Source organism: Patella vulgata, chromosome 8 (genome assembly GCF_932274485.2).
Source record: "Patella vulgata chromosome 8, xgPatVulg1.2, whole genome shotgun sequence".
NCBI lineage: Eukaryota > Metazoa > Mollusca > Gastropoda > Patellidae > Patella > Patella vulgata.
Genome location: NC_065886.2, coordinates 14654279 through 14726367, shown reverse-complemented (window position 1 = coordinate 14726367; position 72089 = coordinate 14654279). Strand labels below are relative to the sequence as shown.

Here is a 72089-nt window from a genome sequence, read left to right as displayed (position 1 = left end):
TTTCACCACTTCATCACCAACAACATATGCTAAACCAGAGGTAAGTTATTATATTATGATGGAGATGTCATACGTCTACATAATTTCATCACCAACAACATATGCTGAACTATGAATGGGATTTATAGGACCCTTGTTTCAGAACTTGCCTGAAATGATATGGGATTTAACATCCTACTGTTCTGCTCCAACTGAGCTAATGAAGATGGTTTGAGAGAAATGTTGCCAAGACAGCAGTATTAAGACCTACTCTTATATCGAATTCCATACGCCAAGAGATCTTTTACGTGCACACCAATGTATACACAGGTCCTCTGTTTTTTGTCCCATCTAAATGACTAGATAGCTGTCCTTGTCAGGCCCTCTGACAATGGGAAACCACACCAGAAAATCCCAATGAACTTTCTCGGCCAATGCATGGATCAAACACGCGACCTCCAGACTAGCAAGCCAGCGTCTTACCCACTTAGCCACCGTGGCTCCCGTCTGTCTTGAGAACTTGCCTGTCAATCATTTTACATACAGTAAAATTGTAAGTTCATAGAATTTAAACTTAATACACACTAACTACTTAAAGATATATATATATATAAAAATTGGGATTATGCTCTGAAAAAATTATCTTGCTTACAGTTAAACAAATTAATTTTAAAAATGGCCCATTAACAGAGTTTTAAAGTGAATGCTCTGGATAGGTAAATGAAATGAAATAAGGTTTAACGTCCTACTGTTCTGCTCCAACTGGGCTAATGAAGACAGGCATATGCCATACAGTGTGGTTTGAGGGAAATGTTGCCCAGACAGCAGTGCTAAGACCTACTCTTATACTGAATTCCAACTGCCAAGGGATCTTTTTCATGCATGCCAATGTGTAGACAGGATGTCGTTTTTTTGTCCTATCAGAATTACTATACGTTGACCCTTACCAGACCCTCCGTCCTGCACCAGGGGAAGCCATGCCAGAAAATCCTATTGAACACAGGACCTCCTGGTTAGCGAGCCAAAGTCTTACTCAATGAGTCACAGAATACTGGTTGGATCAAGGCACTTTATTGTGTATTAAAGTCTATACCCATCTCTAATTATGCAAAGGATTGATAGTGTAAGGTAAAATGAGAGTAGCACAAAAAACAGATACAGATAAAGAAATAACTTGCCATATTGAAGGGAAACATGGATAATTAATGTCTTCACTTTACTGTCTTTATGATGTCAATATTACATGTGTCAACCTTTCAAATATCACAAAATACATGTGTCATCCTTTCAGATATCACAATATTACATGTGTCAACCTTTCAACTATCACAATATTACATGTGTCAACCATTCAACTATCACAAATATCAAAGTCGACATGTTTTTTGACATGTTAAATCTTAAATCTTTTTCCACATATACAGAGAAACAATTTTGATTAATTCTAGTATTTGTAATTTATACATTTCAGCAGTTTTATTAAAACTCTATGTATGGCCCTGTATCCATGAAGAGACTTCGAAATTGAACAATACTTTAAATAATGTAGTTTGTCATTATGCTCTTTTAAAATTAAATTCTTCTGTTCTAGGAGAATATCATTTCTGACACAAGTATTGAAGATGGGTGTCATTTTATAGCTGTTGGTCTAGGAAAGGGAGATAATAAGAAATTAAGTCAGATTAATCAGGCACTATCTGCCAGTAAACTGATAGATTCATCATCATTAGACTCCAGCCTTGCTAAACATCAAAAGTAAGTACCATTGTCCCATATGCCTACCTTTCGCAATGGTGATATATTTCTATCCCTCCTGTCCATCAGTCTTTCCATTCACATTAACCATCTAGGGGCCCATAAAACATTAGATCTTTTTATACATGCATATGGGAGTATATTGATGTCACCCCTGGCTGGAATATCTTAGCCAACACACTAGTATCAAACCTGCCACATTCTGGTTGGTGAAAGTAAGCCAGTGCTACCCACTGAATGGGGCTCCTGATATGTTATTATGACTTGATGCAGTCAACTTGAACCATATGTTAGTCCCGAAATGACCTAGTTTGTGTTGAGGGGATGTTAAACCCCATCTCTCTCTCTCTCTCTCTCTCTCTCTTGATACTCTTATGTAAATAATTTAGATCGTACAGAACAACAGAAGTACAGTCAATTATCGTGGCAAAAATCAGGTCTCAGTTTTTTTTACTATATGTACTTGATACAGAATATTGCCTTGTCTTCAATTTCAGAAATGTAAATAATTTAGATCGTACAGAACAACAGAAGTACAGTCAATTATCGTGGCAAAAATCAGGTCTCGCGAAATTTTCCAAAAGTTCCTCCAGACTGAAAGTTATCTCTGTTGACTTGACTAGTGATCAGGTAGGTTTTAACTTGTGATATCCACTACTACATGAATAAACTGTGTCTAGTATGGTTATATTAATTCAGGTCTAGAATAGACTGAAAATCAATAAGGTTCAATTTCTCCAATCCCAATCCTTCACACCAAATTTGAAAATCAATAGGTTTCATCCTCTCACAGTCCTAATGTTTTACGCTAAATTTGAGGAAATCCTTAAATTGCGATCAGTCATTAATTCACTGTATTTTCCGGTGTATAAGACGCAGGGTGGGTTTGTTTGGGGGTTTTCTAGGGATAAATGAAGATCATGTGTTTAAGATGTGCATTCTTCAAGCAGCAGCAAACACATCACACTCCCTTCTGTACTATATCTACAGATCTCATTTCAGAAATTGTACGCAAATTGTTTAAAAGTATGTAATATGAAGGTTGTGGACCCTCTAGATATCACAATTTTGATCCGATTTTGATGAAACTTGAAATACATGATTATAACCCATTGGATCATAACTTTCTGAATTATGGCCCCTGATTGTACGTAAAATCACATTTTTAGCTTGTGGTCACTCTAGAGGTCACAATTTATATCCAATTTTAAAAAAACATGTGAATATATCACATTTTAGTTCCTTTTGATAATCGCGCATATCCAAAGGTAACTTCCTGGATTATGGCCCCTGATTGTTCTAAAAATTGCATTTTTAGCTTGCGGATTCTCTAGAGGTCACAATTTTTATTCCTATTGTAAAAAACGTTTAAATATATCACCATTCCACCATAATGAAGGTTGAATTCGAATTTTGAGAAAATTGAAATGAAACTATCCAACAAAATGGCCTCTCTTTGTACGCAAATTGTGTAAAAGTATGTAATACGAAGGTTGTGGACCCTCTAGAGGTCACAATTTTTACCTGATTTTGATGAAACTTAAAACATATTTTAATATCTCAAAGATCTCAGTTCTGTGTGATATTTGTCCATTTCAGACCATAACTTTCTGAATTATTGCCTCCCTGATTGTACAAAAAATCTCATTTGTTTTTAGCTAGTTCTCTATCCATCTCGTGCAGAATGTGGGCATATCATGCCTGGCAGCCACTGGTTAAGTTTTAAAATTGAAATTATTTTTAGTCGTGATATTGAAAATTTTGGGGTTTTAGAATTGAAGTTTAACATTTTTGCTTTTGAAATCGAAAATTTCTGCTTTTTTAGTTTAAAATTTTTACCATTTGATTTTACCATTTTTACTTTTAATATTTAAATATTTTAAACTGAACACAGTTTGAATATTATTTGATTATGCTGTTTATTTTACAGTGTGATAAAGAAATAGAGAAATTGAAGCAGATGATAGTTAATCATGAGAATAGTTATTCCAGTGTACATCATGATGTCTATAAAGTATCAGATCAGTTAAAGACAGACAGTAATTCGGTACTTACTACATTAAAAAAATCTGAAGTAATGAAAACCTCTCTAAATATGGATATCATTACACATTTACAACACAAGGTGAGTATTTTAACTATTTGTGTTGTGTTGCTATCTGAATGGGTTATTGGTTAATGCATTAAATGTTCATGTTATATATCATCACAATATATTCCTGACCAATAATTTTGTATGAAATCTTGTAAAATTAAAATAAAACATTTTGTTTTAATAAAGGGGAGTGTGGTTTATATACCTGGATGGAAACAGAAAGCCATGTTATATCCAACTTGGTTTGAGACTTGTCTTAATGCATTAAAAAACCCTGGAGATAAAGTTGGTTCACAAGCTACTTGTGTTGAGCAGGAAACCTTGGCTTGGACACAAAAACAACTGTTGAAACTTATTCCCTCACAGGTAAATTATTGTCATTAATAACAAAGCTATCATTGTGCTAAATCAGATGCCGATTTTACTAGTGAAAGGTATTACATGTATTGAACACTATTTTTACATCCATTCATTTGAAATATTAATTTTGGACCATTCTGTGGACACTTTTAAATTTCTATATCAATACATTTTGCCTTATTTTGGTTGTTTTTAAATATTTTAAGTTAATTTCATTGACTTAATAATATTGAATATTTCATAGATTCCATTAGTTTTTATGGATAACAAAAAACAAAAAATCTATTTAGATAGATTTAAAAATTTATTTGAATCTGAACATTTGTTTAAACATTAGAAATGGATACATTGTATAAACAGAATTATCTTTATAGGCCATACTAATCAGATTTTTAATTATTTGGGGTCTTGATCAATAAATGAACCATCCCAATTTTATAACTTAGATATTTTGAACTAAAAGCTTTTGAGAATAACAACTAAGTACTTTTTGTTTTTAAATTAGGTTTTTTTTCCTGAAGAAATGGCCGACAAAATTTTTAATAGTTGTTTCTAGAGGACAGAAATTCAAATTTTTCCGTAGATTAGCAGAGAAATGTTCATTTTTTTTATAAATATTGATGAATATTTCACATAAAAGCAATTTATAATTAACTTCTACTTTTATTTAACCAAATTATTTTTGCATACTTGTTAGTTAGGATAATATGCTATTCTCTGAGTTCACGAATACAGTGTTAAATGTGAATCGTCTTGTATGTGTTATATTTATATATATTTATATGCATACTAGATTTGTGATATTGTTTTTAAATATTTTATACGCCCACATTTTTATGTGGACGTATATTGTCGTCGCCCCTGTCCGTCCGGGACACTCTACAAGTCACAATTCTTATCCGATTTTGACGAAACTTGAAATATAGGTTTATAACCCAAAGATCTCGGTTCCTTTCGATATTCGCGCATATCGGACCATAACTTCCTGAATTATGGCCCCTGATTGTACGAAAAATCACGTTTTTAGCTTGTTGACCCTATAGAAGTCATAATTTTTATCGGATTTAAACAAATATATTATTATATCACCGTTACACCCTAAGGACAAATGAGTTTGAATTTCGTGAAAATCGGCCCAAAATTGACAGACTAAATGGCCGCCGTTCGTTCTCAACTATCGTAAAAATATGGTATATCAAGGTTGTGGACCCTATAGAGGTCACACTTTTTATCTGATTTTGTTGAAACTTGAAATGTAAGTTTATAACACAAAGATCTCATTTCCTTTCGATATTCGCGCATATCGAATTGTAATTTCCTGAATTATGGCCCTTGATTGTAGGAAAAATCACTTTCTTGTTAGCTTGTTCTCTCCATCTCTCGAAAATGTGGGCGTATCCTGCCTGGCAGCCGCTGGTTTTATTATTTGTGATATTTGTTTTTATTTATGTGTACAAATATGTTTTTGTGGTTTAATTTAGCCTGTTTCAGATATTTCACCATATGTTTGGAGCAATATAACCCTGTTGGAGCTGATGTGCCATAAAACTCCATTTCTTTCATTCTTTGTATGTTTTATATGTTGTTTCAGAATGATTCGTTAGAAGAAATGCTGCCTTATTTAGGAATCATAAAAATTCCTTGTTTGCGTATCAAAAATACAGATGAACATTTTTTATACACTCTACCTCAATATATCATGACAGATAATAATAAAATTGTAAGTTATGTTTTTCTATTATATACTTTAAAAAGGTGGGGCAAATGGTCTTATGTGTGTGCTTTAGATCATAAGGTCTGTCATTGAGTCAATGGTGTGGTTTCAAACCCACACTTGTACATAGCAGGGAGTAGGGTCGTCTGTCCAACCATGTGGGTGTCCTCCCACTGCTAAAGACCCCTACGTGCAAGCGAATTATTGAAATAAATTGACATTAAAGTCCATTCTCTCTATAAAAAAGAGTACTTATACTTATAAATTTACTAATAAATAACTATTTCATATATTTCAGGCCAAGTTTGTATCTGCTAAAGAGAATATGAAGGATATGTTTATAGTTGAAAGGACATATACATTAAACTATCCAATCACATCAAATATATTTATACATATTATAAACAGAGCCAGTAATTACAGTCGTATACTCATTTTAAACCAATCAACAGCTGTCTTTCAAAATGGTGCTGTACAAACCATCATTGAAGCCAATGAGGGTAAGATATTTAAACTGTCTATTAAAATGTTCCCTATTTAAATGTTGGATAGGTTTCAGAACTGGATAAATTTGACATATTTGAACATTTTTGTATTCCAAAATTCCCAGATTTTCTATGATCCATGTGTATCGTAAGGCCTGTTATTTATCATATGGCCTGTTATGTATGGAATTCAAGGGTTTGATGTAGGAATTTGAATGTTTTGTTGACACATGAATTTTAATTGTGGTCTGAGACCACTTGTTTAAATAACAATAAGAGTTATGCCCCTTTATTTTTGTAAAAATTTCTGACAAGAAACATTTTGAAATCCCAACACTGGTGCCTCTCCCTAATTTTTTAGGTAGAAACTATTTTAGTGTAACTTCTTTGATAGGCATTCAGGATTCGAACATATTAATACAAGGTACAATTTTATGTGTACCGGTACACAATTAGTGAGTATATTAGTATGCAACGTTTCAACAAGAACACTCTTATCTTTACCAAGCTAATTATCCTCGTCGAAACATTACATAGTAATAAATGCATTCTTCCTTATATTATTTCAGTGTAATATTGTGTAAAATTGGGAATACCTAATAAACACGAATTTAAAGGAGCTAAATCGCTAATATTTTGGGCCTAGAAATTAGCACAAATGGGTCGCAACACATATAATAATGTAATATGAATTGATATAAACTGTTTTACATTTAATCGTTTCCGTTTTACTGTGAATTGTCACCAGTTATGTTCGACGAAATACGCCAGAAGTCTCAACTGAAAGACAGTTTCTAGCGTCTGGTTATTCCAGTCAACACCGATAGTATATATTGCACATGCTCTCCAAATAAGAATATGGCATCACCGTTTGACATGACTTGTGGAATATGTCTAGCCTCATTCTTTGAGCACCTTGTTACAAATGGCGCTGAAACGCATTATGGTACACGATTCGTGTACCAATGGTAAAATGTTCATTTTGTCTTAAATATTGGATATCAGAAGTCCATCTTTTCCAGGTAAGACCACAACACCAATGCTGATTTAAATTGCAAAAAAATTTGTGTTTTCAATGTCGAAGATTTTGGATGATATTGAGTTACGGACTTAGCTACTTTAACAATGCATCATGACTCTAATGTCTGAAGTAAAATTAAATATTATTAATAGTACTTATTATTATTTTACAGAGAATATCAAGTTAGAATCGAGATGTTATTGTCCAGTAACAGGATTAAATGAAGCAGCGATACCAGATGTACAGGAATACACAGCTAATATATTCTATCTCTTCTCCGATTATATCGATGGTATTATGAATGATTTACAGATATCACCAAACGTTAAAGATAATATACCTCCCACTTTAGGTACGATATTATAAGATTTTTTGGGGCAGGGGGTTGGTGGCCGAGTGGTTAATGTGTGCGTATTGGATCATAAGGTCTATCATTGAGTCAAGTCACATGGTTTTGATTACCCGCTTGTATGTGACAAGGAGTCGGGTTGCCAGTCCAACATCGATGTGTTTTCTTGGGTTTCTCCAGTTACCTCCCACTTCTAAAGGCCCATACATGCAGTCGAATTATTGAAATAGAATTGAACCATTGCTATTCCCAAAATGACCTAGTTTGTGTTGAGTGGGTGGTAAACCCTATTTCTTTCTCTAAGATTTTTGCAATCAAATATAGATCATCCCTTGATGAACTAACTGAATCATGGCTCTCATTTGGGTTGTTTGTGCCAGTTTTGACTGACGGACATGAAACTGAATGACTAGAGAATTTGCCTGTCAATCATTTAACATACCCAAAAATTTAACCTCCAGACATAGTACATGTAAATACAGTTTTTATGTCTAAAAACACTGAAAAATTTGATCATTTTTGTTGAAAAAAAATATTATGCTTATCGGAAGCAAACATTTCCAAAAAGCTCTATCACTGCTTGTTGAATTTAGTAAAGTCTAATAGTTTATAAGTTTAAAAACCTTGGCTCTGTTTCTCGAAATTTTAACTAATTATAAAATCCAAATTTTAGTAGATACTTCAATTTTGATTGGCTAAGCACTAAAATCAATCTAATATTATCCAATCAAATTACTAAAATTTGAATTTTATCTTAGTTAAAATTTTGTGAAACAGGCCCCAGATGTTTTGACTATATTGACTAAATCTGATTTTTACAATTTATTTCATTGTTTTTCAGTAAACACATCAATAGGGTGTCAACATGATTGGGATAATCGAGGTAGTAGTAAAGTCAGGACCAGCATTTGTACATTGTGTAATCAATGCTGTGATAAAGGTCGAGCATGTCCGTGGTCAGGAATAGTTGGAGACACACCATCCCTGTGTAACTGTCAGACCAATATATATGGTTGTCAGGATTGCGGAATCTGTAAAACTTGTGCCAATGATTTATGGGTAAGTAACTGGAAATTATTATAAGCTTTCCCATTCTGGAAGAGCAGGTCCTTGTACGTTGACTCCCACACAAAGGCCGGTGTAACCCCTATTATTTGTTTTCCCACACAGGTCCAGGTGTACCATCTAATAGGTTGTCTCTCTTGTAGGACCTCCTGCAACCACTAATAGTTCCACTCTTGTTCAGGGTTCCAGTGCCACCCCCTAGTATCTTGATTCCCAATCAGGGCCACCTAATATCTTGTCTCCCTTCCATGTAACCCCTAATAAATTTTCTCCTTTCCAGAACCACCATACACAAATTTATTTCACTCTTGTTAACTCCTAATTGCTTGACTTTCATCCAGGAACTTAGTGCAACCCCTAATTGCTTGACTCCTTTCTGGGGCCGTTTTGTAATCCACCAATAATACTTGAGTATAATTTATTGTTTATGTATTGTTTATTTATCAAAAATAAAATTGTAAAAATGTTAAAGAAACAAACCACATTATTTCCTTTTTTGCAGACATTGAAATCTGTTTTACGGCCATGTTGTGATGTCACTGTATATGGATCAAAAGACAAGGGACATAACTCTGTCTTTCCTTTAAATGGTCAGACATATAATGAGTTTACATGTGTTGCTCTGACCAGTAATGTACCTGTTTGTCTTAAACTGTAAGTAATGAAGTAGTCCTAGATTAAACAGTTTATCCTGTGGCACAGTGGCTCAGTGTGTATGGCTCTTGCTTACTCACTAGATAGTTTTGGGTTCAATCCCGGTGTTTGTCAGAGAGGGGTTGCATGTATCATAAGGTCTGTCATTGAGTCAGTTGGTGTGGTTTCGATTCACTGGATGTACGTGAGAAGGTGTAGGCTTGCCTTCCAACCTCGTTGGTTTTCTCCGGGTCCTCCGGTTTCCTCCTACTGCTAAGGATGCACAAGCGAATTATTGAAATAAAATTGAACCATATGTTAGTCCCGAAATGACCCGATTTGTATCGAGTGGACGTTAAACCCAATTTCTCTCTCTCTCTCGGTGTTGGTCGAGAAAACTTCAGCCAAGCTTCTCACATGTCAACAGTGCAGAACAGGGGGTGGCAAGGAAAAGACGTTGACCATTCTGATGGGACAGAAAAACGAGATCCACCTGTTTACTTGGTGGCATAAACAATAATAAACCCCTGACAAGCACAGTTTCCCTCGTAGCAAAGTGCATGGCATATATCCGTCTTTGTTAGGAGAGCAGTAAGATGTTAAACTCCATTTTTTTTCATTTCAAGTTACACTCTATTTTCTGACTTGTACAAAACCCAACAAATCTTCTGAGGTTACAGATAAGAAATTGACAACCTATTACATCGACTGCAATAATGTTTCAAATTTATGGTTAAAGAGAAGAGCTGGCTGTTCCAAAATGAATATATTGAAAATTTCATTCAAATTACTTTATTCTGAGTGGATAATGAAAAATTAATATATTGAAAATTTCATTCAAATAACTTTATTCTGAGCGAAGATATTAGCCTAGATTTGTGCACTTATTGTAACCACCTTACTGGTTGTTTGAGTCTTAAACTGGTTTCACCATTTTTAAATTAATTGATTAAATGGTCGAACCGTTCTAATCTACTTAAAATGGGGCCTATCCGATGGCATCGAGAGTTGATTATGAACTTGTCATGTTAATAAATGTCTAATAGTTTATATAATATTGAAGAAAGACCTGCAATAGGCAGATTTAGCTCTTCAAATTGCCTGTTTAATAAATATTTAAATAATATTTGAAGCTAGAAAAAAGACCTGTAAAAGACAGATTTAATTCTTACATAATGCATCTTTAACCGTTAATGGCTTGTTTTTAGGTTCGGTGATACATCAGAACAAGTTGTACAGGTTTATCCAGGACCTGCTGTGGAGATTGAAAATCAGCAAGATCTGGAGAAGTATAATCAAAATGCTGATAATTTTAAATCTTTGATGTTTGACCCTGGTGATGAGTTAAATATCACACTTCATGCGGTTCAGGTATGTTTACAGACAGGTTCCTCCATCTTCATTAGCCCAGCAGGTACAGAAAAGTTAAACCCCATTTCATTTCACACAAACTGAAAAACATTTCAATTTAAAAAATAATTTAAAAAAATGTATTTATGTACCTTTATTAATTTTTTCTGGTTTTAATCTTTAATCTGATGCTATATTTTTTCCATTTTACTTTCAATTTATAGCCTCAGTTTGAGTCAGTAATCTGTATAAAAGTTTCTGAATGTTGATTGAGATAAGACATTATGTAAAGTGAAATGAAATGAAATTGGTTTTAACATCCTACTGCTCTTATCCGACTGGACTAATACAGTGTGCTATGAGTTAAATTTTGCCCAGTGAACAGAAATCATACAATTTTCAAATACTGTTGGCGAGTAGAAATTATTTAATTAAGTTTTTTAAGTGCTAGAATGATTCCTATGATTGAATAGTAGTTATTTGACAACCTATGAAATAAAAGATATAGAAATAATTATGTTTTGACATTCTTAGGAAATATATAATTATCGCTTTAGCACCAACTAAAAATGTCTGACGAACAAAATCTGTGGGTAAACAAAATACCTTTACGAAGTGAAATCCCTGTTAAGGTCATCAAAGATATGGAAAAAAATCACACAGAAATTAAAAAGTATTTGTAATGTTATCAAATTTGTTCTTTGTTTACTTGTAGCAATTACCAGGTTCAGTGGAGCTAGAAACAGAAACCAAATCTCTTGAAATTAAACCAGTTTATTGGAGTATCATAAATAGAGAAGTTCGAATATGTCATGAGACTGGTATACTATGGTAAATTGTTTTTTTTATTCTGGGTTTTCCTTCCACTGCTAAAAACACTGAAGCACAAGCAGACTATTTGAATAAAATTGTTCCATATGTTAGTCCCAAAATGACCTGGTTTGTGTGTCCCCCCTCTCTCTCTCTCTCTCTCTCTCTCTCTCTCTCTCTCTTTCTCTCTCTCCTATTCTCTCTTAATTTGTTTAATATCTACCTGGGAATCATAGTAAAGTCGGGGAGATATGGGGATTTACATGTTGAGTTGTATAGTTTTTTGTGCTGATTGAATTTAAAGACTATCAACAATATCTCGTCTAGAAAAGCAATTGGATCTTGAACTTTTATCATGTTTTTGCTGTTAGCCATCATTTCAAGTGCTGGTAGCATGACACTTACTGAGCACTTATTTGAATGACGATGTTTCCAGAAATTCAGGAGAATGTTTTTAAAATTATAGGCGAAAAAGCTGTCTTACTTGTGAGTGGTACATGAGAATTCAAGAATTAACAAATGCAGTTTATTTCATGAAGAATTTTTTTATATATCATTTCAGTTATGAAACTAAATCCAGTTCTGTTCCAGTTGGTCAGTTTGTGGGACCAAAGGCTTTGACTCCAGACTGCAACAGATTTTCATTTAGTAAGCCCAGTTTTAAAGTATTCATGACTAATTCAGTCTGAAGTATGTCACCATATAGCTGGTGTATTTTCTTAAATAGGTCTGTCTTAAGCGGGAGACACATTAGCCGAATCATTTGTCCGAATCAATCATCGCCGAATTGCAGCCGATTTCATACGGCCGATTGATTGGAACACGTGGTGAATTCCTAGCACACAGACAGTCCATTATTCTGTAATAATGAATTGATTGTTGATCTGAAATCATACATCAATCGTATTTGTATGCAGCAGCAAACAATTTCTTGTGGAACATGCTATCCTTAAAGTATACTGGTTTATATCCTGATAAGCACATTGTAATGTAGCCGTTAAAAGAAATGTAATGGATTTTAACGTCCCACTGTTCTGCTGCTACTGGGCTAATGAAGACAGGTATACGCCATCAAGTGTGCTATGAAGGAAATTTGACCTGGACAGTGGTGCTATGACCTATTCTTATATAAAAATCCAACTTCAAGGGGTCTTTTATGTGTGTGCCAATGTGTACACAGGACCTTGGTTTTTCGTCCCATCTGAATGACTATACATTGTCCCTTGCCAGGCCCTCTGTCTTGCACCACTGACTTAAGGGAGGAACCTTGCCAGAAGATCTTGATGAACTTTCCAGGCCAACGCAGGGATCGAACACAGGATCTCCAACTTAACAAGCCAACGTCTTACACACTGAGTTGTCTTATACAATGAAATGTAGCCATTGTTGTCTTGTATAATAGTATTTTAGATCATTTACTGAAATTTCCTAAATAAGTTTTGTGTTTTCAGAGGTTATAAATGAAGGTGTTAGTCGATATATAGCCATTGGTTTAGTACATCAGAAATATCGAGCTAATCGACAACCTGGCTGGGATTCCAGTTCCTGTGGTTACCATGCCGATGATGGAGGGTAAGTAATGTCTAATCACTTCATTTGATACATAAATATAGATAAGTTTTGTTTCTATACATGAGGGGGGAATGGGGGGTGGGGGTTTCTAATGCATGCCCTTTATATCATAAGGTCTGTCATTTTGTCAAGTGTCATGATTTTGATCCCAAACTTGTAGGTTTTCTTCATTTCCCACCCACTGCTAAAGACTCCAACACACAGGGAAATTGTTGAAATAAAATTTACCATTTTAGTCCCAAAATAACCTAGTGTGTGTTGAATAGATGTTAAACCCAATTTCTATCTCTATCTGTCTGTCATTTTTGTTTTCGGTGCAGAACAGTAGGACGTTCAACCCCACTTCATTTCATTTTCATTTTCTTTATTTCAGTGTATTTATAGGAAATGGTTCACCTAATTCTCGTTTAAAAAAATACCACAAAGGTGATATTGTTGCTTGTGAATTCGATTTTGATATTACACAATATAAATTCTATTTGAATGATGAATTGGTAAGTTTCTGATCAATATCAACACAGAATATTTTGAAGTTAGATAATTGTTGGTTTTCTAAAAATACTTTGCATGTTTACACATTAAAGCCACACATGGTCTTTTGAGGGATTTAAAACCCCATGCAAACTACATGCGCTTTACTTTATAATGTCAAGTGGCGTGGTTTGATCCCACACCTAAGGAGTTGAGTCGCACAACAAGACCTTGAGGATTTTCTCTGGATCCTCCTGTTTACTTCCACTGCTAAGGACCCCTAAACACTAACAAATTGTTGAAATAAAACTGTACCATATAAACTCCCAAAATGACCTAGTTTGTGTTGTGTGGACATTAAACCCCATTTCTCTCTCTGTATTTGACCAACTAGTACAACTGAATAAAGGATTCTGTTTTTACACACCCACATTTTATGGTAACGGTTACTGACAGTATCGATATGTATTCACTAGAGCTTGAACTGACAGTATCAATATATATTCACTTGAACTGACAGTATCAATATGTATTCAATAGAACTTGAACTGACAGTATCAATATGTGTTCAATAGAACTTGAACTGACAGTATCAATATGTGTTCAATAGAACTTGAACTGACTGTATCAATATGTATTCAATAGAACTTGCATTGACTGTATCAATATGTATTCACTAGAACTTGAATTGACAGTATCAATATGTATTCAATAGAACATGAATCGTATCTTTTACATACTTTGACATGTATTTGATGTGTGAAATATTCTACTATTACTGTTATATTACAGGTTGTCAATGTATTGATTGTATTGTTTTGTTGTTTATTGACCTATTTCCATATATCTGAATAAAATATTGTTGAAGAAAAAATAAATATTACAGGTTTACACAAGTAAAAATTGTCGAATACCTCCTGGTGGTTTTTACCCAGCTGTTGGGTTTCATTCTCGCGAAGAATCTGTTCAACTACTAGAAAAGGAGCCATGGGAACTACCTGCTGATGAAATAGGGGTAAGTTTTTAAATTTTAAATAAATAATGTAAAAAAATTTACTTACACTCACCCCTTGCCCCCCTACCCTACTTCCTGTCATCCCCCTCCCCTACTTCCCTACTTCCCTACTTCCGGTCACCCCCACATCAATCAGTCCTAGAAATAACTCATATATTAATCTTTTAGTGGCATTTAGTTACCGGATAGAACAATAAACTATAACACAGAATGCTAATATTTTTGGACAATGTTTTGATGAGAATTCTCTCAGTGTTATCAATGGAATAAATTAAGAGATTACTCCTTGAAACCTCTCCCAATACATTAGTAGCTGTTTTCCATATTACTGGTACCAAATACATTAGTAGCTGTTTCCCGTATTTATTACTCATATACTATTCATATACTATTTATTACCCATATACTATTCAAAAAAAGTAGGGGATATTTAATTTTTAAGTGTTATTAAAGTCACCTAATGAAACTGACGAAGAAACAAATGACAAAATGAAATGAAGTTCACATTCATCGATTTATTCCAAATGATCGTTAGACTAAGTAAGGCACAGACTGGCCATTATAAGGGTAAAATGATACCCGGGGTCAAACAGCAAAGTTACCACAGCATCACAACCAAGTCAGTAACGGGTAAATCCTCCTCTGTTTGCCAAACAAGCATTGATCCGACGTGGCATACTCCTAATGGACGTCTAAGGTCATTTTGGTCCAGATTGTCCCATTCCTGTTGCAACGCAGCAGCAAGTTCTTGGACATTGGCAGGACGTTGTTGACGTTGACGTAACCTCTGTCCAGACATGCTCGATGGGGGAGAGGTCGGGACTCAGTGCTGGCCAAGGTAATGTGGTGATGTTCTGTTGTTGGAGGTAACCTGTAACGATCCTGGCCCTGTGACATCTTGCGTTGTCATCCTGGAAGATGAAACGGCGGCCATGACGTCGTGCGAACGGCACAACATGGACTGCCAAGATGTTGTCCCGGTAGTACTGGCCTGTAACACGCCCTGCAACAACATGTAAAGCCGTTCTTCCAGCAACAGTGATGCCTCCCCACACCATAACAGAACCACCCCCAAATCGATCATGTCTGATGACGTTAACGTCTTGGAAGCGCTCGTTTCGACGACGCCACACCCTCCTACGTCTGTCCAAAAAATCAACAGTGAACCTTGACCCATCTGAAAACATCACATTGCTCCAGCGTCGATTATCCCAGTGTTGACGATCCCTACACCAACGACGTCTTGCCTGAATGTGATGATCTCTCAAACAAGGGATCACGCGAGGACGTCGGGCGCGAAGGTGACCCCTATGCAGTCGATTCCGAATCGTCTGGCCACTCACTCTCACACCAGTGTCTGTTTGAAGACGAGCGCTGATCTGATTTGCTGTGATGACACGATTTCTCAAGGCCAAGGTACGGATAAATCGATCCTGGGCTTGGTCTGTCCTGTACAGATTGTGTATCACGGTATCTGGACCATAGCCTGCTTATGACAGACTGAGAAACATTCATCGTCTGCGCCACAACTGCCTGTGTTGTGCCGATCTGTAGCATGCCAAGGGCACGTAACCTTTCATTTTGGGTAAGCCGACGCATATCAAAATTTGTTTTCTGGTCACTAAAACAATTAAACGGATGTTTCCACCCTGGAATTCAATGCCACAGTGACTGTAACATTCAAAGTCAGAGTCGTGCAAATCTTGGGTTGGACCCCCATGATGATCCCAAGCATCACCTGCATTCCATGCGGTAGCTATTGGTGCGTTTGGGCGTCACATGTAACTGGAAATGTTTCTTCTGTTAGGTTCTATAGTGACTTTTTTCGTAGTCATTTGCATATTTTAGTATTATGCCCCCAAAATCAAATATCCCCTACTTTTTTTTAATTGTATATTACTGGTACCAAATACATCAGTGGCTATTTTCCATATTTATTACTCATATTTGATTTGATTTGATTTTTTTCTGAACTGTTTACAGAGTTTACCAGTGCCGTTATCTTTTGATACATATAAATATGGCAACTTGTGGATCAGGTAAGATTATACCCATTTTAGAAATGTTCTAGAATATAAAATCTGAGAGTTTTAATTGTCTTGGAATTCAGAAGCATAGTCACTAGCCAAATTGTTTTTTGTCCCCCGCCTTTCGAAGAAAGCAGGGGACTATTAAAATGGGTTCGTCCGTCTGTCTGTCCGTCTGTCTGTCCGTCCGTCCGTCCGTCCGTCTGTCCGTCCGTCCGTCCGTCTGTCTGTCCGTCTGTCTGTCCGTCACACTTTTTGGGACACAATAACTCTCTTCCTAATTGAGCTAGAATGTTCAAACTTGGTGTATGTGTTTATTAGGTCAATGCCTTGATGGAGTTCGAAGATGAGCATTTTCCGCTTAGGGTAAGCAGAGATAAGCAATTTGATTGGTTGATGCTTTGGGACACGATAACTCTCTTCCTAATTGGGCTAGAATGTTCAAACTTGGTGTATGTGTTGATTAGGTCAATGCCTTGATGGAGTTCGAAAATGAGCATTTTCCGCTTAGGGTAAGCAGAGATAAGCAATTTGATTGGTTGATGCTTTGGGACACGATAACTTTTAATTGAGCTAGAATGTTCAAACTTGGTGTATGTGTTTATTAGGTCAATGCCTTGTTACATCAATACCTTGACTAAGTTCGATAATGAACATTTTCTGCTGAACGTAAGCAGAGTGACAAGCAATTTGATTGGTTGAGACTTTGGAACACAATAACTCTCCTTCTAACTGAGGTAGAATGTTCAAACTTGGCATAGGCGTTCATTAGGTGAATGCAATGATGGAGTTCAATGATGAACATTGTCTGCTTAGGTTAAGCAGAGATAAGCAATCTGATTGGTTGATGCTTTGGGGCAGGATAACTTTGGTTATAATGAAGTGAGAGCGATGAAACTCTTAAGTTTGATGGTGAGAATTTTCTGTTTAGTCTAAGGCGCGATAAACAATTTAATTGATTGGTCAAGACATAACAACTCTGCTTTTAATTGAAGTAGAATGTTTAAACTTGATGTAGATGTTCATTAGGTGATTGTCTTGACTGAGTTCAATGATTAACATTTCGAGCTAAAGCTAAGCAGAGCTAAGCCATTTCTTTGGTCGATGCTTTGGGACACAATAACTTTGATTCTATCTGATAAAGAGTGATGAAACTTAGTATATAGTTGATATCCTCCGTTTGTTTGCTCGATACTTTTGATAAAAAAAAATGCGATTAATTAATGTGTCATCTATTTATTTTGGCATTTCGGCGGGGGACATCAGCCTCACTGTTGGCTTGTTAAAATACAAATAGTGACATAGAGGCAACCCTAAAATTAGGTATTGTTAGGAATATTGTTGGTGTCCTAGCCAGGGCTCTCATTTCAACCCTATTTGTCAGTTTTGACTGACAGTAAAATTGACATGCCATACAATTAGAATTTCAAGCAATTTAACCTTAAAGATGCATTCCCATGTACAAACAAACTATGCGATTTGATGGTATATTTAAACTTAAAACATATTTATACCAATTTTTGTATCAAAAGTATGCTTCAAATCCCCCTCAAAACATTTTAATGTAATCTCAAGTGTCATATACTCCCTTTACTAAACCAACTTATTCATATTATTAAGGAATAGTGGTCTGAAGCCTTCTTGAGTTCTTTGTGTTAATAGAGTTACTTCCCTTGATTAATAAAAGGCTTTGATCCTAGATGGAATTCTGGGATGGAGTGAAATGGAAGATGGCTGTTTTTAATTAGCTCTTCTGATTGTCATAAACAATCCAGGCCATCTTGTGGCCTATACACCCCAATACCACATGGTGGAGATGCCAAACTCCCATTTCTAGTATGTAGAATATGAAGAACTAGTTTTCAAGTGATATTTTTGAATTGTTACCAAGAATTGACTTGTGATGTGAGGAGCACATGTTTTGAGATTTGGACTCATAATTGTGGAGCACATTCTCCCATTATTCAACAGATTTAGGGAATCTACTTTATTCTGAGGAGTAAACTTTCATCAGAAGTAGACCTAGTGAGGCCTGATTAAACTCCATTTGTGTGAAATTAGTCGTTCAGCAGATATTTGGGAACCTTTATTTTCTGAGGACTACAAATTCACCAGACTTGAAATACTATAGTGAGGCCTAATTATAAACTCTATTATTAATTTGTGTGAAATTAAAATCTAGCCTAAATTGCTTATGTACAGATCCAGAGACATTTCAAATAATCCAAATGAATAAATCCATAAACATGTAGGCCTACACTGTGTTATAAAGGCCTAATGGAAAATCTGTTTTGACATGAGTGCCAATTTTCCCATGTTAAAGTGTGGATGCCTAGAACTCTTAACTACTACTAGCCTAGATCTAATTCATTTATAGTGACATAATTAATGAAGTATAGACTACAGTGTTGTACAGTGACAATCTTGGAATCAAGTTTGCTGTCTTGTGACTGTGTTGTGTAGCCTACAAGTGACATTATTTCAACTCAAGTTTGCTGTCTTGTGAACCTTTACTGAAGCCTGATGTATAAATCAATGACTTTTATCCCTAAAACTTGTAAAAGAGACAATATTTTTTTTCTTAAAACAGAATTGTGAAAGAAGGCTTTAGAAATTTTAATTTTGGCTTATAAGTAAATTCAAATTTACAACTTTCAAATTAATTTGGCAATATTCCAGTCAATTTATAATATAAACGTTTTCTGATACTATATTTGTGTGAATTATGCTGAATGGTTGTGTGAATATGTTATTATTGTTTCATGATCTTAAATATTTAGATAATTTGTTTTGCTAATTGATGTTTTCCATGTTTACAAGATGCATTATTTCTTTCTTTATTGGTTAAACTTGTAGTCATCCTGATTTGCCTTACACAATTATTTTGATAATAGTTGCTCATATAGTGAACGAATTAATCAAGGTCAATCATATTCAATGTTTGGACAAAATTGTAAACATCTTTTAACTATTTTTGATTATTTTGTATACAATTACAATTATGGCTAACCGTCGGAACGAGGTTGTTGAACGCAAGAGACCTCTGTCATTTGATAGATTTGATGGGTCCGTATTAAATAGGGATCTGGCCACTGCCCATTTTTTATCTTTCGAAGATTACCTTGAGTACTCTGATGAGGAGATGAATCCTCAGACAGTTCTTGCTATCAATAAGATGATAAATCTTTTCAAACAGTCTTTAAAAGGAACCGCGAGATTGTGGATAGAGGAGAAAATATTTCGAAGTCGTGAAGATTTACGCACGCAGTTTATTAATAGATTCTCCGAAAATAAGTCTTTATTTGGTTTACACCAAGCCTATTCCTCATTCACTTACGACTCTTCTATCACTCCTGCGGAAAATGTAGAAGGCTTGGAGAAATTAGCTACTCAACTTGGAGTAGGTCGCACCCAACTCAAACATAAATTTGTTTCAATCCTCCCTACAAACTGTCAACAAGTCGTTGCCATGTCAACAAATGACACAACTACTTTGAATGACATCACAACAAAAGTTCAGTGTTTCTTTGATATTAATAACCCTGACAAAACTTCTGGAACCGTAAATCCTAGTAAGGAGGTATCCTTCTATACATCTGACACAGATGATCTTTCTTCATTACGAAAAGAATTAGATGAACTTAAGTTGCATGTAGCATCAGATGATCATGTCAGACACCGATCCAAACATCCAAATTATAGTCATTCGTTTTATGCTCGTGAGCAATCACTTTCACCCAGACGACGCCCTTATTCACCTAGTCCCAAATCGCATACAAACAACCCTGGAGTTCGATCAAGACGTGATTATTCTCGTTCACCTAGTCAGTATAGATCAAGACGTGATTATTCTCGTTCACCTAGTCAACAGCGATATTCCTCGTACACAAATAAGCATTCTAAATATGACAATAATTCTAGCCAGTCAGCTGATAGACCTATATTTTGTGACTACTGCTTGAAACCAAATCATACATGGAGATCATGTTTTCTGCGTCAGAAACAATTTTCTGCTAAAAGACAACAACAGGATTTTCAATAGAGGGAATTTATTCTACTGCTCGGAATGAATTCCCTAAATCTAATCAAACCAAACCTATTCATTCTACTTCAGGAAAACAGAATCTTTCTAGTTCTGTTTCTATTCAACTTTCAAAACGAAATTATTGCAAAGGAGAATTTTTAGATGGTCATTCAGCTTTATTATTAATTGATAGTGGTGCATCAAGGTCGATCATTTCGTCTTTACTTCTTCAATCTTCACCCTATTTAAGTGGTTTGCCTGTTCATTTGTTGTCAAATCCGCTTAGCTTTAGACTTGGTAATGGCAATCTACTATTGTGTAAATATTCTATTAAGTTTGATGTGCTTATTCAAAATGTAAAGTTTACCATTCAAGCTTTTATTGCTGCCGATTTAATCGGAATTGATATCATCATTGGTCAAGAAACTTTAGCTGATTTGAATGGAAGTCTTAGTTTTCGTGACAATGTATTTCATTGTAAAGCTACAACCATTCCATTTATAACCGCTCATAGTGTATATGTCAGACCTAAACATTGTCGTTACATCACTGTTCATGGTAAAGTTCCTCCTTTGTTTAGGAATCGTGAAGTTGTCATGTATTGTGGCAGTCATATTTCTGATATGTGTCCTTCAACAATTTTGGTTAAGCTGGAAAGAAATAAAGCCATTATACCAATTCATAACACAAGTGCTAAAACTTTGCATATCAGACCTACTCGACCAATTTCATTTATATCCCTTCAAGATATTGTAAGTTATGATAATATTAACTTCACTTCTGAGTATGATCAAAATAATGTTACATCATCAAGTAATATTAAGTCTGTTTTCAAGTCACAAATTGATTTGTCCAAAAGTGTGCTTGATCTTTCTCAAAAAGACAAATTCTATGATATGTTGTGTCAAAATCAGGAAGCTTTCAGTCTTCATGGTGAAATTGGAAAATGCCCTGACATACAAGTTGATATAGAAGTAAACGACAATCGCCCTTTCTACATTCGCCCTTATCCAAAAACAGAAGTTGAGAAAAAGATTGTGGATCAGGAATTAGAAAAGCTTGTCAAACTAGGAATTTTAGCTGTTGGTCACCAGTCGTATACATCACCAGTTCTCATTCTACCTAAGAAAGGTACTAAAGAAAAACGTGTTGTTGTTGATTTCAGGTATCTTAATTCTAAAATCAAACGTCTTAACCATCCATTTCCCCTATTATCTGACACCTTAAAGAGGATTGGTCATGCTAAACCTAATGTTATAAGTTGCTTAGATCTGAAGTCAGCATTCTTTTCACTTCCATTATCACCTAGAGCCCAACAATATACGGGTATTTCATCATATTCTGGAGGCAAACACTTTTACTTTAAACGGTTAACACAAGGCTTGAGTGTCTCACCAGCAGTTTTTCAATCTAAAATTGATGAAATATTATCAACAGTTCCTGGTAGTTATTCATTTTGTATAGCCCATCATGACGATATTATCTTATTCAGTAAAGACAACGAAGCTCACAAGAAGCATTTACAGTTAATTTTCAGTGCCTTAATTCAAAATGGACTCAAAGTTACACCAAGAAAATGTTCATTTTTCTGTCATGAAGTGGTCTATATGGGTCATAAGATTGCGATTGATAAACAAGGTTTAGTCACACTGCAGCCTTTGTCTGATAGATGCCGCTCAATCCAAAATATCCCAAGACCTACGTCAAGTAAAGATGTAAGAAAATTCATAGGTGCTGTTAACTATGTTTCCAATTTTCTCCCATACTTACAGTCAGTTCTACAACCCTTGCATAAAATTTCCAGCAAGAAATCATCATTTAAATGGTCTGCAGCACATGAAGAAGCATTTGTTAAGGTTAAGTCACTACTTGTACAACCACCTATTCTGTACATGCCTAATGATAGTGGTAGGATTACAATTTATAGTGACACCTCAAGAACAGCTACAGGATCATATCTTACCCAAATTATTGATGGTGAAGAGAGAATTCTTGGATATTATTCAAAACGACTTCCCAAGGCATGCGAGCGCTATTCAGTCACAGAATTAGAATTATTTGGTCTTCTGATCAATATCTCTAATTTCCAATATCTACTTAGAGGAGTTGAATTTGATGCTTATGTTGATCATGCTGCCATTGTCCACCTTTGTAACTCTAAACGTCCACCTTGTACCAACAGATTACAGAAACTGTTAGTCAAACTTAGTCATTATGCCTTTAAGATTGGTTACAAAAAGGGCACAGAATTAGTCCTAGCTGATTTTCTCTCCCGAAGCCCACTCGAAAGTGATTCGGAGATAGACAGTATTGTCCCTACAGCATTCGCTATTCTGAATCCAGTAACTGATAGACCTGTAACTCGTCAATGGGCCAAGACACATAACATTTCTGTACCTGCAGTTTTCCCTTCTGCCCAACATCAGACAGTATCACATAATTCGGTTGATACAGTTAATAATCAGCCTTCTGATGTTCAGAAAATCCCGACAATTTTCCAATCTCCCAAACGATCTCATATCAGGATATCAAATGATAGTTCTATTAAAGCATCATCTACCACACAAGACCCAAGGATTGTGGATAATGCTTTTCAACCTGAATCACCTGAAGAAATCGAGATACCAATTGAACTATGTATCCCACCTACACCTGTAGTTCATAATGCGGATAATGTTATTCGCACACATTTTCCTAAACAAGCTCAGCTAGATAAACTATTAAAAGTTATCAAGAAAAAGATAATCCGTGATTATAATTTACCAGTAGATAAAAAATCAACTACGGTTAGAACAAGAAACTTCTCCATTCTTCAAACCTGTATATGATTTTCTCAGTCATGGTATTCTGCCTTCACACCGTAAAGCAGCAAAATCAGTCAAACACAAAAGTGAAGAATATATTATATGTGATTATATTTTGTTTCGTCTTCTCATACATAATGATAATACATTTTCTCTTCAGCTTGCAATTCCAGAATCATTATGTCATAATATTATTGCTATATATCATGATAGTTTATTATCTAGTCATCAAGGTATTGTAAGGACATATCTCACAATGCGAAAGTTATTTTATTTCCCTAGTATGTTTTCTACCATCTCATCATATATCACTAGTTGTCATAAATGTCAACAATTTAAAGGGAAAACAGACAATGTTCGGATGTATCATCCACGTATACCAACAGAGTATTGTACTTTTGATAAAATATGTTTAGATTTCAAATCTATGCCTGCATCACCAACAGGATTTAAACATATTATGGTAGTCTGTGATGAAATAACTCGTTTTCTTATCTGTATTCCCCTCAAAACATTAGATGCTAAGACTATTTGTGAAGCTATTATACAGAAGATTGTATGTATATTTGGTCCGCCATCAGTATTAATAACTGATGCCGCTTCATCGCTTACAGGAAAACTTGTCTCTATTCTTTGTTCTGCATTACAGATTGATCACAAACTTATCAGTGTATCTAATCATGGTAGTCTCATGGTGGAGAGACATATTAAGTCAATATCAGACTTACTCAAGTTCAATTTGAACCAATATGGTACCGACTGGGTTCGATATGTGTCAACTTGCACATATGCATACAATTCCTTTGTCTCCCCACAATTAGGAAAATTTAGTCCATACGAACTTGCCTTTGGTAAGCCACCAAAGAATCTTACTTCCTTAGCTTGGAATTTCGATGGAGTTAGTAAATCCTATGAGGAGTATTTAAGTCATTTAAAGCAAAAATTCAATGCTATATCATCTTCTATGCTTGATCTTCAACGTAGACAACAAGAACATCAAAATATAAGCATTTCTCACAGTATAAGTAAAAACCCTATTTATGGCCTTGGACAATTTGTCTATGTATTAAAACCATCTTCTTCATCTCTTACTTGCAACTCTCGGAAGATGAAGGCTGAATGGTGTGGTCCCTTAGTGGTTCACCAAATCTTGGACAGAACGCATTATATACTTTCCACTTTGGACGGAAAGATATTACAAGATGTTTATTCTATAAATAGACTTAAACCATGCTTTGTTCGTTCTAATGAGCCAAATAAATGTCTAACTCATATTGATCAATTACGAAAACATCTTGGTAAAACTGTAAATGGTAATGTTCATGTAGCTAATGATTTGACTTATCAATACACCGATGAAAATGGTTTTGTTTTGCCAAACTTTGCTGATCAAAATGTTGTATTTAATAGAGTTACTACACCTTACACTATATCTCAATGTGTGAGTTATCTAAATGATAATAAGAATTTAGCTTCAATATCTAAATTATGTCATACACAGATGGAAGAACAATTAAATTACCTAGTTGATGTCAATAATAATGATAATGTTTTTCATATCAAGAAAGGTAGAATTAAGTGTGGAAATCTACAATTGTTATTAAATTTTAATGACGATAAACCTCATGAATGTGAATGGGTCAATATAGACCAATCTCCAGATTTAATTGACATAACTGAGAAATTACTTAGTAATAATAATCTTAGGATTACAGGAAAATTGAGTAAATATTAAAATGTGATTTAATAATGTTCTCATTGCATGTTTATACAAAATTGTTATTAATACAATTCTCTTGTTGTTAGTATACCTTGTAATGTATGTATTTTCAATCCTAATTCACATTCATTGTGATGTTCAAAACTATAGTTGATATTGTATTTGAATTTAGGAATAATTAACGCATGTTTGTTTATAAGATACCTCTGCATAAAGGTTTGAGCAGTACTCAACAATTTAAGAATTTTAAGAGACATGTAAATTGTAAAATTCCACTGACAATTTGATATTTTAAATGTTCAACTTTCATGTTTTTAAGCATTTTATTTGCTTGTAGTGAAGTATGATAGTGTGTGTATGCTATAATTTTGCTTCATGGTATAAGTTAACGTTTCATTTCTAAATTTTAATTCCTTACCGGAGTTTTTGTTTGAGACCGGGGGATGTCATATACTCCCTTTACTAAACCAACTTATTCATATTATTAAGGAATAGTGGTCTGAAGCCTTCTTGAGTTCTTTGTGTTAATAGAGTTACTTCCCTTGATTAATAAAAGGCTTTGATCCTAGATGGAATTCTGGGATGGAGTGAAATGGAAGATGGCTGTTTTTAATTAGCTCTTCTGATTGTCATAAACAATCCAGGCCATCTTGTGGCCTATACACCCCAATACCACACAAGAATACCACTCCAGAGTTTAAAATCTATTTTATGTAGCTTCATTAGTCATGTAACTAGATTTTCTGTATGTATTATAGCCCTGGAGCTGTTTTGAATGTGATATCTTCACGTAGTAAATCATCTTTAAGTGGCTGGTTATTATTGTTTAATCCCAGTAGAGGAACAATAGCTTATGTAGTAAGTATAAAAAACCTTTTCTCATACTCTAATATCTTACCATAATAACAAGTTCACTCAATCTGATTATAACACAAAACCTATTTCATTTTGTTTTTTATATTTCAAAATTTCGTTTTATTTGTCTGTACTACACCAGGATCTGGAAGAGTTGTTATATAAAAAGTGTTCTGGATGGCGTGACAGGTTAGCCAATGAAACCATCTGTTACAGCGACTTTTTGGCGTGCCATACAGGGGACTGTGGGTAAACCACTAGAAACGTCAATGCTGATTGATTAATCAATGTCTGACATCATAGTGTCAAAAGCCGCTCGTACGACCCCTGACGCGACCTTCCAGTACAACTGGTCAGATCTTCCTGTAGTGTAGGACATCGAAAGTATAAAAAAACGAAATGAAATATAGATCTGTAGCTGTCTAGTCGTTCGAATGTTTGCATTAGCATGCATGTAAAAGATCCCTAGGCAGTCAGAATTTGATATAAGAGTAAGCCATAGGCAAAATTTCCCTCATAGAACACTGTATAGTATATGCCCGTCTTCATAAGCCCAGTCAGAGCAGAACAGTAGGACGTTAAACCCCATTTCATTTCTTTTGGGGTCCTCCTACACTTATTATTAAGTTTTTAATTATTTAATATGAATGGCTAAAGTACAATTTTTGTTGAGTTTTGGCACTATAGAAATTGACACTGATTAACTGAGTTGGGTTCAGTCCATCTTATGGGAAGTTATGCTATTTATATTTTTATTAGATTCATCTAAGTGAAAAACAGTATGGTACATTAGGACCACGAGAAAATTTTACACAATCAGTCATTGTAGGAGGTAGGTGTTGTCACTCATGCTTGATATTTATAGACTCTTAGTCTTTCATTACCCCCTGTCCTTATTCCTCATAAATTTTTTTATCAGGACAGATTGTTTTTTGACACCTAACATTTAGGTATTGTTCAATGGTCGAGAGCGAGACACTAAGATATATATTGTAACATCGAAAAGACCGTAGGCCCGAGTGTTTTTACAATATATTACGCATGTCTTAAGCTTGAGACTAATAAGCGACTTAAAATACAGACACTCCACACATGCTTTTACAGTGAAATATGTGACGCGAGTCTAATATTTCACTAGTATAAATAATGTACCATTGGCAAGTTGCCCGTACAATTATTTGAAATAATGGTATGCCAACATCAAAGGGTGACGTCACATCTGTATTTTAATTCTAATTAAAATGTCATTTTGCAAAATCATGCTGTAAAGTAAGTGTAGGGTACGTATGCGACACCCAAAATATTTTTGGGTTCAAAGACTGTTATATATTATCAGTATTTGTTATCCCCCCTGCTCTGGAATGGCTATGTGTTTTGTACATAAGAGAAGACATTTGTTTGAATTGAAATGGTCATTTATTTTCCTAAACCATACACCATAAACCATCCATAGAATAATAACAATACTTAGCTAAATAAACAACGAAAATTTTCCAACAAAGACATGTAATAATCAAAATATAACAAAAAGTACATAAAATATTAATAATATCAAAATAGTCCAATATAGAACCAATCCAATTTAAACATGCATTAAATACCCCATTATGCATAAGATGGGGTGTCTAATATGACCACAAAAAACAGTCTTCCGAGCCCCGCACATTATACTTTTACTAAAAGTATCTGATATCAATCATACCTCTTACACCACTAACAACAGTCATCCATATCGGCTGATTTAAAAGATGGGGTATTTAATACGGCCACAAGAATTGTTGTCAAACAACAATCACCACCTGAACCGACCCCAACTCCCCCCACCCGAATCCAATATATATCGGCTGATAATTTAACTAAAATGATCTGATATCAATATAACACCTGTAGCCTTTGTCTCTAGCAAATATATGTCATTATATAACACCTCTAACCCTTGTCTCTAACAAATATATATATAACACCTCTAACCCTTGTCTCTAGTAAATATATGTCATTATATAACACCTCTAACCCTCGTCTCTAGCAAATATACATACATATATAATTGTAGGGATGGATGTTGAGATTGAATGGTTTACGGTAGATACTGGAAGGACGTACACTGAAGAAGCTATTAAAGATGAATATTCAAAAAGAACAGGTGAAAGCCGATTTTTCCACAGGTAAGTTCTTATTGAAGTGAGCTATTACACATAAATAATGTCTCATGTTTGTAAACCAAATTGTCTCACATTAGATCTTAAGGTCTGTCATTGGGTCATGTTGTGTGGTTTCCTTCTGCTGTTAAAGACTCCAACATCCAAACAGACTATTTAAATAAAAAGTTAAGTCTCAAAATAACCTGCTTTCTGACCCCATTTCACATGTTCAGTTGTTGATATGGAGTTTTTTGTGCTGATTGAATTTGAAGACAATCAACAATTTCTTTTTGAGAGAAATAACATTTTTGTCTAGAAGAGCATTTGGAAGCAGACAGTATGTGTTTCATGCTTTGCTCTGTGTGATATTGAATAAAATATGTGTTGTATTTTGTATAGATTGAGTGTAAATAATATGTCAACTACGTCTGTAACACCAGCTGGGATGAGTCGTCTGCTAAAAACATCAACACCATGTAAACCATCGGTAAGTTACATCATTATTTTCCAGCATGGTTCCCCTTGTTAGTGGTGCAGGATGGAGGGCCTGGCAAAGGGACAACATATAGTCGTTTGGATGGGACAAAACAACAAGGTCCTGTTCACACATTGGTGTGCATGTAAAAAAGCCTTTGGCAGTTGGAATTTGATATAAGCTGTAGTGCCGCTGTCAGGGCAAAATTTCCCTCTTAGCACATCTTCTTTAGCCCAGTCAGAGCAGAACTGTAGGACTTTAAACCCCATTTCATTTCATTTCTGACAAATTGGCTGCTCCTATTTAAGCTAATAGTATAAAAAGCACGTAATACCAAGGTTGTGGTTCCTCTAGAGGTGACAATTTTTATCTGATTTTGATGAAACTTAAAATATATGTTTATGTCTTAAAGATCTCTCTGCATGTCGACTGTAAAAGCTTTTTAAGCTTGCTCTCTGTCCATCTCTTGCAAAATGTGGTTTTATTTTGCATGGCAACTGCTTGTTTTATATCTCACACCAAGGTTTTTTCTGAGGTTAATTTAAACACCAGGTGAATTAAAACAAAGGTTCAATTTTAAGGATATACAACTACTGGATTTATTACTATGATCGGGTCCATTGTGTAGATAAATTGTACCTTGTTTTATTTATACAGATAGGTTACAGTATGGATGTGAAAGTGAATGGTATACACCAAAATAGCTTTTGGTTAAAAAGGGGCAAATATCAGGTGTATATACCTGTTTTGAAGGACAGAAGGGATCAAACAACATGTATTATACGAAACCCTAAGTTCCCGGTAAGTCCAACAGCTGGGTTAAACCTTAGCTATGGCTCTATAGCTATAATGCAGTTCTTTCTAACGTTAGCAATGACTCTATAGCTATAATACAGTTATTTCTAACCTTAGCTATAATTCTATAGCTATAATACAGTTTTTTTAGTATGGTGTTGTCTTATTTCAGACTGTAGGAGTAATAGCATAACAAAAACTTGAATTTTGCACAATACATTTGGCAGATTTTAAGACGTTTAACTATCCAAATTTCTTTATTTGATGTTTTAGACATTTAACTATCCAAATTGTTTTATTTTTTGTTTTAGACATTTGACTATCCAAATTGTTTTCAAAGAGGAATGACTGTAATAGCTGATTTACAACAAAATGGGTGAGCATTGAATTAAAATTTATACAAATTATGGCAGAGTACAATTAATTTTTCCATTACTTTGACTTTCTTGTCTGTTTTGTCATATTTTTGTTGGGATAAATGCTGTCTACAACAGACAGAGCAACATCTGGCCATGTCATTTCTCCAAACCTTATAGGAGTTTGACCATTTAAATTTTTAGACACACAAAACTAGTAAAATTTTAACCATGTTATCCTTTCCTCTTCTAAACAATGAGTATTCAACAAAACCAGACAGAAAGTGTCAATGAAAAGACTCTTTGTTAAGTCTTGTCCAAAATATCCCCCAAAACGTCAACAAAAATGACTGTGTAAAAGGGGAGAAAAGATAGAGCAAGTAAAATACTATAAATGGAGGGAACAACAATCATGGATCCCACGATAGTGAAAGTAATTTGTGGTCTGCATCCATATAGCAGTGAAGTAAATAAAGAATGTGTTATAAATGTCTATATTGTAGTGAAGTATATACAGAATGTGTTATAAATGTTTATATTGTAGTGAAGTATATACAGAATGTGTCATAAATGTTTACATATAGTAAAGTATATACAGAATGTGTTATAAATGTTTATATTATAGAGAAGTATATACAGAATGTGTTATAAATGTTTATATTGTAGTGAAGTATATACAGAATGTGTTATTAATGATGTTATAAATGGTGGTAAAACCCTGATGATAGAATATAATAATGTATCTGCTGATGGTACTGAATCAGAATGTCTACAAGTGGATGTTAAATCTAAGATAATACAACTAGCTAATGTTAAAACTGAGATGATACAAAGTGGATTAGAACCAATAGAAGGACAGGATCAAGTAGATAATGTTGCACCCACTAAAAAAGTCATGCTAGAACAACTGATATCAGATGTTAAAGGAAATGATATTACTCTAGGTAAAGGGTTTAGTCGTAGTGTGTGTGTGTGGGGGGGGGGGGGGGGATTATTGACCTTTACAACAGAATTTCTGATTCTAGACAAAACAAATTCTGAAATTTTTTTTAATCAAGTCAAAAATAAAAATTGGTAAACAAGATAACTTTGAATTGGTTTTTAACTCGAAATCATAAATTTGGATATGTCAAACAGCCTTAAGTTAGATATGGAGCATATTCTTTGTTAATTCCTTATTTAATATTAAAAAATTAGAAATCGAGTTTGACCAAATTATTTCAATAGCATTTAGTAAATGAATAAGAAATACCCAGGACACAGTTCTACGGAGTTAGAGTTAATTATGTTTACTGAGCTACATATTTTCATCTGAGATTAATTTAATAAAGACCTAGAGAACAATTGGAAACATCACTTTATATTATTTCTATTGCGTGAAGGGTGGTTGGGTAGTCTAGTGCTTTAATGTGTGCGCATGAAATCACAAGGTCTGTCATTGAGTCGAGTAGCATGGTTTCAATTTCCTGCTTGTACATGACAAGGACTAGGGTTACCTGTTCACCCTCATGGTTTTTCTCAGTCCTCCGGTTTACTCCCACTGCTAAAGACCCCCATGCACAAGAGAATTATTGAAATAAAATTGAAACATGTTAGTCACGCAATGACCTAGTTTGTGTCAAGTGGACATTAAACTCCATTTCTCTCTCCCTCTATTGCATGAAAGTTTCCTGGGAGTTTTACCAAGTTGAAAACTATTGAAGATGTTATGATCCTGTTTTGAAATACTTTTTATTTATGTTTATTTACAGGTAAGCCTATGTTGAAGAAAAGAGGATACGTTCCTGCACCATTTTATCTGGTCACAAAGGTAGAATTTTAGTTCTGATTATACTAAAGTATTTCTGAAATTGTTATCCCACACTAGACAAATGTTAAGTTGGGAATATTTGAATTTGTTCCTTTCGTCTTTCTGTCACACTTTTTTTTGTCCATTCAAGAAATCTTTTATAGTTGTGTCATTTACTAATTTTCCCACCTGGGTCCTCTTGTCAGGAGTGCAAGATGGAGTGCCTGGCAAGGGACAAGGTATGGAAAGAAAAACTGAGGTCCCGTGTACAGGTCCGTGTACAAATTGGCATGCACGCAAAGGATCTCTTAGCATTTGAAATTTAATATTAGAGTAGGCCATAGTGCCGCTGTACAGTAAAAATTTTCCTCATTGCACACTATATGGCATATACCTGTCTTCATTAACCCAGTTGGTGCAGAGAACAGTAGGATATTAGAAAAGAAAAACAAATTACACCAGTATAAAAGCCATTCCCAGATATAATTATATCCAAAATTTATTACCTGCTTGTCAAGTATCCTCAAATCCTGAATTTTAGATGATTCTACTAAATTAAAATAAAACATTTAATACTTGTAAATTTACTGTCTTTATTGTTGTGTTGTAGGACAGTCAAAAAGTAATGGAGCTGGGTTTTGACAGTCGATGGAAGGAAAATCTGTTAATAACTAAAGCTACTTGTAAAAACATACCAACAAGATTAACAGGTAATAACCATTACTGTTTGTTGTTTTACCTTATATGGGTATATACCTCCACTTCATCAAATGTCAACTACATGTCTGTCACTATACTTTACGAGACATTAGGAGAAACCATGCTTAAAAATCACAAGGAAATTTCTCGTCCAATACTAAGATCAAAGCTATTTTTTCGTGGTTATGACGCAGCCCCTGACTCACAGAGTCAATTCTGATTTATTCTACCTTTTCCCCTAAAATATTTAGTCTTTGTGAATTTGTCCAAATTTTATGCGAAAAAGGGGGACGTAAACATGCCTTTTGCTGTGGTATGTTATTAATTAGAGTTAGTAGAAGGTGTATCTTCAGACAGACATATGACATATTTAATTTTGTTTTATTTCAGTTCAAGGACTACAGCAAGTAGAAGCTGTGGTAGACGATGATAATTTTAATCAAAATATTTTACCTTCTCTTAAAACACTGGCCATTTATTTACCATCTGGTTTAAATACCAACAACCTATCAACACCGTCTGCTGTCAAAATGTTTAGTGATATTCAACTACATCTTCTGTGTAATCCAGGTTTGTAGAGAAACTTCATTTCTTAAAGGGTTTTGTGTAATCCAGGTTTGTAGAGAAACTCCATTTAAAGAGTTCTGTGTAATCCAGGTCTGTAGAGAAACTCTATTTCTTCTTAAGGTGTTTCAGAAATGGGTCAAAATTGAAAAATTGATTGATGACCCCTTCCCCCCCCCCCACCAATATGTTTTAAGGTGATTTGATTAAGGTATATACAACTATATCTTTTTTTCTCGAAGTTGGATTCAATTAGACCCTGATCCCATGAATTGAAATAAATAACAGCTCAGTTGGCTGTTATATCTAAAAGAAATAAGAACAGACATTTAGAATTTTATAGAAGAGTGTCCTTCCTGTATCTGATCAAGGAGTCCATTACCTCAAGACAATTGCTACAAATCTTCCCCTCATTTATACACAAACTATATTTACTGTGTCTCTGTATTTAAGGAAAACCAGAAATGGAAGAATTTAAAGGATTATTTAACCCTCATTTAGTTGACATGCCACCAAGTAATTTACAAAAGAAACTGTCTGCAGATGAACTGTATGGAAACGTAGCTGTTGGAATAGCTTACACACAACTTACAGCTAGACGAGTAAGCAAAATAAAAACCTAAAAATTAGGCCATTTAAAATAATATTCTGGTTCTCAAATAATCCTGCATAAAGTCACTTTATGAACTGTTTTTATCTCAAAAAATAAAAACAGACTCATTAATTTTTTATTGTGAGGAAGTAAATCTCATCAAAAAATCTGAATGAATCTATAGACTCATTTATAATTTTAAAACTAATAACTAATGTCATTTAGTCAAGTAGTGATCCTTTGAAAAGATAAAAACTTCCGCATAAGACTTTCGGAAAAGATTGTCCGAGAACCAGACTATTGTATGGCCTTATATAGGTTTTTATCTTTTTATTTTACTTTCAATAAGATCTGATGAAGTGAAGGTTATTCAAATTTCCATATTCTTATTTGATATTAAGAATATTTGGAAATAGTTAGCTGATTTCTAATGCCTTATATGCCATTTTTTGCTAAAAAAAAATTTAGTTTTTTTATCCATTAATTGGTCAATAGCTTTTGAGATTTTTTATGTGCATAACATGTTGTGACATAGAAAATCTGACTTTCAGTGGGTACACATTGCTACATATTATATTTTCATTTAAGGTAAATTTTTGATTCATTTTCTATTTGACGACTTCCACAGAAAGTTGCCTTAGATTGACATTGGTTTTTTATTGTATTATAACTCTTTTTTTGTCTTAAATTGTCATTGTTTTCTTGTATTATAAATATTTTTTTTAGGTGTGGTTAAGTACATATGACCAAATTTTTACAGGTGGAAAATCTGATTTAACAGAAGAAAAGGTATACAGAATGTTTAATGTTCGATCTCTGGTCTGAGAGATTGTTTAGTAGCTTTCATATCCAATGTATTTTTATGGTTGTTCTCAATGGTCAAAGATATTTAAATTACCTTCCCGCGTACAAATTGGCTGATTTGATGATATATTTGGACTAAAAACATATTCAAATTAATTAAACTATCTAACATTTGCTTCATATCCCTCTCATAACATTGTATTCATGAGGATGTACCCCAAGATATAAGAAATCTATTTTTAGAAGTCATGTTACTTGATAGGGGGATGGGGGCCACTAAATTGCAGAATGTATTTGTCATTACTTACTGTCCATTTGCCTTACATATTGAAGTCTAAGTAAATTCTTTGATTATCTTCTGCTGTCTTCTTTTTCTGTCATTTCATTGCAGTCTGGTATACGTTTAAACCCCTCAGTGTTCCAAAAATCGCCTAACCGTTCGATCAAGACATAATAACCGCTCCCTAAGTCAAGTTGACAGACATTAACAGTTAGTGATACCCTGACATTTTTGCTCAGTGCTTACCTCATGGGTATTTTTCAAGGAATCTTGTATTTCTTTAGTAAGATTGGCCGTCTCTGCTTTCCATTTATACCAGATTTGACATACTTTTAATGGAAATAACCACCCTATAAATACTATCTTGAGAATGTATCTTTAAGAGTAGGAGGGCGAGTGGGAAGAGTGCATAGCTCCTTTCAGTTGAATCACACCAGATCATAAGGTATAACACAAACCCCAGAACTCAAAGGTTGGGGGAAAATGTAGTGTTATTAATGGCAATGTGGTCAGAATTCTCAAGAGTAGGAGTACAAGAGAGCAAGAGGGCAAAGCTCCTTTCTGGTGGATTACACCAGGTGATAATGCATCCAAAGAATTGAAAATTTGCGGGGAAATTTTGCATGTAGGATGTGATGGAATGCACACTGATGAACATGAAGGTTGAGACATACAGAAAGGACTTACTGATTGGTATATCATAATTTCAATAATTCGAAAAAAAAAAATCTTTACCAGTGAAATTGCCAACTTTGCACTTTTTGAAAGAATTATTCATAGCGCATTATCTTTTACAACAATAAGTATTAATAATAACATTAATCATGTTAGGAATACAATATGTGTCTGGTCTGTTCTAGTCTTATCATTTGCTATTCTTCAGGTCCAGACATTACTATACAACTTGTTAAAAATGTACACCTCTTTATGTCATATCTACACAGAATTTTACGGAGAACTAAAAATGTCGAACCTTTTCATCAACCAACAGCAAGATAATCTAGAGGCTAATATTAGTCAAATCAAACATATCGTTGATGTGGAGACCATGAAGAAACCATCCGATCACGCTTTGATCAAATTACCCAATGATTATTACGTGTGCAACGCTCATCTCTTGTCACAACAAGGATATTTTCAAGATAAAGTGAACGAAGCCACGATGGATTTTAAACATTACGATCCATATTCAAAGGTGGTTAATACATTCGCCAGGCGGGGAATGATTATAAAGAAAATTCCAGATGAGTTTTTCAACAAATTGTCCAACCTACAAATTCTACATTTAAGCAAATGTAAACTTTTAGAAGTAATTCCCGATGGTCTATCCAAAAGTTTACAATTAAAGACACTTACATTGGTAAATTTACCGAAAATAAAGTCATTGCCATCGGATATATTCATGTCCCCTTCTCTTGAATACCTGGAAATATCACAAGTACCAGTTAAAATTATTCCATCAAAGTTTCTTGAAACAAGCAAATTGACAGTTCTGATATTGCGATCTATGGGTCTAACCAGTATACCGCATGAAATAGGCAACCTATCACAGTTGAATACACTGATATTAAACTATAACCCAATAACAGATTTACCCATGTCACTAGGCAAGCTGCGAAACCTCACAGATCTAGATATTGATGGTAAGAATTAAACTTCACTTTAACAATATTTAAAATACAGATGTGATGTCATCCTTTGATTGTTGGCATTTCAAATGATGGTATGGGCAATGGGCAAATCGTACATTATTTATACGGTGCCATATGTGTTTGATTTATAATGAGAGCCACGGTGCCAAACGTGTTTGAATTATAATTTGAGCCACAGTGGCTCAGTTAGTAAGACGTGAATCCCTGTATTGGTAGGGAAAGTTCCTCAGGATTGCCAGCATGGTTTCCCTTTGTCAGTGGTGCAGTCATTTAGATGGGACAAAAAACCACTGACAGCACTTTAAAGATCTCCTATTAGTGTATTTTTGTCAAGTGACATGGTTTCGATTCCCAGCTTGTAGACGACTAGGAGTAGGGTCCAACCTCATGGATTTTCTCTGAGTCCTCTAATTTTCTCCCACTGTTAAGGACCCTTACACACAAGCGAATTATTGAAATAAAATTGAAAGAAATGTTAGTGCCAAAATGACCTAGTTTGTGATTATGACTTAAGTAAGGAGTTGATCTGGTTAGTGCAGGAAAGTAAGACGTTAAATAATGTTAATAGTTGGTGTTACTGGGTTTTTTGTTTTGTGTTGTAGGAATGTCGTTATTAGAATATGAAAGTGGTTTTAGTGCTGATGATTTGATGAAATGGTTTCATACCAAGGCTTCTTTTTATGTTGATTACCTAGGAGAGGAGGTATGTAACACAAATATTTTATGTTTATTACCTAGGATGGGAGGTATGTTCCCCAGGTATTTTATATTGATTACCTAAGAGAGGAGGTATGTAACACAAGTATTTTATGTTGATTACCTAGGAGAGGAGGTATGTACCCCAGGTATTTTATATTGATTACCTAAGAGAAGGAGTTATGTAACACAAGTATTTTATATTGAATACCTAGGAGAGGAGGTATGTACCCCAGGTATTTTATGTTGAATACCTAGGAGAGGAGGTATGTAACACAAGTATTTTATATTGATTACCTAGGAGAGGAGGTATGTAACACAAGTATTTTATATTGATTACCTTGGGGTATTCAATATGAGAAATAAGGAATTTTGTATTCTTTGCAAACTAAAGGCATGGGGGAGGCGATTGCGATAAAAATATAAATTTGGCAATAAAATATTCTATCTGTCAAAATTTTGGACGATAAGTCATTCTTATATTTTGTGCTCTAAAAATCAAACGATAGTCTTTCGGTCCTAATTCCTAATGATCTTTTCTATATTACACAATTCTAAACAGGGGGGATTGGATGGCCAAATGGTTAGCATTTGCACGCTGTATCATAAGGCCTGTCATCGAGTCAACTGGCATGGTTTCGAATCCCCGGTTGTATGTGACAACCTCATGGGTTTTCTCCGGGTCATCCGGTTACCGTTTTCTTCCACTACTAAAGACCCCTACGTGCATGCGAATTATTGAAATAAAATTAAACCATATATTAGTCTCGAAATGACCTAATCTTTGTCGGGTGGATGTTAAATCCCATTTCTCTCTCTCTCTAAACAGGAAGTGTTTATATAAGTTTATCTTCTAATTATTATAGGTTGTACAAACTTTATTCGAGAAGTTTGATATCAATAATTCGGGAACTTTAGATGTGAATGAAGTGGCTAATCTGAATAATTATTTATTCTGGCAAGTACCAAGACTTGGGTCCAATAATATCAGTAAGTATATAATAATCAGAGGACAGGTTTTACAATTATAATGACACCATTTACTTCTCTATTCAGAGCCTAGCTAGTAGCACCAAAATGTGTAGTTATGTTCTCACAAATTGAATGTTGTAGGGTTGAATCCAAACATTTGTTTCTCAAGTCGCCCTGTTGAACTTTTATATGTTGAGTTCAATTCATCAGATAACATATATACATGATACAGTTACATACAACAAATATATTACAGTTACATTCAAACAATATATACATGATACAGTTTTATACAAACAATATATTACAGTTACATACAAATAAAATGATACAGTTACACACAAACAATATATACATGATACAGTTCCACACAAACAATAGTTTGGGGCAAAAAGAAATCTCAGTATAGCCAGAGTTATTTATGCATAGTGAATTTTGATTGGTTAACTGACAATCAAATAGTATGTAAGAAATAAAATCTTGTTTCTTTTCAGATAATGAAGAATATGGAGGAATACCACCTTGTGTGTTTCTACTCATGAGTCTAGAACATTTATCTTTAAAGAACCAGGCTATTACGGCTGTACCGGTACATATGTGTCGTCTGACTAATCTCGCTAACCTTGACCTTGCTAGTGACCCCTTGTTAGAAAGTTTACCTGGAGCTCTAGGTCATCTACCAAATATTAAATGTAAGTTTCCGTCTGTTTGTCCATGGATACCATTATATTGCAATAAACAAAAATATCATAGTCATAGGAATGGTGTAAATGTATTCCTACATCATGCAACGCTATAAAAGTTTATGTTGGCTTGTCAGACTCTACATTACATGTTAGACTGGAGGCTCAGTGCAGGGGGTGTCCATCAAATGGGCACAAAACCAGACTCAACTTTTCTTGGTAGTCAGTCCGCTGTTGGGGCGTTTTCGAGATATTTAGGGTCAAAGGTCAAATGATGACACTTGCACTGAAAGTGAATGGGCAGCCATCTTGTATCATGAAAACATGTTGAAAATGATCGAAAGTAATCACCCTTTCAATAGAAATGTAAACTTGCTAAATTTACCTTTGTTCTTTGTGACCCGGGGGTCAAAAGGTCAAATTTTCCATTGTTGCACTAGAAAGATTTATTATGAGATTGTTGCTAGAGACATCAGCCTATAACTGTTGGCTTGTCAGACTCTATATTACATGTAATGTATGTCCATATTGTACAAGACTCATATTCAAATTCTCTTCTGAAAATCTGTTAATTTGTTCCCAAGTGGTCATTCAATCCTTTATCCAGAACTAGTTTTATTTGTGAAAATACATATTTCTTTCTGTTTTAGCCATCAATTTATTCCGATGTCCATCGTTGCGTACACCACCCAATGAAGTTGTACAGAGAGGTTTTGAATCTGTTCAGGCATATTTAAAACGTTTGGCTGGTGGTTTTACGGAATGTAGACGAACAAAACTGATGTTGGTTGGATTAGGTGGTGCTGGTAAAACAAGGTGATATAGTTACTCCACTTCGATATGGGTGGGTGGGGCATGAGGGGAGGTGTTAGTTGGATTAGGTAATTACTCCACTTCAGTAGGGTATCTAGGGTGGAGTGAGGGAGTGTCACATCCAAATGTTAGGACAGAGCATTGCTTGTTGTCTACTATTCTAGATATCTTTATGAAACTCTGTATACCATTAGTTGTGCTTTTTGTTAATTAGATATTTCTCAGATTTCCTTGTAGAAACATTTTGGTTTATAGGTTAAATTACAGGTAGCTGTTAATTAATTCTGATATATAATTTGTTACAGTTTATTAAAAGCTATAATGAGTGTTAATAATAAAACAGTAGGAACTAAAGGTGAACAGATTACTGATGGTATAGATATACAACCCTGGACAATCAAGAATAAAGACAATATTGAAGTTACATACAGTACATGGGATTTTGCTGGACAAACTTTATACTATAATACACATCAGGTATACATTTCTCTTGTGAATATTTAAATGCATGTCATCTAAACATACGGGTAGACATGTGATGGTTGTGTAATTCCTATAGTATGAAATTGAATACAGTTAATTCCGGAAAATGTTAAATTAATAAAAATGCATTGGACTGAAAGAATAAACTATAGCCATAATTTGTCTATTTCCAGTTTTTCCTATCTAAAAGAGCGATATATGTATTGGTATGGTCAACACGTCAAGGATTTGAACATGCTGGGTTAGATTTCTGGTTGAGTTCCATCTCCTGTCATGCTCCTAAAACACCAATATTTATAGTTGGATCTCATTGTGATCAGGTAAAGTAGAATCAAACATCCTCAGCCATTCAAACATCCTTGTGATCAGGTAAAGTAGAATCAAACACCAACTTATAGTTGGATCTCATTGTGAGTAAGTTAAGTAAAGTCAAACAGCTCATCCACACACCTGATAGTAGGATAAAACATCTATCTTAAAGAAGCATCCATTTTTTGATTGTGATACCTTGGAAAGTATTTGCACAGGATGGCAAAATAATAAGTATACTTTAAATTGAAGTGTCAAACACCCATCTTTAGATTGTGATCCCTTTCGATTGTAGGATTGAACACCTATCCTTAGATGTTGGTGATTTTTTTTAATTTCTAGGGTCAGGTACCAATCCTTAGATTGTGATCCCTTCAAATTGTAGGGTTGAACACCCATTCTTAGATTGTGATCCCTTTAGATTGTAGGGCCAAACACCCATCCTTAGATTGTGATCCCTTCAAATTGTAGGGCCGAACACCCATCCTTAGATCTTGTTAGATTGTAGGGTCAAATACCAATCCTTAGATTGTGATCCCTTCAATTTGTAGGTTCAAACACCCATTCTTACATTGCAATCCCTTTAAATTGTAGGGTCGAACACCCATCCTTAGATTGTGATCCCTTCAAATTGTAGGATTGAACAGACATCCTTAGATTGTGATCCCTTTAGATTCTAAGGTTAAACACCCATCCTTAGATTGTGATCCCTTTTAATTTTTTTTAATGAGGATCGAACATCCATCCTTAGATGGGGATCCCTGTATTGTTTATTGTAAGATTCTAAGGTCGAACACCTGTCCCTAGATTGTGATCCCTTTAAATTGTAGGATCAAACATCCATCCTTTGATAGTGATCCCTGTATTGTTTATTGTTCAAATTGTGATCCCTTTAAATTGTAGGATCAAACATCCATCCTTATAGATTGTGATGTCTATTATGTTTATTGTAAGGTCAAACATCCATCTTTTATAGGCAGAAAATTTTTTATAGTTTTGAGCTCATTTTGTGCTATCTTACATTTATAAGATCATTAGGTGATGTTCTTATTAAACTCATATTTTCTTAAAGACCTATTTATAATTATTTAGGTGCCTAAAGCTGATATTGCTATGAATGAACTGAGGAAACTTTATCCACAGATTATAGATTTCTATTTTGTTAGTTCTATAACAGGGACGGTAAGTTTAATATTATCAATGTATTCATTATTTCTAATTTGAATGTTTAGTTCTTCAGCAAAAATAAGTCATTGTCAAGAGAATTGAAATTTCAAACCTGTTAAACCTCACTGATATTGTGAAAGGTCCAAAAATGGTTCATTTCTGTTCAATATCTATAAAGAAATGATAAATTGACAATTTGACAGCATTCAGCAAACTTTGCAGACATTATATATACAAACCAGTACCACCAGTGTAATGGGCATCTTTTTAATTTGATTGAATCCAAACCGAGAGATTATCAAATATTGTTAAATTAGATGTTGTCTGAATTTGACAAGTTATAATGGACATGAAATATAAATTAACATGAATATAGACATGATTAGGTAGTGTAAGTTAGGAAATGTATTTTATACATGAAGCATTGACAATTTGATATACTGGGGATCGGAAGTGCTGGATTATTTCAATTTGTGTGCTTTTTTAGCACATTTTGTTAGTCATTTTATTTTTACAAATTTCAGAATATTAAACAACTAAAAGATGACATGTTACGAGTAACTCTGGAACAGAAAAATATGGGAGAAAAAATACCAAAAGTCTGGCTTAATTTGGAGAAGAAATTTTTAGAGTAAGATAATCTTAGTTGGTGATATCCCTTGTGACTTTTATGTCCAAATTTACTGCAAGATTCTAATTTATTTCTATAAATCTTTTGTATGATTTGAAAATCATTTTGACTGTTATTTTTCAGCGCTAGAAAGGATACAAGTATAATGGAATGGTCAAAAATAAGACAATATGGTATGGAGGAAGGAATCTACGATGAAAAAGATGTAGGTTTTCTCTTAGAGTTTAAATCGAACATATACAATACTGAGTTGATAATGTGATCCATTTTAATTCAGAAATCCATCTCTTGCCATTTGTTTTATTCAGTATCTAATGCACAACAGTCACAACCTAATATACATATTAAGATGTCGGCTGTATATGAACAGTGACTTACAGTTACAATAATGCAGTGATGGGATTTCAAAAATTTTCTTGTCAGACATTTTTACCGAACATAAAGGGACTTAACTCTTATCATTATTTAAGCGGCCAGTTTGAGACCACACACAAAAATCTTGTAACAACAAAATATTCAAATTCGCACGTAATAAAAGTTAGGTGCACCTCGTTATTTTTCATATTTAATTCCTGTACAGTATTTAAATTTATGTCAGTATATTCCTAAAGATTTAAGTGTTGTCCTAATACGATAGATAGAATGAAAGCGTGCCGACCCGTACTTTTTATCAAATTCAAAGCAGTCATATTCCTCCAAAATTAACATATTTTTCGGCGTCTAGGCCGCCACTTTTTTCAGTAAAAGTCTGGCATACGTCACATTATTCATGAGTTCACCGTAACAATCCTATTGTATTGAGTATAAAAAATGTCTGTCACATTATTTATAGTTGTTCACTAGAACAATCCTGGTATTATTATTTTCAGATTAAGGAAGCCATTCAGTTTTTACATGAGTTAGGAACTGTACAGTATTTTGATAATGATGTATTAAGAGATAGAGTGGTGATCAACCCCCAGTGGATTGTAAATGTTATGTCTTGTGTTGTATCAGTTAAAAGCTCTCCCATTCAGGTAATTAATCTTCTATAGTTGCATCGCCGTTAATGTAGATATATGATGATTTAATTTAATTTAATTTAATTTGATTTAATTTAATTTACAATTCTAATTTAAATTACAATTTTAATTTAAATTACAATTTTAGAATTTTAATTTACAATTTTAGAATTTTAATTTACAATTTTAGAATTTTTATATTAATTTACAATTTTAATTTACAGTTTTACAATTTTAATTTACGATTTTAATTTAAAATTTTGAGTTTACAATTTTACAAATTTAATTTACAATTTTACAAATTTAATTTACAATTTTACAAATTTAATTTACAATTTTTATTTATTTATAGGCTAAAAGAGGAGAATTTCATCATTCTGACATGAAGACAATATGGAATGAATACCCTACAAGTCTCCATCAATGGTTATTACAGTTAACAGAACAATTTGATCTGACCTTTCCTCTACCACATCAAGATATTAATATAGTACCATGTCTTCTTCCACATGAAGAACCTAAACAAGCTATTGAGGTAACTTTTTCATCTTTTAATACACACGGATTATAATGTTGGTAAACTTAAAGATGTATTATATAAAAATTAGATAAAAAGTTGGCCGTTTGACTAATTTATAAATAAATAACGCAAAATGAATATTAACCGATTAAATGGTGCAGTGTTCTAATCCAATTAAAGTTGATAAAGTACAATTTAGTGCTTCTATGTTTACAGTAGATAAATACACAAATAAATAAAAAATATGTCCAGGTAAAAAATTCACCACTTAATACTTCACTCTGATATACATTAAATCATATAAGCTAGCTGTCTGCCTTCTATGGATGTCTTCACATATTAATAATGTATACAAAAAATTAAATTTTTACAATACATAAAGGATTGATCATGGCAATGAATTATAAATAATATAAGGTAACGTACAACAATAGGTTATAAAGTATATAATACATAATATGACTTTAATTTACATAGTCTTCCTGGTATAATCTAACAATAGTACAATACAGGAGTAATGAGATGAAATGATTGTCCATAGAATAATTATGTATAAGACAAGCAGATCACATCAAAAGTCCTCTCTAGGCTGAAATTTGGTTGTTTATTTAACCCTTGAATGATGATTTATAGTTGATTAATGTTGTTTATATTTGTAGACTGTCTGGCCGTCTAATGATGAATTATAATTGATTAATGTTGTTTATAGTTGTAGACTGTCTGGCTGTCTAATGATAATTTATAGTTGATTAATGTTGTTTATATTTGTAGACTGTCTGGCCATCTAAGGATTAATGAGATGAAATGATTGTCCATAGAATAATTATGTATAAGACAAGCAGATCACATCAAAAGTCCTCTCTAGGCTGAAATTTGGTTGTTTATTTAACCCTTGAATGATGATTTATAGTTGATTAATGTTGTTTATATTTGTAGACTGTCTGGCCGTCTAATGATGATTTATAGTTGATTAATGTTGTTTATATTTGTAGACTGTCTGGCCGTCTGATGATGATTTATAATTGATTAATGTTGTTTATATTTGTAGACTGTCTGGCCGTCTAATGATGAATTAAAGAAGAAAGGTAAAGAACAATCAAAGATGGTTTATAGATTCAGTTATTTACCTGCTGGTCTTTTTAACAGATGTCAGGTAGATTTAATATTTGTCCTTTCATTTTCCTTAATGCGATGCGTAGAGCATCTGCAAAGTAAAAATTCAAAAGGTAACAAACCAAGTAATAAAATAGATAAAATCCCAAAGAATGAATGGAATATAGACAACCAATTAGTTAGAGGCTGAAAATACAAAATATCTAACACATGGATAATGCCATATCGTAAACATTTGATTAAAATAGAATCTATTTCTTTAAAAAAATAATAATCACAAAACATAAGCATACTGGATCCTAATTGAGGAGGACTGTAAACAAATTATTTTTTAATGCTGGCCAAAACAGTACTGTCTGAAAATATACTGTTTTTATGTGAAAGTGCTGTTTTGTTCCCCCAATTGATTGGTATGAGACTGATAGTGTTGCTACTGCTAGTGGGTTTGAGAGAATACAATTCGTGTTTGAATATTTTTTAAAATTTATTTATTATTTGTTTGTAGGTTAGACTTTTCCAGTTTTCAAATGGGAAATCAATATGGAAGAGAGGTTCTATGTTAAATAAAAATAATCATCTTGCTCTCATCAGACAAATTAGGTAAGAACCAACTTTTCCCAAGAAACTCCTCAAACCACTTCTTTACCCATTTATTATGTAGGTGTTCTGTCACCTGGTCATCATGAAGTCTATAGTATTCCATGGGACTGTTACCAGGTCCATTCTAGGTATAGTTAACTAATTGTCATCATGGGTCTCGAACATCAGGTCATCAGAACCTACTTATATAGGCCACAATTCTGTGAAATACAATTACTGCTTATTACTGAGCGATGTTTCAGCTGTTCTTCTCTAATTATTATCAAACCTAGTCGAGTTGCATGCTTGTACAAGACAAGGAGTAGAGTAAATGCCCAACCTTGTGTGTTTTCTTCAGGTCTTCTGGTTTCCAGCTCCCACCACTAAATACCTGTATGCACAAATGAATTATTGAAACAAAATATAGTAACCCCAAAATGATCTAGTTTGTGTTCAGGGACTTAAACCCCATGGATTTCTTTGGTTTCCTCCCACTGCACAAGACCCCTAATCTCCTCTCTCTCTCTCTTTACGTTATGTTTTTTATTACAGTTAAAGTGAATTATGTTATGTTTTTTATTACAGTGCAAGTGAATTATGTTATGTTATGTTTATTATTACAGTGAAAGTGAATTGGGTTATGTTTTTATTACAGTGAAAGTGAATTATGTTATGTTTTTTATTACAGTGAAAGTGAATTAGAAATACAAGTATGTGGACAGAAACCAGCTAATATAATATTCCTTGTACATGAGATAATAGAAGGTTTAATAGAAGAATCTTTTCATGGTGTTGTTTATGATTTTCTTGTACCCTGTCCTGATTGTGTTGTAAAAGAGGCAAGTTGAACACTTTATTTTTAAACCAATGTAATTTCAAATTTTCCTGGATTTAATCCACTCTAAAATGTCTTCAAATTGATTTGTTACATTTCATGAAGAAACCAAAACATCAGTAGTTAACTTGTATTCATTCAGCTTCTTTAAAGATTTCAGTAAAGTCGTTTGGATTGGACAAAAACATGAGGTCCACTCATGTTCACATTGGCATGCCACTGTCTGGGCAAAATTTAACTCATTGTGCACTCCATAATATATATTTGTCTTTATTATTCTGGTTGGTGCAGAGAAGTAGTACATTCAACCCCTTCAGTTTTTGACATATTTTCATTATCTCAGATTAGAAAGGTATTGTTTTTTTTACAAGAATGACAATTTTTAGCAAGTGTTATATTATGTATAAAGACTATTTTTATTCTAATTTAAACTTAAAGTCTTTGAAATTATAATTTTATGACAGCTAAATTCTTCCTCCGGTCAAATAGACTCAACATTTCAAAACACTGAATTTGTCCAGTCAACACTACTTTAAAACATTTGTTTCTTTTATTTTCAGGGAACTTTAGATCCATGTCTGTTTGATTCTGATTTAGTAACAAAAGCCAAGGATCATAAAGCACCATTTCTACAATGTCGTAAATATTTCCACACCATATCCATGTCACATTTAGAAGGTAATCATTGTTCTGTTAATTCATTGATTTTAATTGAAAGTTTTATTTGATATTGTTGGGTGAGTTGGGTGGTCTAACGTGTTTGCTATAGAACATAAGGTCTGTCATTGAGTCATGTGACATGGTTTCTATTCTCATATTGAACATGGGCTGCCCCAGATATATTTTAGTACTCATAGAAAAAATGGCGTCTTTTATTTAAATCAATTTTGTCTTTGACCGTTTAGTACTTGAAACTCCAGTAACTAGATCTCCTTAGACCTCACTAGACCATCTGAGTCACTTGAAGCTCCAGTAACTAGGTGTCCTTATACTAGACCGTCCGAGTCACATGAACAGTGAACAATACGAAGAGCTGCTGACATACCAGGGGCAATTCAAGATGGTCTAAGGAACACTAGTATGAGCTATATCACTTATCTCTAATTGTTTTCAAGGAACTCGGATAATCAATATATACATATATACTGCTAAAGGGTTAAAACTGTTTTAATATTTTTAGAAACATTACCATCAAATAGTACGACCGACTTTGATGCCAATCTTCAGAGAAGTATTATCATGATGCAGGAATTAAATACAGAAATGTCAAAAGATGTGACCATTTTATACAGTGCGTCAGATATGCCAACAGACAAAGAAACTGGAGATAAAATTAATCCAAAGTGGTTAAAAGACGACCTGGAAAAAGCTGGACATTCTTGGTAAATAAAAATTTCATGTCCTTAGATTTTACATGTACATACTCCCGTTATACATTTATATAAGGGAGCTCATTCTCCCTAATCATCACAAATTTAAAAAAAGAATATTTTTTTCAATAATTATTTAATGAAATAATTATATTTAGCTGTTTTCTAGGATCATTTTTATGACTATTCAATGCAATGATTCAATGATTATTTTTTACTTGTTATCAAACGATCATCTATGTGTATTTTATTTGGTTTAACAGTTCTATGAGGACTGTTGGTATCAATGAAATAATTATATTTGACTATCTGATTGATATAAGGACTGTTGCTGGTATCAATGAAATAATTCTTTTTGACTGTGTGTTTTAGTTGGTTTAACAGTGATATGAGAACTGTTGGTATTAATGAAATGACTCTTGCTCTAAAGAATTGTAAGGTAAGTAGTTTATATGTTGTAGTTAATATCAGCTTCAATATTTATTTATGGTACTTGAATAACATTGAGTGTGATTTTATACATTTCAAATATCAGCAGCCACATTTTATATATAAAACATTATTTTGCGATATTCAAATGTTTTAACAGTTTGTTTTGGCTCTGATGTCATGTTTTTACAGGTGGTTTGAACTCTCATATCTAATAATGTTTTTAAAGGTTGTGTTAGCTCTTATTATTTTATATTTCTACAGGTTAATTTAACTCTGATGTGATCTTTTTATATGTTTTACAGGTTGTTTTAGCTCTGATTTCTGATAATTTTGAACGAGATGAGAAATGTCGTGATCTGTTGTTATATACAATAGATGGTTTAACTAAACAATATGTTATAGCACCTATAGGTAATAGTCTAGCCTGGTTTAAAACAGATCTAGGTATGAGGATTGGACAACAAGAGGTACGTCTACATATTATATTGTTATATGTCAAGCAAAAATTAATGAATTATGCAATACTATAAAACTGTGTAACTTTACCATACTCTTAAAAATAGCAATCACTCCCTTAAATCTTTTTTTTACACCTGGGTAGATAGCATACACATTCTGGGAACGGTTCTGACTCCACCAAGAGGGTATGTAAACAGGGGTATAGTTCAGAATGAAATGGTGTTTCATGCCCCCTCAAGTTTTAGGAGTAGTGCAAGGTAATTTATATTTTATGGTTAAGTATATGAAATGTGGATTAGATTATTTTTAGGTATCTTTTCTGTGTACTCATTACCCATAGTTATTTGTTATCTATTTATTTCAGCAAATGATTATGATTAAAAGTAAACAACGTTATGCAGAGAAAATACCAGAACTGAAAGAAGCCATAGCAGATAAACTAGCTGGTATAGTTAAAACGGTAAAATTATTTTGTTATACATTCAGGGGGTTGAATGTCCTACATTTATGCAATAGCTGGACTAACAAAGATGGGTATTGGCCATGCAATGGGCTATGAGGGATTTAAACCTACTATTCATCAAATTTGAACTGTCAAGGGTTCTTTCAAAGATTTAAAGAGGCTGACATATCCTAAATATTTATAATTTATCCATTCTATTATATTTTCAGGAATTGAAGGATCACCCAGAATGTTTTTTAAGTTATTGTTGGGCCAACTCCCATGATGCTGTTGAAAAGGGATCTAAGAAAATTAAAGGAGCATTGGGCGATTATGATCCGAGAGCTATTAAAAAATATTTAGCTGAAAAAGGAATCAACGTCTGGTTAGATTATGAACAGACAACAGTGGTAAGTTTATCTGGCAACAATACAAGATGAATTCAATACCGTTAACTACACAAACCTTCGCAATCGGTACAAGATGAATTCAATACTGTTAACTACCAGAACCCTGACATTCAGTACAAAATAAAGTCAATACTGTTAACTACTAGAACCCGGGCAATCAGTACAAGATGAAGTCAATACTGTTAACTACCCGAACCCTGGCAATCAGTAAAAGACGAATTCATTACCATTAACTACCTGAACCCTGACAATCAGTACATGATGAATTCAATATCGTTAACTACCTGAACCCTGGCAATAAGTACATGATGCTTTTTTACAAATCTGAGTCTAGGTGGTTTAGGAAAAATTGGGGTTTTGTGATGGTCTAACAGCACAATGCACCACAATTTTGAAAACTCAAAGTGAGCAGCCAGAAGTGAACAACAAGAACATGATGCAGTACAATTTTAAAGGAAACGTCAGACTTTATCTAAATTTAAGCTTGTGAATACTGGGTGTTATCGGGCAGCCTATTTTTGTTGGTATCTTGAACCATAAGCAGGTGTTTGATTTAGTAATATTATTTATATTTGTAGAATCGAGGTTTATATGATAATATATCTAAAGGTTTAAGACATGCTAAAGTTGTGGTAGCTTGTGTATCAGATGAGGTAGGTTCTATTCTCTTATATACCCTGGGAACTCGCTATATTACATGGGTAAACATGGCTCCTGCCATAGTCTAATATATCAGGGACTTGTTGTTAGGAAAGGGCCAACATGTCACCCTACTATGTCAGTGCTTCACTCACTATAACCCAATAACATTTTTTTTTTGTTAAGCACTTATTTGGTCTAATATCTGGAACTTGTTATGGTGAAGCACTCAGGGACTTGTTATAACCTAACAACATTGTTATCATGAAGCACTTCAGTCTGATATATTGGGGACCGGCTACAACCCAAAATCATTGAAGTATTGTAGTCTAATATATTATCAGGGACTTGTTATAACCTATAAGAACATTGTTATTATGAAGTACTGTAGTCTTAATATATCAGGAACTCATTATAACCCAGCACCATTGTTACAGTTAAGCACTTTGGTCAAATATATCAGTGGACTTGTTAATTATTAACAATTACTACCATAGTTTTATATAATTATGTTATTCTATTACAGTATGTCAATTCCAAGAATTGTATGATGGAGTTAAGATTTGCTGTTTTAACGTTAAATCTACCGATAGTGCTAGCTATAGTAGGTACGGGTCGAGAGTGGAAAGTCTCTGAGGTAGGCATATTAACTTACTTGAGAAAACAATTACCAACAGTCCAAGGGCATATATTCTAATTTTGAAATCAATAAATAAACAAAAGTAGAAAATACTATTTTTGATAATTGTAAATTGGTATTAGATGTTCTAGAATGAGTAAGTATATATACCCATCACCAATTGGAGCAACAGTAGATATGTTTTCATTTGGAGTCAGAAAATAGACCTCTTTTAGCTCTTGTAAATTAATTAATAACCCTTTAGATATTTATTTATATTCAGGATTCGTCATTCACTCAATAAATACCCTGGCTTCTCGCCTAGAATATGCTGGGTCTGAATACTGGTATTTCCTACCCAGGTCTCTCTTATCATATGGTCAATATGTGATCCAGGTCTGTCATTGACTCAGATGGCACGGTTTCGATTCCCTGCTTGAACCTGATAAGGAGTCGGGTAGGCAGTCCAACCTTGGCGCAAGTGAATTATTGAAATAAAATTGAACCATATGTTAGTCCCAAAATGACCTAGTTCGTGTTGAGTGGACGTTAAACCCCATTTCTCTCTCCCTTTAAACCTGTTTCCTCCAACCATGAATTATTGAAATAAAATTGAACCATATATTAGTCCCAAAATGACCTAGTTTGTGTCAAGGGGATGTTAAATCCCATTTCTCTCTCTTTCTTGGGGGGTTGGACGGCTGAATGGTTAGCGTGCGCGCGCTGTATCATAAAGTCTGTCATGGAGTCGACTGGCGTGGTTTCGAATCCCCGGTTGTACGTGATAAGGAGTAGGGTTTTCTCCGGGTCCTCCGGTTTCCTCCCACTGCTAAAGACCCCTACCTGCAAGCGAATTATTGAAATAAAATTAAACCATATGTTAGTCCCGAAATGACCTAGTTTGTGTCGAGTGGACGTTAAACCCCATTTCTCTCTCTCTCTCTCTTTCTTTAATCACATTCCATACAATCAGTGAAGTGATTGTTAGTTAATTTTGTCACTGTATTGTATTTACAGGTTGGAATTTTACAACAACGTTCTAATTCTGCTAAAGTTTATCTACAAAAACAAAACGAGTCAGCTTTAGATACTTTATGTTCGTTTGTGAAGGAAAGATTACCAACAGCTGCCGAGAAACTACAAAGTGAGGCTTTGAAAGTGAAGAAGGATATAACAGAAATACATCAACAAGTTGCCAAGCAACAGAAAAACAACGTCTCTTATCAGGTACAGAACAGATTTATTAACGGTGGATTTTAAGTTCTCAGCGATGGGGGTGGGGGAGCTGAGAACCCTTGGTTGTGTGCTTTAGATTATAAGGGTATGTCATTGATCCAAGTAGCGTGGTTGTGATTCCAGGCTTGTATATGACAAAAAGTAGAGTCGCCTATATCCTTTACAAGGTTGTCACGTCAGTAACTCGGCAAAAATCGTTGGACAACATTGAAAATCAATTGAGCTCCTTCGTTAAACAAACTCAATTCCAGCGATGTTACAAATATATCTCAAAAACTCTGACCTATACAGCATTAACTACGTTTTGGTGACAGGGGCAAATATCCACTTTTAATTTCATTAAGCAAACTATCCCACTGAGTTTGAAAAAAGGACCACCAAAACTCTGACATGTAGAGTATTACTCACGAGAATAGTAGACGGGCCATGTTCAGACAGGAGGGACAGCAATATTACCCCATGATGGGCATATAAAAACATGCTTTATGCAGAATTAAACTCACTGACATTGCCTTGTAATGGCGGCTTCAAAATCAAATAACATGATGCATGTATGTAACTTGAACAATTCATATAACAACTTATCTTATGATTTTTAAAGAAGAAACCTATTTTTGATTGTATGATTGAGAGGGGTATTTTCTATCAGTATTAATGTTTTAATTCAAATAAAAACAATAATTTATTTGTGTTATGTTGAACAGGAAGAGAGAGAATTAGTACAGAGAAAGTTTATGCGTCACATCATCTCGTTTATAAGTAGAATGGACCAGACACCCATGCCTCGACTTATTGTTTTAGACATTGAAAAAACAACAGCAAGTACAGGTGAGATGTATTGATAGTTCTAACGCTACATCTTGTAGATGTACTGTTTTAGTGGGGAGTTTTTTTATTTAATATTTAAACAATTTGCCAACAATGGTTTGAAACTAAACCTTAAAGATAGAAACTCTTGCTAAAACAACACAACTAAACAATACCCAAATGAAGTCTATGCTCTGGACTAATTAGTATTTAGTAGATCTTGAAAATATAAAAATCTTTAACGAAAACCTGTGTACACATTGCAGGCCTTTAGCTAGCGGTGAGGCAAGGGGGACAGCCAAACAAATGTCACTCGGCTAAATGGGGCGCCTATACTGATATGGGCACTTGGATCGTTGGCTTTGTAGTGCGGCTAATGGAAAGCGCGTGGTTCGGCAGCTGCCCACCACCCCACCCCACCCTGCTAGCTACGGGCCTGCATTAGTGTGCACATAAATGAACCCTTAAGAGGTGGAATTGTAAATAAGAGTGGACTGTAGTGCCTCGGTCCAGGCAAATTTCCCTCATTAGCCTGGTCGGTGCAGAACAGTATGCGTTAAACCCCATTTCATTTCCTTACTAATATTAAACCCTTTCCAGTTTTAAATTCTATATTTATCAATTCTAAACAAACCATCCTTCATGAGACTCCAGTGGGTAATTATTTGTGTACAGCCTAAGGAACTAAAAATGAAATGATCTAATTAGTAATTTAAGGTCTAAGTTACATTGAAATGGAAATAGGGGGATTGGGTGGCCGAATGGTTTCATGCGTGTGCATTAGATCATAAGGTCTGTCATTGAGTCCCCCTTGTCAGTGATGCAGGATGGAGGGCCTGACAAGGAAAGCTGTCTAGTCGTTCGGATGGGACAAAAAACTGGTCCCGTGTACAAATTGGTGTGCACGTAAAAGATCCCTTGGCAGTTGGAATTCGATATAAGAGTAGGCCGTAGTGCCGCTGCCCGGGCAAAATTTCCCTCATAGCACACAGTATGGCGTATGCCCGTTTTCATTAGCCCAGGTTAGGAGCAGAACAGTAGGACGTTAAACCCCATTTCATTTCATTTCTGTCATTGAGTCAAGTGGTGTTGTTTCGATTCCAAGCTTGTACACAACAAAGAGTAGCGTGGAGTAGGGTCGCCTGTCCAACCTCATAAGTTTTCTTTGGGTCCTTAGGTTTCCCCTCATATGTTAGTCTGAAATGGTCTAGTTTGTGTTGAGGGGACATTAAACCCCATTTTTTTTTTTCTCTCTCTCTCTCTCTCTCTCTCTCTCTCTCTCTCTCTACAAAGTTTTGATTGGATGAATAGAATAAAACATCTGGTAAATATGACATATTGTAAGAGAAAATTGATTGTGTACTTTTTCAGGCAAAGGAAGAAAACAGAAACGGCCCATAACTGCAAGAAAGACAACTAGAGAAAAAACTCAAGTAAGTAAATAGTAAATTAATAAGATATTATAGATTTCAAGGATCACCTGTCCTTTTATTATAACAAGAGATCAAAATGATAGCACATTTGAAAGAAAAATTTAGAGTCAAGAAATTTTGAGTCTAACATAGTCCACGAAAAGGGTCATGTTCATTAAAATAATGACAGTCTGACAACTGTCATGAGCTATGCTATTAGTCATCAATTTCATTATCCATTGGAATGTACTTTAAATTTCGGGGGGGGGGGGGGGCCTTCTAACCATACCAACAGCAACGGATCCCTTTTAAAAGCACTTTCGTAATACAAGAATGCATTAATTACATCAGAATATAGCTTCACCAGATCGTTGCATATGGATGGCCCAAGTTAATAAAATGATGTTTTAGGTCAATTTTAATAGATATATAATAAATTATTGATATATATATAATAAACTATTGATATATATTGTAATGGATAAATAATAAACTATATTGATATATATTTTAAACTATTGATATATATATATTATAGATAAATACAGATGTTGATAAAGAGATTGATATAGATGATATCTGGGATGAAGATGGTTTGTGTATTAAGATGATGTGTGAATATGAGGAGGTCAGTTATATTTCAATACTTTAGCATCCTTCCAGATTTGTACAATTTCAAAATATGACAACATTAAAGATGCATTATGTCAGAGCTATATCTGTCTATTACAGGTCTTTATTTTGGCCTCAAACTCAAATGTTATATTAATTATTAGTTAGATATTTATTCACATGACTAGCCTATAATCAACTCTCTAGATTATCGGATGGCTGAGATTTAAATGGATTGACATAATAAATAATATAATCTAAAAATGCATTATCTAGACTTAATCTTGATTGTCAGGTACTGTTTGTATGATAATAAACAATCTACATCTTCAAACAGTGATAACTTAACTCAGATTAAAGTAATTTGGATGATATAATCAATATTTTCATTATCTATTTTTGAACTATTATAGCGAAATTGGCAAGCTATTTATCTGAATCTTACATTATGCATCTTTAATATAAGATATACATATATTTATTGACTTCATACTTATTACCTTGAGATCATTTCTATTCAGTTCTATTTTTTTTATTAACAGGGCTGGCATGTTTGTGATAAATCTTACCATTTTAAAAGATCGGATAGTGCTAAAGAACAACTGAAGAATATGTCACCTTATCTTGGACGTCTTTACGCCATTGCTAGACAGAGTCATATCAATTTAACCTGTATATCCAATACATGTAATAATGGTGAAAAGTTTGTTAGTTGGGTTGAACAGGTTAGTATGAAGTTTAAACACGGTGCTGGGTTAACCATTAAGCATAATAAGCAGGTATTTAGGGTATCATGGTTATGGGGGTACCAGAGAATGTCTGTTTTGTTAGATGCCAAAATTTAAGATATTTAATTTAAAAATTAATAAGGAACTTTCAGTTATGTTTTCATTGTCTTTTGTCTTTTCCTACTGTTACCTATTTTGTCTCAATTAATTATGACGTGTATAAAGTCTCCGAAAAACTATTAGTCACATGATTGGCGGTTGTTTGTGGATTATTATTGTTTGTATTTTGGTGGCACCATAATCTTTTAAGTGCTTAGGGCCTCTGTGGGTCTTAATCTTGCCCAGTTTATACAGCACCTGGAATCCAACTCAATCATTGGGAGACAGACAGGAGAAAAAAACGCTATAGGCCACATATAAAAAATATTCTGGTTCTCAGATAATTCCAGATCACATAAAAAGAGTTGCATCCCCTGTTTTTATTTCAAAAAATAAAATCCGTCTCGTAAACTGTAACATCATAGTACGTGTACATTGCATATGGTGTATGTCTGTCTTCATTTAGACTGCCTGTTGCAGAAAGATAAGATTTTAAAGGGGTTAGGTCTGGCCATGGTTGATGGAGATTTTCACCAATTGTTTTATAATGTAACAAAGATATTCATAGACAAAGAAATGAATAATTTATTTCCTAAATATCATCCATGTTATTGTTTTAGGAATCAAAAGATCATACAGATTTCGTTCAGGGTTTCCAAACCTTAAGAAGTATTCTTATTGAAGATAATTCGGACCAAATGATTGCTTTCTTAGACCAACTTGTTCGGTAAGTACAGTTTAAACAGGCTCATTAGAAAGTGATTGAGAGTCTTTTCATCGTCTATTACTGTGGAGGTGTTCCTGATAAAAATAGCCAAAGATATTGATGAATGTAATGTTTTTGGTTTGTAGCTAAATATAGGACCAACTTGAGTAGCTAAATATAGGACCAACTTGAGTAGTTGAATATAGTACAAACTTGAGTAGCTAAATAGAGGGACCAACTTGAGTAGCTAAATATAGGACCAACTTGAGTAGTTGAATATAGGACAAACTCAAGTAGCTAAATATAGGACCAACTTGAGTAGCTAAATATAGGACCAACTTGAGTAGCTTAAAATAGAACTTACTTGAGTAGTATTCCAAGTTTTGTTCTTGATTCATTTTAAAATGTCCTGACAAACACAGAAAAAAGGCATGGTATCCACTTTTACTCTGAATAATCGAGTACATGCCATATCTTTCTTACAACGCTACAATAATAGTAATGGCAGATGGGTGCATGTACCAGAACACCCAATAACACTTCACTAATATGTTTATGATGTACTTTAGCCCATCGGAGCAGAACAGTAGGACGTTGAACCCCATTTCATTTCATTTCATTTTATTTTGATGTACTACAATATTTTTCTTTATTCTAGATGTCATTTACCAAGTGGTAAAATCTACTGGTTATGTGAAAAACATCAGAAGATGCCACGTATAACCAAACTAAGTACTGGTACCGGTGGATCATCTGAAACGTTTAAAAATTTATACCAGGAAGATATTTTATTAAAAGAATACATGGAGAAATCTGATATCTATAAACAGAAGAAATCCCAGATATCTAAAACACCTAAAGTAGTTTTACCATCATGTAAGATAATATAGATATTTATCTCTAGCTCAGGGAAACCACTGTGGTTCAGTGAGTAAGACATAAGCTTGCTAGCCTGTAAGTCTTGGTTTCGCTCTCGGTGTTGGCTGTGAAAGTTCATCAAGATTTCTGTCCCCCTTGTCAATTGTGCAGGAGGAAGGTTTTGGGAAGGGACAAAGTATAGTCGTTTGGATGGGATGATAAACTGAGGTCCTATGTACACATTGGCATGCATGAAATAATAATAAGTTGTAATAACACTATTCAGGCAAATTTCCTTTATAGCCCACTGTATGGTGTCCGCCCATATCTTCAAGAGGACATTCAGCCCCATTTCTTTTCATTTCTCTAGCTCAGAGATTTTGATGTAAAGTTTTATTTGATATTGTTAGGGGGTTGGGTGGCCAAATGGTCTAATGCATGCTCTTACTGATAATAAGTTCTGTCAGTTATTGAGTCACGTGGCATGGTTTTGATTGCCAGCTTGTACGTGACAAGGAGTAAGTTTGCCTGTCCAGCCTCGCTGAAAAATATCATTAAAAAACCTGAAAAAATACAAATCTGTGCCAGACAAAATAAGACACCAGATGGATTGTGCCTAACAATGTGCCTTGGTTTTAAATAATTTTTTTGGGTGCATAACGGAGGGCCTGACAAGGGCAGTTGTACAGTCATTTGGATGGGACAAAAAACCAAGGTACCATGTATACATTGACGTGCACGTAAAAGATCCTTGACAGTGGGAATTCGATATAAGAGTAGGCCATAGTGCCGCTGCCTGGGCAAAATTTCCCTCATTGCAAACTGTATGGCGTATGCCTGTCTTTATTAGCATAGTAGGAGCAGAACAGTAGGACGTTAAACCCCATTTCATTTCATCTCAAATAATTGTTTTGGGTTATTGTTATTATATTCAGTGACAGATCCAGAAAACAGATCTGCATCAAAGCCAGAGCCAAAAGAAGAACAAAATGTTGATAAAAAAGCATCAAAAACAACCGACAAGAAAACAAAAGATGTCAAGTCAGAAACCTCGAAAGAAAAAGATTCTGTTAAAACAAAAGATGCCACCGCTGAAAGCCCAAAAGAAAAAGAGCCTGTAAAAAGAACAAAATCAAAAATCGGTTTCAAGGCAGCATCGGATGTTGCTGAGATTACTAATGCTGCGACGAAAAGTACTAGTGCTAATGACAAAAATAGTGGTAAAAATAGTGCAACTGCAACAGAAAAAAGTAGTAAAACATGCACAGTACAATAGATATTTATGTACAAACTAAGTATTTAAAACCAGTGATACTCATTTACACATTTTTTGAATAATATCGAACTTTCACATTTTAATCAACACTAAAATATACTCACATTGATTATTATTTAATTAAGAAAACAAAACAAAAATATCTGCTGGGATTCAATCAGATTTTAAAAAAAGCCGATAAAAAATTTCACACATCATTTATTAGTGCTGCCTTGTTTATTGTCATATACTCCTTTACTAAATCAACTTATTCATATTATTAGGGAATAGTGGTCTGAGTTCTTTGTGTTAATTGAGTTACTTCCCTTGATTAATAAAAGGCTTTGATCCCACTCGGCAAACCTCGGCAGATTCCGTTACTCTACATTTAGCCTCGGCTGTATGACGGTAAGTGATATGTACCTACGCCTATACAATTGCGATGCGGCACCGGTTTAGTTATTAGGAAAACTTGCCGCTTTTAAAAAGAAATTATCAAAATTCGTCGTTCGAAGCGTGTGTAGAATTTTCAATGCAAAGTTGTTCTTGTTTGAAGAAAATCGGATAAACTTGAAAGAAAAACAGCTTCGGACTTTGAAATATTTGTATGATAAAACATTCTTCAAAGGCGTCGTCATGTACAACGCCGTTGGTAATCCGGGAACTTGAAAGCAGTTCCAATGGCGGACTTAGTCATACAGCCGAGGCTAGATGAAGGATACTGGAATCTGCTGAGGTTTGCCGAGTGGCTTTGATCCTAGATGGAATTCTGGGATGGAGTGAAATGGAAGATGGCTGTTTTTAATTAGCTCTTCTGATTGTCATAAACAATCCAGGCCATCTTGTGGCCTATACACCCCAAAACCACATTATATCGCCTGCAGAGAATGCCAAATGTCGCAAATTTGTCTTTTATATTTTACAATTGTGTCATTTGCAAAGAATTCAAAATCATTCATATGATAATTAGCAGGTTTGAATATAACTTTATTTTATATCAACTGTATATTTGTACTATTGAATTTGAATTTCTCCGTCCCTCTATTTAAGTGTGCTAATATGACAATATTTTTTATGTATTTTTATTTTTTTCCAATCATTTTTTCTGACTGTGATACTGTTTATATTTTATTTTATATATGTTTGAATAATTTAATTTACTAGGATTTGTCTAGTTTTCATATATAGTACATCTCATACTTCTACTGCCTGATTTTCTTACATATTTATATATTGGTTATTACAAAAACAAAAGATTAAAAAAAAAAATAGTGCTTGTCAAATCATGTTTCTGAAACAGTTAAACATTACACAAACAATGTTCTTAGACAATTTGTAAGCATTGTCTACTTGTCCAAAAACTGTCAAATATCAACCAAGTTTTCAACTGCCTGTTACTGTGTATGAGCATGCTTTAACTAGATTTTTTAATCCATGGGCACCGACAATTTGACAGTCACTTGATCAGATGTATCAATCTTTGACCAGTCGTCAGCTGTGGTTTCGACAGCATCACTGGTTACCCAATAATTGTTTGTGTGTGCCAGACTTTACTTGTAATCTATGTAGAATGTTTGTCGTCCACTGTGGTTTCGACATCACCAATGGTTACCTAGTGTGTGCCAGATTTTACTTGTAATCTATGTGGTATGTTTCTTTTCTTTGTTCACTTATTTATGTAATTGACTTTATTTATTTTACAGGGTATTACAAATGTTTTTTTATTTATTTTTTCCATATTTTTATTTATTTTAATTTCTATTTTTACAATTATACCATTATTTATCATAGTATTTATAATTACAAGAGTGCAACAAAAGAATCTGTAATGGTATCAGGTGTTCTAATAAAAGTAAGCATAATCTACCTTGTACATTGTACCTGTGTCTATTTATAACTCAATGGAGACCAATACAGATGGTTGAATGTTCTAACACATGGTTTCTCCCACATTTATACATAACAAGAATAGGGTCGGCTACCTCACATCCGGGATTCTCCCACTACTAATGTGGACAGTAAACCCCAGTTCTCTCTAAATGTTTAAATAGATTAAATATTTGGGTTTTAAATGTAGTTTGTCTATTTATGTTTTGATTGTTGATTGAATATATTTTATGTCTTGTAAAACATATCATTAGGCCACATCAATTATATTGCCTTTAGAACAAATATTGAAATTTTGTTTCTTACTTCTTTGGGGAAAACATAGTTTAAAAATCAAAAGTTTGAAAGCTTTGTAAGTTTTGAAATTTGAAACTAATCATCTTTCATGTGATTCAAGTTGCTTTTTATTTATCAAGAACTGAACATCAAATTGCTTTGGCCTTTCTAGCCATGATAAACACAGCTTGTCTGGATGTTAGTGTCTAGCCATGAAAAACACAGCTTGTCTGGATGATAGTGTCCATACTAGCCATGACAAACACCACTTGTCTGGCATACAATGGAGGTTTAATATATGTTACTTTTTGTCAAAAGTGCAATAGAGAACAACAACTCGAGGAGTAAAAATATATATTTTGGTGCACTTCGTAAATAAATTTGTAAATTTATTTATTGGGTAAATTATACATATTATTAGCATAGTATATTTTAGACACTTTAGTCCAAAAAGCTCAATTTTAACAATGGTAATATTGGAAATGACAATTGGTATATGTAGATGTGTGTATCATATACTATCTATTATATATTATATAGTTTAACAGGCTAATATATCTTATATACTATCTATTATATATTATAGAGTTTAACAGGGTAATATATATCTTACGGGTATATACTATGATCTTTTAGAGGCATTAAGTAACTGGATAGAGCAATAAACTATAACACATACTTATGGAAGAACAATTACTGATTTATTTGGGCAACGTTTCGAAGAGTATTCTCTCAAGGTTGAGAGAATACTCTTCGAAACGTCGCCCTAATAAATCAGTAATTGTTCTTCCATAAGTATGTGTTATAGTTTATTGGTATATACTATCTATTATATAGTTTAACAGGCTAATCTATATTTTATATACTATAAATACATTAAATAGTTTAACAGGCTAATATATACCTTATACACTAGTTGGCCTTGTTTGTTACACACTACATATAGTCATCACTTTTAAATCAAAATGTAATCTGTTAATTTGATCTACAGAAACTGCTGAATAAATTAGATTAAATATGAACTTTATCTGTATGTTATTTGTTTTTAAGACACCCTTGTCTTTACCAGAGCCCACAATAAATTAAAAATATATTTACAAAAGTATTAATAGCACAGTTCGGAGCAGAATAGTAGGATGTTAAACCTCATTTCAGTTAATAGATATAGCCCCTGTAATATGAGAATATAATCACGTACGTACAACATTATTAGACAAGATGATATTACCTATAAAATATCGATCGCTATTCTCCAACTGAATTTCAAATGGCAAAAAACAAAAGTTCGAAAATTGCTATATATTTTCTCTCCAAATCATATCAATTCCCGGAAACGACCTAATGTCAGGGGCGGGTCGATACCCCCCCCCCCCCCTAACCCTGCCTCAGCAATACAAAATAAATTGTAAAGAAACACTTTTATGAGAAAAGTGTCACGGTCGTATGCTTTATCCTTTTATGATCAGATGGTGGGGTGAGACAATCTCTTTCCCAGAGATAAGGTAAAAGTTATCTCTGGGGGTGAGATTGAGGATGTGATGGGCATTCAAAGCGCGGGATAATGACATAGACATATGTGATATCACAATAATTAATGCTTTGCATCAATGAAATTGATCCGAATCACAATGTGATCCTATTATTATAATCCATAATAAAATTGACGTCAAACAGACTGTTGATTTCTCTACAGTGTGTATGTGTGCCTACGTAAATTGGAGACGATGATGGCATCAGCATTGTCAACTGTCAAATTTCCTTCACAAGAACCTGGGAAACCCCCTCCTGAAAAATTCCTGGTTCCGAATGTGTTAAAAGCAAAAACACTTATTGTGTTAGATAATAGGGCTTGTAATTAAAGTGGCGTGCGTTTCCAATACTCGCTTTTACGCACAATCGAATCTTTTAGATAAAACTGACCATATGTTTGTGTTAAGTGGACGCTAAACTCTCTCTCTCTCTCTCTCTCTCTCTCTCTCTCTTCCATGGCGTTTAATTAAATTTTAAACCACCGAAAACAGTATAATGTTGAGTACAGTCGGGCGTTAAATGTAATAGATGTTCCACACTTGATTGATACAAAGAGTGAAAAAACAGCATAGCTATGTACATATATTTACACCTGTTCATTGTTACAAACGCTCGTGAAAGTCAGATCTGATTGGCAACAATCACGATTGAATTGATCATTCTATTACTCAATGACCACTGGACGCAATTAATTAATCATGAATTTTGTTCGAGACTAAAACACAAAGCAATTATTTTCCCAGCTATCTCGAGAACTGCAGTATTAGTTACAGTAGGTATTATTGATCCGACGAATCTCCCCAGTCGACCGTTATCAAAGTCAGCCTAATTATTAATCAAAAGTCGCGTGGTAATAAATTGTTACAACTTTGATTAGGAAATCATCAGCTACTACATCCGGAACACTTGAACAACACGAAACGAAGATAGGTATATATGCGATGGCCAGGTTCTATCGATTAATTGATTTCGAATATTCAGGAAAGACAGATGGTAATTAGTACATGTATTGTCTTCAGTTAAGGTCTCAAAGACTAATAAGCTTCTTCGATCAATATTTTAAAGTGGTAAGCATTTTGAAAATGTGTTTGTACGATCGAGATATAAACTAACTCAGGTAGATCCGGGGACATTTTCGGGTAGATTGCGAGGAATCAACCAGAGCATATGAGGATGCCCTACCTAGAAACGGTGAGAGAAACAACATTGTTATTCCATGATGTCATGGTCACACTTGTTAACATGGAGTGAAGGTGTAAGCAAGCAGACTGGATTAAAGATTTTCCTTTGAAGTATAAAAAATGGTAGCTCAGGTTTTGTGGACTGTTTAATTGTATGTGTATTTTTTCGTTAATGAATATATGAAGAGTTTAATAGCTGAATTTTAACGAAACTGACTTTGGATTAATTTAAAGGATAATGGCCGAGGCAACACACGCTAAACCATTAGACGAGGGCGCCAAGATGGGGGCCCCGTCTAAATCAGCCTGGGTAAGTTCATAATATCTGCCCAGAATGGGGTTTTAATATTTAATCATAATTTTCTATTCAACGAATATAAGGATTATAGTGTTTTAGTAACGATGTATTGTGTCAAAGTTGTTTTTCAGCAGTTTAATACTCCCCAAAAGAGCAATAACCAACTATGGTTGATGAAGCCACCTTATTATATGACGTTTCGGGTCTTACTGCATGTCATGTAATATCATGTCGGGTAATTGATTAGGTGGGAGCCCGGGTTCATCCCCGAGAAAGTTTGGAAAATCGGTGTGTCAATTGTGATTTGTGACTCTTATCTAGACCAGAACATAATATCGAATTCCATCAGCTACACCAACCCAACCAATAGAAAGTCCAAATTTAAACGTTTCATAGAAAAAGAATAAAATATTTTGTTTTATATTGTTATTAAGGGGGCGGGATGGGGCACCACATGAATCCTTCACTGGCTTTAGCTTAGCGGGAACATTACTTTGAGAAATCTTTTAGAGACTAAGATTCTTTGCTTATTAGGGACTGTTTTAAAGAAATGTACAAACCTATCTCTTGGGAATTTTACATTAAGAAATGCTGAAAATGATATGGAATTACACATGCTTATATTATTTTTCATATTTCCAACTTTCAGAAACCAAGAAGACTAGCTATTATACGTACTGCGGGGAAGTTTAGGTCTGGATTTAATTCACAAACTCTTCCCACTACCAAATCCTCGGAAGATTTATCAGTTACCGATGAACAGTCCGTTGGTGAAACACTACAGACCCTTGCATTCCAGTCTTCCCAGCTCAACCCAAAACCAATTTCTGGTACTACAATAACAGGAACAACGACTCAGCCTAACACACCTAGTGGAACATTTCGAGAGACACGTGTCCATTCCCACAAAACCTCGGTGGTTAAACCCAACCGTAGTGCGAATGTGTTAGTAAACGCCCAATGTGCTTCAGAACCAGCTTTTCAACGTTCGGGAGTGTCTGGGATACCTCTCCAACGTCAACATTCGGTAGCAGCATCTAGTAATAGTGCGGATATGGAAGTAACAGCTCTCCGATCTCGACGTTTGGCAGCAGCATCTAGTAATAGTGCGGATATGGAAGTAAAACCTCTTCGACCTCGAAGTTCGTCAGCAGCACCCGGTAATAGTGTAAATATGGACATAACACCTCTTCGACCTCGAAGTTCGACAGCAGCAACCAGTAATAGTGTGAATATGAAAGTAACACCTCTTCGACCCAGAAATTCTGCTGCAGCACCCCGTAATAGTGAGACTAGGGAAGTAACACCTCTTCGACCCCGGCGGTCTTCCTTCTCGGGAGTGACATCCGAATTTTGTGTATCAATGTCTGAAACAACAAACCGTCGTCCTCATTTTACACCGAAATCACACCAAGTTAACGGACATTCTGGTCAGCAGTCAGTGACAGCAATGGATCCTTTCTCCCAGTCAGTAACATCCGCCGATATCTCCTCTTGGTTGATGACATCGGTTCACCCGTTTTCTAAGTCATGGACACAAGAACCTCGCCATTCCTCGTTGCCCATAGCACCCACCCTTCGTTTCAAAAGATCAGGTACACATTATGCTTCCCCGAACTCGCTGAATTCAGCCCACCAATCTCCAGGTTCGGCTGTATCATCAAATTCCCCCACTCCTTCAATGACTATGGATCACTTTTCCTCTCGATCCTTATCATTGGATTCAAGATCAGCGATCTCTACAAACCACGACAATCAATCGAGGATGTCAAACTCACAGTCAGATGTGACATCTGCCCATCATTTTTCCCAGTCCGATGCATCAACGCATTCTTCTCAGTCAGACACATCCACCTTTCGAACTACGCTAGCAGCGACTCGCCCTACCTCAACACCGGGTACCGCTTCACGGCGTACTATGAAGCCCGATAAACGTAATAGTGAATTGCCCATCACATACAATGCCCATGCCTCACCACCAATGACATTTACATCTGGCCCAACCCAGAGAACTGCTTCACGGCGTACTGTAATGCCTGATAAACGCCATAATGGATTACCCAAACCCGATACATATAATATCCATGACGAACAAATGATGTACACTACTAATTGTACTTTTCCTGAAAGGATACCCCATCCTCCTTCTGGGTTACCACGATCATCACGAAATTCTTCGGTGTCAGGGAGAACTCGTCGCATCAGTGGGATGCGCGAAGCAGCAGGTCGACGACTTTCATTATCTGGGACATCATCTAGTTCATCTGCGACATCTATCTTTTATATGGAAATGCCCGGATCTGTGAGGCATCAATAGGGCATATAAAGACATATAGTTACTCCTTCAACAACATGTTTTGTTTCCTATTTGTAAAGTTATTGTTATTCCATGAAAACGTCCCCCCCCCCCGTTTCCTCCAATTTAAACTTTACTTGAGGGAACCCCGGTACTATAATATTATAACTTTACTTTGAGGGAATCCTGGTAGTATATTATAAGTTCACTTGAGAGAATCTTGGTACTGTGATATTATAACATTACTTGTGGGAAATGAAATAAAAACGGGTTTAACGTCCTACTGTTCTGCTCCGACAGGGCCAATGAAGACGGTTACTTTACATGAGTGAATCCTGGTACTGATATTATAACTTTACTGGAGGGAAGACTGGTACTACAATATTATAATTTTACTTGGGGGAATCCTATTACTACGATATTATAACTTTAAATGGGGGAATCCTGGTACTACAATATTATAACTTTACTTGAGGGAACCCTGATACTATGATATTACTTGAGGGAAGACTGGTACTATAATATTATAACTTTACTTGAGCGAACCCTTGCACTATAATAACTATACTTGAGAGGAACCTGGTACTATAATATTATATCCTCAACTTAACTTGAGGAAAAATCCAAGAAAGAGTTAATAGAAAATTACTGATAGGATGGTGATGATGCCCCCTTTTGGCATCAACCCAAGTGTGTAACTTTTTCTATGTTGGTTGGTCAAGTACTATTAAAATGTTTTGATGTTAATAAAGTTGAATTCAAACAAAGCTTAATCAAGTAAAGTTTATATCCTTTTAAACATAAATCTGATCTATGTGCAACTTGGTTTATTTTTTTACATGTAAATATATATACATAAATAAATTCTATATTTAATACAATCTTATGTACTGTTTTAACATTTTTTAATAATGTTCCAGGAACTCCAGGAGATCTAGAATATCTATTTTGATGGATATCAGAAGTGCCACCTTAGCTCAATGAGTATCGTACTACCGGTTCGATCCCAGTGTTGGTTGACATTTCATTGAAGGGTTCTCTCGTCAGAGGAACCGTGGTGGCTCAGTGAGTAAGACGCCTCACTAACATCGGTTGGACGGCTGAATGGTTAGCGCGTGCGTGCTTTATCATAAGGTCTACCTTTGAGTCAACTGGCATGGCTTCGATTCCACGTGACAAGGAGTAGGGTCGCCTGTCAAACCTTTAGGTTTTCTCCAGGTCCTCCCACTGCTAAAGACCCATACGTGCAAGTGAATTATTGAAATAAAATTAAAACATTTGTTAGTCCCAAAATGACCTAGTTTATGTTGTGTGGATTTAACAAACCCTCTCTTTCACTATTTTCTTGGATGGATAATTAAAACATTTACACAGTTTTGGGAAACACATTAACAGAACACAATTTTTATGGGAAACAATCAGTAGTTTTATTCTAAAAGCGCGACTTTTCGACAAGTATCCTCTTATTGTTATCAAGCACATTTTATTCTCTTTATTACATTCCAAATGTTCCACAAGTAGCACTGCTCCATTCATAACCAAACTAAATCTGGAATTAACCTATTCGGACCTGTCATTGGACAAAATGTAAGGCTCAAATTTGATACCAACCTGTCATGAACATAATGTAAGGCTCAAATTTGAAATTTGGAAGACAAAATTCCTATGGTGTCTTTTAGTCTATCAATCAGATATGCAGCGGCTAACCAACTCAGAGCAACGAAGGGGGCGAGAAGTGTTCTCAGGGGTGCTGCAAAATTGATGGACAATGTATACTGTATCTATTTTTTTTATGGTTGAAAATTTGTTCACAGGGGGTTGGGGGAATTTTTTTTTTTTTTTTTTTTTTTGGGGGGGGGGGACTTTCTGTATGGGGGCTTAGCCCCCTGTGCCCCCCCCCCCCCCCCTTACTTACCGGCCTGCAGATATGTTATATTATTATACTTGATATTTGTAAGGTTTGTCTGACACAAAGTTAATAATCTCTGGTACAACTAAAATCATCATTTCAAGGCTTCGTATATAAGTAGTCTTGATCACATAAGTCCATATTAGGCTTTTATCATCTCTAACTACAAGGCATATTGGTGGTCTGAGCAATATAGTTTCAACTGTCTAAACCAGTGATTCTCAACCAGTGTGCCGCAAAGTTTTAAGAAAATGGGAAAAACCATGTGACCCCAATTGAGTATTCACTGGTGTCCGCTGATAAATTCATAGCTGTGTTATTCTTATTTAGTTTGAGTCATTATATGTGTCTATGACTAGTCTCTGTCTACCTTTGTATGCCGTCTGACTTGCCATGCTTTAATTTGCAAAATCAAATATTTTTCATATATATTTAGCAAAGTTTGCCGGTCAGAACCACTGGTCTATACAGTTACAGTGGTCACATACAGATTCCTACAAATCTTACAATTGGTTGAGACCTGAGGGGTTTAAACAGCCTAGGCCTTTGAGGGCGTAGAGGGGGAGAGAGAGAGAGAGATTATAAGGTCCACTTGACACAATTTTATTTCAATAATTTGGTTGCTTGTAGAGGTCTACAGCTCTGGAAAAAAATGGTAGACCCGTAAGAACCTACAACATTTAATTTATCATTTTCTTTTCCAGAGATGTCATTCAACCGACCCACCCAGTTCTGCAGTTTAATCATTTGGACACAAGTCTTGAAATTTTATTAAGGTCTCTAATGTGTCCATACAATTTTGGTTGCCTGATCAGCCTACAGCCACATTATTCTTTTTCACTCCCTGGTGTATACGCATTTTAGAAATGTAAATCAGCAGTGCAGTAAGCTAAATTGTATTCACAATCAAAAACTTCTGTATTTTTACAGATGCCTTATGTAAGATTAAGATAAAAAGCTAACGGTTCCGGCCAAGTCTTGATTATCCATTTTATCGTTAAATTTTAAATCTCCTAGATGTTCTAATCCATGTAAAACTGGGCCACAGTGTTAAACAGACCATACACAATGTCTTTAGTCACAACTCACAACCAAGTGCAGATATAAATAGCTCCTTTTGTATAATCCTGAACAGATTTGAATATCAAATATCAATCAGAATCAAAAGTTGTGTAACCCTGTAAGTATTCCATAATTATCAGGTTTTTTTCCCTGTAAGTATTCCATAATTTCATTGTTTGTCCCTTTAAGCATTCCATAAAATTATCAGATGCATGATGAAACAACCACTGCCTCAGCCATCCTGGAATACATTATCTACTATTCACTTTAAATCGCTCCATAATTATCATCAATCTTTAAACATTCTTAGTTCCATCCAACAACAACAGTAAAGAAAAAGAAGAAGAAACAGCCGTAGCCACAGCCATCCTAGAAGACATCAATGATAATTATTTTATTTAAATCCGCGATAATCAACCTTTTCTTTGTTATTTTAAGATATTAAATCTTTACTTATTTTTATAATTATATTAATAATTTTACTTATTTAACAATCTTTAATTTAATTTTTAAAAATCCTTTTTGTACATACAAATAAATTTAACGATCCTTTTCTTTCAAACCAATCATTGTACATTAATAAATTTAAAAATCCTGTGACGTCATCTCTTTTGTTTGTATATAAGGCGTCATCTCTTTTGTTTGTATATAAGGCGTCACAGGATTCACAAAAATCATTCTTGAAAAAGGGTATTGCACCCGAAACGTTGGATTGATATAAAGATCTTTTAAATCTACAAGTCTGTTGCTGGTTCTGTTTGGCGGGGATTCTTTAATTTTATCTATTCTACTACTCCGCCCCGCCGGCATCATTTTTTGATCCAGATCCTACGCAGATGTACCAGCCTGTCCAGCTTTTCTACTGATTTAAGGGAGTGTTGCCGTACCCCTCCTCATTTTCCAATATGTAGTTTACAATGGATTCCTATTGCCTCATGAGACTTTAGGAGGTTTATTTCATAGGTGAAATTACTGGTAGCACTCTTGTCTTTCTTAGTAAATTCACAGTTCTTATAGAAATTTATAAACTAAGCTTAATGAACCGGTTTTAGTTTCCCCCGTTTCTTGACAAGTTACCTCACATGGTTCCGTCATGTGAATATTTTTAGGCAACGCCATTCTTGATGAGTCCATGTCCCCTTTCGTTTCAAGAGTATTATTTAAATGTTTTCTGATATGATTATCAAGTGCTTTCCCAGCAGCAAAACGTGCCTCACATATTTCACACTTATATGGTTTAAAACCGGTGTGAACACGCTGATGTTTTTTCAAACTTTCGGTACTGGAAAGTAGTTTACTACAAACTTCGCATTTAAACTTTACTTCATCATGCACTTTCACATGTCTCCTTAGATGACTATTGGTTGTGAATTGCTTCCCGCAGATTGGACATTTTCTGTCTCTCTCATTATCTTGTAAAGCGTCTTTGTTATGTTTGCTGTGATAAACTTTCTTTTTTCTGGAGCCACCAGAGCCAGCAGATGCAGTTTTAAAAAAAGTATAGCCTTTACCAGAATCCATTTTCACAAACATACACCTGTTAAAGACACAATTAAATCAAATGATAAAATTATAAGGTTGAGATGATTCACAGTTTTGGTTGTTCAAGTTGTGGGATCATGTAGAAAAGGAAATGCAGGTGTCATTATAAAGTATAATGCACATCAAAAACATCAATAAACCCAGAAAGCTACTGCAGATCTAAGGTACAATGACAAGTTTTAGCTAAAACAGGCGATTTTAAATATCTTTTGTATGATTTTAATTAAAATAATTAAGATATTTTGTAAGATTAGGATGGTCAATAATTCTGAAGAATGATATATAAACCATCAATTAGATGGTAAATCTGAAGTCAATTTAACTGATTTTATAGAGCAGCTCTTTCTATAAGCCAGAAAATAAGCCGAATATCATTGACATTATATCAGGCAAAAATTGAGACTTTGTATTGCCTCTCTGGTATGGTTTTGTCTCTTTTCGATGGTAATATTATTTTGCTCAATGAGTAAGGTGTTATTAACTTGTTTCCAACCCAGTGTTGGCAGCGAAAGTTACTCACGATATTCTAGCTTGGTTTCAAGTTGTTATAGGTGCAGGACTGAGGGCAACTAATGACTAAAATAGTTAGGCCCCATTGTACCCCAGTTTCAATTCACATTGGTGTGCACGTAAAAGATCCCTTGGCAGTTGGAATTTGATATAAGAGTAGGCTGTAGCGCCGCTGCCCGGGCAAAATTTCCCTCATAGCACACTGTATGTCGTATGCCCATCTTCAATAGCCCAGGTTAGGAGCAGAACAGTAGGGCGTTAATTTAAACCCCATTTCATTCATTCATTCATTGGACGATTGGTTGGTCTCATTGTAATTTATAAACATGCATTCAGGCAACATCAAGTAAGCAGTAAATTTCGACTGACACTTTATATTTATATTATAAGGACTATACTACCTGGAGTCCTTTATGGTCAAAATATTCGCAGCCCAGTGTAATAATTTAGCTTATTTTATTCTTTTAAATATGAAGGTGAAAAATGAAATAAAAAATTCATCACAACAGACCATTGAACAGATGGGAGATAACTCTGAAATAAAGAGTCTTGACATATGAGTCTACAATAGACTTGGTTGTCAAAAAAATAAATACACAGGTCCAGCAACGGTAACCAGGGACGCCATTGCTATCAATTTTGTTGTGGCAAGGTTTTTTCTTCGACACATTAGTCCATTTATTAGAGTGTTGCAAGTTAATCATACACATTTTTACGTGCTCTGAATATCTAAAAACAAAAATGCCGCTAATAACTGAAATACCGAATGACGAAATACCAGTTTCTTCAACTGATAATGGCAATCGACTGATAATAGAAGTTGAAGAAGAGAAGAAAACTACACCACAAGTCGAGATAACTAAAAAGGAAGAGTTATTTGAAAGCCTTGTGTCTGGAGAGGAGAAATCTGATGATGTTAAAAATGAAAACCAAGAAGTTAGTGTAAATGTAGAGAAGAAACCCATCACAAATAACAAATTTGAACACAAGAATGTTTTAACAAAGGCGTTCCTGAAAGAACATTGTAAAAAGTTAAAAATGTACACAACACCTTATCTAAATGACGTTTTGTACCTGCATTTCAAAAGTATTATGAAGATCGAGAACTTAGACGAATATACTGGTTTAAAGTGTTTGTGGCTAGAAACAAATGGAATTCAAGTTATTGAAAATTTAGACAACCAGAAAGAACTCCGATGCCTTTACCTCCAACAGAATTTAATTGAAAAGCTTGAAAACTTAGAACCATTACAAATATTAGATACGCTAAATGTTTGTAACAACAAAATTAGTAAAATTGAAAATATTGCGTGTTTACCCGTGTTGCATACCCTCAGTATTTCACATAATTATCTTAAAACAAGAGAAGATATAGAAGAATTAGCCGAGTGTTCACAACTTGGAGTTTTAGATCTTTCACATAATAAAATAGAGGATCCAGATATTTTAGAAGTATTGAAA

General features: G+C 34.5%; 4 protein-coding genes and 4 long non-coding RNA genes across 8 annotated transcripts in view; all 8 read left to right on the top strand.

The window, feature by feature from the left end:
- Positions 1-3762: 3762 nt before the first annotated feature.
- Positions 3763-5893, top strand: LOC126830121 (uncharacterized). The gene is made up of 3 exons (XR_007683723.2): positions 3763-3859; positions 4016-4195; positions 5781-5893. It is a non-coding gene; the product is annotated as an uncharacterized LOC126830121 (long non-coding RNA).
- Positions 5894-8636: 2743 nt separating this feature from the next.
- Positions 8637-11640, top strand: LOC126830122 (uncharacterized). The gene is made up of 4 exons (XR_007683724.2): positions 8637-8817; positions 9326-9477; positions 10665-10827; positions 11522-11640. It is a non-coding gene; the product is annotated as an uncharacterized LOC126830122 (long non-coding RNA).
- Positions 11641-30702: 19062 nt separating this feature from the next.
- LOC130014110 (uncharacterized) lies at positions 30703-33521 on the top strand. The gene is made up of 5 exons (XR_008789088.1): positions 30703-30815; positions 31623-31681; positions 32271-32370; positions 32750-32929; positions 33377-33521. It is a non-coding gene; the product is annotated as an uncharacterized LOC130014110 (long non-coding RNA).
- A 757-nt stretch (positions 33522-34278) lies between these two features.
- Positions 34279-42009, top strand: LOC126830544 (probable serine/threonine-protein kinase pats1). The gene is made up of 10 exons (XM_056102829.1): positions 34279-34304; positions 35483-36242; positions 36854-36954; positions 37814-37937; positions 38414-38611; positions 39253-39418; positions 39721-39892; positions 40072-40218; positions 41300-41389; positions 41899-42009. The coding sequence occupies exons 2-10, from the start codon at positions 35513-35515 to the stop codon at positions 42007-42009; spliced, it is 1839 nt and encodes a 612-aa protein (XP_055958804.1). The 5' UTR covers positions 34279-34304; positions 35483-35512.
- A 120-nt stretch (positions 42010-42129) lies between these two features.
- LOC130014109 (uncharacterized) lies at positions 42130-46035 on the top strand. Its single transcript, XR_008789087.1, has 6 exons — positions 42130-42210; positions 42875-43021; positions 43359-43541; positions 44575-44679; positions 45145-45239; positions 45907-46035. It is a non-coding gene; the product is annotated as an uncharacterized LOC130014109 (long non-coding RNA).
- Positions 46036-46617: 582 nt separating this feature from the next.
- LOC130014108 (uncharacterized) lies at positions 46618-61004 on the top strand. Its single transcript, XM_056103000.1, has 16 exons — positions 46618-46731; positions 47234-47435; positions 47796-47862; positions 48158-48322; positions 48679-48774; positions 48987-49166; positions 49745-49819; positions 50332-50442; positions 51442-51651; positions 52365-52488; positions 53839-53900; positions 54418-54507; positions 55034-55216; positions 55939-56045; positions 56683-56900; positions 57818-61004. Exons 1-16 carry the CDS (start codon positions 46716-46718, stop codon positions 58156-58158), a joined length of 2247 nt encoding a protein of 748 aa, XP_055958975.1. The 5' UTR covers positions 46618-46715; the 3' UTR covers positions 58159-61004.
- A 2202-nt stretch (positions 61005-63206) lies between these two features.
- On the top strand, positions 63207-66031 carry LOC126829577 (serine-rich adhesin for platelets-like). Its single transcript, XM_050559523.2, has 2 exons — positions 63207-63321; positions 63959-66031. Exons 1-2 carry the CDS (start codon positions 63250-63252, stop codon positions 65624-65626), a joined length of 1740 nt encoding a protein of 579 aa, XP_050415480.2. The 5' UTR covers positions 63207-63249; the 3' UTR covers positions 65627-66031.
- Positions 66032-71238: 5207 nt separating this feature from the next.
- LOC126829698 (dynein axonemal assembly factor 1) overlaps positions 71239-72089 on the top strand; it is a 3161-nt gene continuing 2310 nt past the window's right edge. Inside the window, exon 1 of the mRNA XM_050559783.2 lies at positions 71239-72089. This exon is cut by the window's right edge and continues 2310 nt beyond it. Within this exon, the coding sequence (XP_050415740.1) occupies positions 71370-72089 (720 nt within the window). The 5' untranslated portion in view covers positions 71239-71369.

Excerpts from the sequence above, each read along its gene's own strand:
- LOC130014108 (XM_056103000.1), top strand. Across the intron at positions 56,046-56,682 it reads TTCTTAGACCAACTTGTTCG|ATGTCATTTACCAAGTGGTA; the intron begins GTAAGTACAGTT and ends TCTTTATTCTAG. Across the intron at positions 56,901-57,817 it reads TAAAGTAGTTTTACCATCAT|TGACAGATCCAGAAAACAGA; the intron begins GTAAGATAATAT and ends TATTATATTCAG.
- LOC126829577 (XM_050559523.2), top strand. The coding sequence starts at position 63,250 with ATGGCCGAGGCAACACACGCTAAACCATTAGACGAGGGCGCCAAGATG. Across the intron at positions 63,322-63,958 it reads CCCCGTCTAAATCAGCCTGG|AAACCAAGAAGACTAGCTAT; the intron begins GTAAGTTCATAA and ends TCCAACTTTCAG.
- LOC126830544 (XM_056102829.1), top strand. The coding sequence starts at position 35,513 with ATGTACACCTCTTTATGTCATATCTACACAGAATTTTACGGAGAACTA. Across the intron at positions 36,955-37,813 it reads TTGATTACCTAGGAGAGGAG|GTTGTACAAACTTTATTCGA; the intron begins GTATGTAACACA and ends TAATTATTATAG. Across the intron at positions 37,938-38,413 it reads ACTTGGGTCCAATAATATCA|ATAATGAAGAATATGGAGGA; the intron begins GTAAGTATATAA and ends GTTTCTTTTCAG.